The sequence below is a fragment of the Podarcis filfolensis genome (assembly GCF_964270895.1).
Source record: "Podarcis filfolensis genome assembly, chromosome: 11".
Classification (NCBI taxonomy): Eukaryota; Metazoa; Chordata; class Lepidosauria; order Squamata; family Lacertidae; genus Podarcis; species Podarcis filfolensis.
In genome coordinates this window covers 38,611,026-38,683,114 of record NC_139613.1, presented here as the reverse complement: position 1 = coordinate 38,683,114, position 72,089 = coordinate 38,611,026, and the positions used below count along the sequence as shown (strand labels likewise).

General features: G+C 42.0%; 2 protein-coding genes across 5 annotated transcripts; both read left to right on the top strand.

Moving 5' to 3' along the window:
* The first annotated feature begins 8,782 nt into the window (after positions 1–8,782).
* On the top strand, positions 8,783–18,349 carry NUDT12 (nudix hydrolase 12). Of its 4 annotated transcripts, none has more exons than XM_083577302.1 (7): positions 8,783–8,871; positions 10,307–10,515; positions 11,393–11,988; positions 12,828–12,995; positions 15,059–15,172; positions 16,271–16,470; positions 17,333–18,349. In XM_083577302.1, exons 2-7 carry the CDS (start codon positions 10,310–10,312, stop codon positions 17,441–17,443), a joined length of 1,395 nt encoding a protein of 464 aa, XP_083433428.1. In that variant the 5' UTR covers positions 8,783–8,871; positions 10,307–10,309; the 3' UTR covers positions 17,444–18,349. The 4 variants fall into 4 exon arrangements, with proteins under 4 accessions (XP_083433428.1, XP_083433429.1, XP_083433426.1 ...); XM_083577303.1 differs by having other exon boundaries at positions 8,783–9,065; XM_083577300.1 differs by lacking the exon at positions 17,333–18,349 and having other exon boundaries at positions 8,789–8,871; positions 16,271–16,726.
* An 8,832-nt stretch (positions 18,350–27,181) lies between these two features.
* Positions 27,182–68,259, top strand: LOC310744828 (uncharacterized protein). The gene is made up of 12 exons (XM_083576534.1): positions 27,182–27,269; positions 30,138–32,597; positions 37,572–37,751; positions 43,645–43,812; positions 44,066–44,167; positions 47,232–47,342; positions 50,594–50,772; positions 60,774–60,931; positions 61,961–62,003; positions 65,314–65,500; positions 66,150–66,285; positions 67,995–68,259. Exons 1-12 carry the CDS (start codon positions 27,212–27,214, stop codon positions 68,092–68,094), a joined length of 3,882 nt encoding a protein of 1,293 aa, XP_083432660.1. The 5' UTR covers positions 27,182–27,211; the 3' UTR covers positions 68,095–68,259.
* Positions 68,260–72,089: the final 3,830 nt, after the last annotated feature.

The window sequence follows — 72,089 nt, the reverse complement described above, 5'->3', positions numbered from 1 at the left end:
CAATCATTAAAACAATACAAGGCAGTAGTGTCACAAAATAGCTGACAATGGCCTACCTACACTGTGAACCAGCCAATTCGTGATGGCAATGAACAAGGCTGCCTCACTCAGCTCTATGCTGTGCCTCTGTGATCTGAGGCAGGAATGCCTCTGAATACCAGTTGCTGGAAACCACAGTAATAATAATGTTAATAATTTATTATTTATACCCTGACCATCTGGCTGGGTTTCCCCAGCCACTCTGGGTAGCTCCCAACAGAATATCAATAATAATAATAATAAAGCAATAAAACATCGAACATTAAAAACTTCCCTAAACAGGACTGCTTTCAGATGCCTTCTAAAAGTCAGATAGTTGCTTATTTCCTTGATATGTGATAGGAGGGTGTTCCACAGGGTGGGAACCACTACCAATAAGGCCCTCCACCTGGTTCCCTGTAGCTTCACTTCTCGCAGTGAGGGAACTGCCAGAAGGCCCTCAGCGCTGGACCTCAGTGTCCAGGCTGAACGGTGGGGGTGGAGACGCTCCTTCAGGTATACTGGGCCGAGGCCGTTTAGGGCTTTCAAGGTCAGCACCAACACAGGAGAGGAAAGTGCACTTGAGGGTTTCCCGCAGGAAACTGGGTGGCCACTGTGAGAAGAGGGTGCTGGAATAGATGAACCTTTGGCCTGAACCAGCAAGCTCTATTTATGTTCTTAACCTAGTCACCAGCTTTCTCTGCAACCTTCAGCCCTCTACCTTCAACCTGTAGTCGCTATTCCCCTGTAGTGTGCAAGCCGATCCTCCAGCGCCACCCCTCTCACCTTTGTAATGTGCACAAAGTGAAGAGTTGGTCTAATCAGGGCCAGCCCTAACATTGGGCAGAGTGAACCAGCTGCCTCGGGTGGCACACACTGGGAGGGCAGGCAGCAATGGATAGAGAGCAGCAACAGCATATTGGAGGAGAGAGCTGTGTGTGGCATGCAGCCTTCCCTTGCCTCAGAAGCAATGGAAGTCCCTGTCCCATCACCAGTGTTGAAGAAAGATTGAATTGCCAGTCTGGTCAGCTTTTGTACATGGAATGCGAAGGGGTGCTTTCTTGTTCTTTGCTTCAATTTGCAAAATGTCTTGGGCTGGCCCTGGGCATGAGCTTAAGAAGAAGCAATTTGTGCTACTTGGTTTTGTTGTTGTTTTCCCGCTCAAGGAAGCAGAAGAGGAAATGGAGAGAAATAAATGTATCAGAAGCAACACATCAGGTAAAAAGGGGGAAAAACTTGTTCCAAAGCAGCCTACATTATTCACATCTGATAAGTGGATGTTTGGGGTTTATGCCTCTTGCAATTGCAGCCTGAAATGAAAAGGCAGCGATGTTCCACTTGAATCCAAAATTATGAATAGAAAGAAAGAAAATGGACCTTCTTCAAAGAACAGCTGCACTACCTGGGATTCCCATTGGCTGCTCCACAATTTACTATTTGGCAACCGAAACCTCTTATTTATTACAATCACTGCTTGGGGTTTTAATTTTCAAAAACTCCAACAAATGTCAGTGGTAATCAGTGCTCCTTTGTAGCAGACAACTATGTAATCTTGCCAGGATCTGGCTAGAGAATAAAAAAAAAAGAAAAGCGTCCCAGTCACATAAAAAGTTGTATTGATAGAAACAATACTATGTAATGGGTAAATTTCAAAGGATGACGCTGGGCTTGTATTTATATTTGTTTTTGGGGACAGATTCTTTTTTGTAATGGAGATTCTTTGCTTGACTGTGTTCTAAGCTACAGGTTTCTTCTCTGCAGATCATCTACAAAACATTGAATGTATTTTTTAAAAAAATAAAAAAATCAGTTTTTTTCAAGCTTGACCTATCGTGATCTAGGTTTTAAATTAGAGCACAACCCACTTCAGATCAATATCATGAATTGATTTGTACACATTTCAAGCAGGACTGCTTCCCTTAGACTTTGAGTGCTCAATGCACACTGCAGTTAAAGCATCTTTTCTATGTAATTAAATCTATATTGAAATGTTGAAATGGACTTTTAAAAGCTGAAAATGTAAGTTAAAGCAAAATTATTTGCAATGATCAGAGACTTCTTGACATAACTATTGCCATTTTATAATGCTGAAACACCATTTTGGGAGTCTGCCTTCCTTTTTCTTTGCTTCCTAGACAGCAAAAAAAAAAAGTACGGTATCTTCCCCTTCCCATAGATTGTCCACTGTCCCCTAAATGGCTAAATTCCTCTGCTAGGCTCTAGGGAAATTTCCAGATTTCTGGATAGTCTGGGGAGAGAGAGAGAGAGGAAAATTATATATTCTCCAGGTCCAAGAGTATTTACAAACTGTGAACCTGTGTCCAAAAAGGTAAACAATAAAAGTCTGTACTGTATATATAATCATAAACACCAATAAAAGCCTACTGAGATTGCAGAAATTCAAGAGATGGTAGTTCTACTTTGGGAGAAAGATTCCAGCTAAGTTTGTCCAAAACATGTATTCTTTTCTATATTTCAACTTGACCAGTTCTTGAGACTGCTACTATATGTAGTGTCTAGTTAGCAAATTCAGAAGCTGCAGCTTATTTTGAAACGTCCAGTTCAAGAATTGACACAATTGCCTATCAGGCAATTTTTATACATGAATCCAATAGCACCTTCAAGCTTTGTTAGCAGTGCCACCTGCTGTTGATAGGAAAGTTGTCTGGAGCGAAGTAGTTGTCAGCGAACTAGCTGTAAGGAACGGAGTCATCAGCAACAGCAACATTGATTTTATAAGTCATTTTCAATGCAAGCAATTGTTGCACATTCCCTCGGCAGCTGCTAATGCGAGTGCCTCTGCCTTGTGTTATTTTCACAGGTGATTAAACAGAACAATCATGGTAGCAGTGATGATTTGTAATTTGGATGCATTTAGAAAACACTAAGATTTATAAACTGTAAAGGAAAACCAGTAATCTGAGGTTTACCAAGACCTACACCTGTGCCTCTTCTCCACAAATCTTATTATTTATTTCATTTATAAATGGCTTCCCAGTAGATACTCCCGAAGCAATTTATAAATTCATGGAAAAAGAAAAAATGTTTATGCATATTAAAAACAGTTTAAACAATTGATATACAAAAGCATTTAAACAACAACAACAATTACAGCACATATTAAAACCTATTCAAATCCAATACAGAGCCAAACTGGGATTAAAATATCCATTCAGAAGGCTTGTTGAAAAAAGAGTATCTTTTGCAGGTGTCAGAAAGACAATAGAGAAGAAGACTGTTTGATATATTATGGGAAATTCCAGTGGCTGGGTACTGCAACACAAAAGCCCGATTCTGACATTATGCCTCCTGATAGGATGCTATCTTTTGCCCTCTCTTGCAGAACACCGTGATTGTTTGGGAATATAAGTCTTGAGATAATCTTTCAAGTATCTTGGTCCCAAACTATACAGTGGTACTTTGGTTCTCAAACTTAATCTGTTCCGGAAGTCCGTTCTAAAACCAAAGCATTCCAAAACCAAGGCGTGCTTTGCCATAGAAAGTAATGCAAAATGGATTAATCCGTTCCAGACTTTTAAAAACAAACACTAAAACAGCAATTTAACATGAATTTTACTATCTAACAAGACCACTGATCCATAAAATGAAAGCAATAAACAATGTATTGCAGTCACACAATCAATCAATCAGTAGCTGAACTGGGTTCCACACAGTCACAAAAACAAAACAAAAGAGCCGCAAAAACAAAACACAAAATAAATAGCACAAACAGACAGACCTCAGCTTAACACTAAAACGGAAGTGTGGCACTCAAAACGGAAGTGTGGCGCTCAAATAGGAAGAGTAACACTCAAAACGGAGCACTTTTGGCTTCCGGAAAAAGTTCACAAACCGGAACACTTACCTCCGGGTTTCCAGTGTTTGGGTTCCAAGTTGATTGAGTACCAAGGCTTTTGAGAACCAAGGTACCACTGTATAGGGTTTTGTACACCTGGGATAGCTCAGTCGGTAGAGCATGGGACCTTTAATCTCCGGGTTTTGTTTTGTTTTTCTTCTGATCAAACCATTACAATATAATACAGTGGTACCTCGGGTTACATACGCTTCAGGTTACAGATGCTTCAGATTACAGACTCTGCTAACCCAGAAATAGTACCTCGGTTTAAGAACTTTGCTTCAGGATGAGAACAGAAATCATGCTCCGGCTGGCGCAGCAACAGCAGGAGGCCCCATTAGCTAAAGTGGTGCTTCAGGTTAAGAACAGTTTCAGGTTAAGAATGGACCTCCGGAATGAATTAAGTACTTAACCCGAGGTACCGTGCCACCGCCGCGCAATTTCTATTCTCATCCTGAAGCAATGTTCTTAACCCGAGGTACTATTTCTGGGTTAGCGGAGTCTGTAACCTAAAGCGTCTGTAACCCAAGGTACCACTGTATTCAGTAGGGAACCTTTGGTCTGCCAGATGTTGCTGAACTATAATCCATATCAAGCCTGGCAGCAAGCATGTTCAATGGCCGGGGATGATTGGAGTTGTAGTCCAGCAACATCTGGATGTCTCTGACACCTGATTAGGTGCATCATTGCTTTATTTAGCATATTCTATTTCCAACTTTCTGTTGTGAGGCTCCATCATGCACTCCCCAAGCTGAATCCAGGCACAGAGCAGACTCGGGCAGGCTTAGCTTCAGTAAATTGGCTGTATCGCTTCTCTCCTAAAATAAGGGAATATGCATGATCTGGTACTCTTTTATGTGGCTGTAAATCATGAATATGAATGGAAACTTGCTTTTGTTAAACCGAGACCTGGCTTATTAGAACCTCGAGCATATTGTGAAGTATCTATTAATTTCCTTATAATAACACTTGAGGATTACTTTAATCTTTGCATTGTAGGTTCAAGCCCCACATTGGGCAAAGGGTTTCTGCATTGGACTGAATGACTCTTGTGGTCCCTTCCAACTTGACAATTCTATGATTAAAAAAGCACCTTGAACTCTGCCCAATAGCTAATGGACAGCCAGTGCAATTCTTTCAGCAGTGGAATAACATGACAGTAATATTCCGCCCCAGTGAGCAGTCAAGGTACCATATTAGTTGAGCTGCACTAGCTGTGGCTTTTGAGTCAGCCTTGAGGACAGCAGCACGCAAGCCTCATTGTAGTAATCCAGTCTGGAGGTTACTAGCTTATGGACACAGTGGTCAGCCTATCCCAATCCAAAACCAGCCATAGCTGTACCACCAACCAAAACTGGTTAAGGGCACGCTTGGTCACCATAACCACCTCGACATCTAGTAACAGCAATAGATTCAGGAGCACTCCTAGGCTATGAACCTGTTCCTTCAGGGAGAGGACAAACCCATCCAAACGAAGCAACTGGCCAATTATCTGAACTCAGGAACAAATCACCCTCTGTCTTGCCAGCATTCAAAACCAGTTTGGCAAATAAAGTCCAAGGCTGACGACTGTTCTAAAACAGAAAGCAGGAATGGAGACAGATCAATACACATTGCACATACATCTTTGCTACTTACAGTAGTACCTCTGGTTACGAACTTAATTCATTCCGGAGGTCCATTCTTAACCTGAAACCGTTCTTAACCTGAGGTACTACTTTAGGTAATGGGGCCTCCACTGCCACCACGCCACCGCCGCGCAATTTCTATTCTCATCCTGAGGTAAAGTTCTTAACCCGAGGTACTACTTCCAGGTTAGAAGGGTCTGTAACCTGAAGCATTTGTAACCTGAGGTACCACTGTATTTTTAACCATCAGAAGTGGCTTCACAATTAAAACCTGTACGATTTCACAAGAGACTGAGACATACGTGTGGAGAAATGGCAGACCAGAGCTGCCAGCTTGCAAGGCTGAAGAGGTTGCTTATTAGTCAACCCGGATTTCTCGGTGGTTTTTAATATATCCTCTGAATAACATGGCAATCAGCATTGCATTACTGTCGTAATGATACCTTGGAAGACAGCTGAAACCCTCCCAGAGATGTTGAAGATCAGACACATTAGGGACTGCTGACACGGCACTGTCACTGGGACTTTTCTCAAAAGTAATGAGGGAGGAAGGTACCCTTCAACTAGCATGAAACTTCCTCTCTTTTAAAATGTTATTTCCAATTACTGTTTTCTCCTTCTTCCCTTTTAAAATGCTTAACTTGATTTAAGACATTTCATTATTTAATGAAGAAGGAGGAGGAGATGTCCTGGTTTTAAAATATCAGTAAGCTTTGAGGGCAGTGTTGGAGCAGAGCTTTGATGGTCAATTTGTAAAACAATCACTTATCTCAAGAGCACAAAATGTTTGAGCTGTGGCCTTAAATGATTGCAGGAGTAAACCAATTTTAGGATTAGATGGAAGCAGCCATCAGAAAGCTGCTGATTTTCTTAGTTATTACATTTATTTTTAGGTTTGTATTTTACCAGATATGTGATATTAGTTTTTGTATCAAACTCAGTTACTTGTAAGTCATCTTGGAGGTTTTTAGGTTCCAAGGCAGTATATAAGTATATTTAATAAACAAGATAGATAGATAGATAGATAGATAGATGATAGATAGATAGATGATAGATAGATAGATAGATAGATAGATAGATAGATGATAGATAGATGATAGATAGATAGATAGATAGATAGATAGATAGATGATAGATAGATAGATAGATAGATAGATAGATAGATAGATGATAGATAGATAGATAGATAGATAGATAGATAGATAGATAGATAGATGATAGATAGATATAGATAGATGATAGATTGATAGATAGATAGATATAGATAGACAGCTACAGTTTATAGTTTGAAGAATATGTTTGTTTTTGACAAAGCCTTTGTTAGTAAGCTTCTAGAAGCAAAGTGGTTTCATCTAATAGAAGTATTATAAGCAAGGAAGACAGCTCAGTTGGTTAGAGCATGATGCTGAGAACACCAAGGTCACAGGTTTGGGTGCATATTCCTGCACTGCAGGGGTCTGAGCTACTAGATGATCCATGGGGTCCCTTCCAACTCTTTGATTCTATGATCAGTGGCTGGCATTTGATAGGTAACTGCCGAGGCTCAAGTCCCAGAAGGGCCCCACCAACACTCTCAACCCACTTGCCCTGCTGCTGCTGCTGCTTCGTCCTCCTCCTCCTTTCAGTTGCTGCCTGCTCACCTGCCCTCCTTGAGCAAACAAGGAATGAGGGCAGCAAGAACTACAGCAGCTTCTGCTCACCCCTTTGGATGGTGCTACAGACCAGGGCTGTAAGGACAGGTTAAGTGAATGGGTAGCAGCAAGAATTGTAAAGAGCAAGTAGGACTGGAAAAGGGAAGAACCATGGAGGTCATCTTACCCCAAACCCTACAAACCCTTGGACCAGCACTAATTACATGTTTCAGAGTATGATCTCTGTTGGTTTAGGGGTTGCTTTTAAAAGTTTGGAACGGATTAATCCGTTTTGCATTGCTTTCTATGGGAAAGAGTGTCTTGGTTTTGGAATGCTTTGATTTTGGAACGGACTTCCGGAATGGATTAAATTTGAGAACCAAGGTACCACTGTAAGTCAATAACAAAGCACTTTTATACAGTGCTTTTTTTCTGGGGGGACGCAGGAGTACGCATACCCCTAAACATGTTGTGAATCTAAGTTTGGCCTCATTGAGGGGCAGTATTTCAATATGAGTAGGAAAATGAGAGTACTCCTAAACATTTTTTTTAGAAAAAAGGCACTGCCTTTATACATAAATTACACTGGTGTAAGAGGCCACAGAATACAGCAAAAACCATCTGTTCTACTGACATAGTAACAGTGTATCATCCTTCTCCACCTCAAGCCTCTCTCCTCCCAATAAGTGGTGCATGAGTTTGTTCTGCCGGTCAATTAGTATAGGTGCAATCTACATAAGCTTTGACAATGATGGCAAGTTGATAATGGTGGCAAGATTCCACCTGATTTAAAGATAAGCTGTACTACTCTAGTTTATTCAGAATTTGCATACTGGCTGTGAAGAACATTTTTTTTCCACTATTTAAAACAATTTTAACCTGGTGTTTGGAACTTAAGTGGGATGGTGCCTGCTTAGGATGTGCAGTTCTAGAACTAGGGGGCTTACTCCCGGGTAAGTGAGTTCAGGATTGCAGGCGGGAAACCTGTCCCAGAAAACTCAGCAGACCTTGTTACTGGGTCAGGGTGCATGAATTGTGCTGTAAAATTGTGCTGTTAACCTTTAATACTCTCGAAGCATTTCTAAAGCAGTACATGGTCTACATTTAGATTTTTGTTGTTTGCACAGATTTTTTCCCCTGACAGACAACTCGTGTCACCTTTTGCCACCAGCCCCCAATCATAGCTGTCAACGTTTCCCTTTTCTTGCGAGGAATCCTATTCGGAATAAGGGAATTTCCCTTTAAAAAAAGGAAAAAGTTGACAGCTACGCCCCCAATCCGTTTTTAGCTAGACTGCTGCCTCTTGCCAGTCTTAGGGGAGGGTCTTATGGATTATTATTATCGTTATCTCCATTGGGCTTACCATTTATTTCACCGAGCACACCATTTATTTATTGCAAAGAAACGAGAGCCCACTCTGCTTTTTAAAAAAGACGCGCCACCATTCTCGCCCCCGCGCCAAAAAAAATAGTATACAAACACCAGAAAGAATAAACGAAAACATCCCGTTTTATTTTCTTTTTTTTAAAAAATGCAGATGTTTAAAATATCCTGCACTTATTTGTATGAAATAAAGTATTATTAGAGGGCTACGGAGGGACCCAGTTGGGAGGAAACTACAATTCCCAGGATGCCTTGCTCCGTCTTCCGGGAGGGGCGGGGCCTGTCCAGGTGATCCCGGAAGGAGGTGGCCGCGGGCGAGTTACCTAAGCGTTCCTCGGAGGCGAAGGGCCGTAAGGTGGTGTAACGGTCTCTTCCAGGGTCCTTCCTTCAGCGCCCTTCCCCTGGTCTCAGCACCTTGCTTTGGAGGCCTCCCAATTTAAACCCCCCGTTTTAAAGGGGTCCACATTTAAAGGGGTCCAGTAGAGCGAGTCTGGCTGGACTTTGCCTCCGAAAGTTTCCTCTTTGGCGAGAAGAAGGATCCAGACTCTGGTACTATATCATATGGCAACAGGAGGGTGCCAGAGGGGGTAGCGAGCAATCTGGGGGTTGCTGTCTAAAAAAGGGGGGTGCTTCTTGTTCGTCAAGAATATAAAAAGGATTAGAAAACGTTTGTAGCGTATTTTTTAAAAAAAACAGTATAAACGAGTGAACATGAGCAGGACTTGAATAAATTCAGAAGTAAGAGAAAATTAGTAAGAGTAGAGTAGAACTTGGGAACTTAGAGGGGAAAGAAAGGACACCAGAGACTGAGAGGAAGCGAAGTCCTTAGGTTGTCTTTGAAGTTGTGTCCTTGTTTGGTTGTGGTTTTGCTTTCATTTTTTGCTTTCCTTTTAATTTGTAGTTATTCTTTTAGAACTATGTAAAAAAAAAACCACATGTAAATAAAGTTACTAAAAAAGAGGGGTGCAGAACCGTCTGCAAGTTTCACCTTTGGAATGAGTTCTAGGTGGCACTCGTCACATGATACGAGGCACTTTTTTTTTCCCCTCCCCCTGATTGGTTTAAGTGACCCAGCAATAGAATTTGGTATTGGAAACCTCTGCAAAAGCTGACTGCGTTTCCAGATATATGCGGGGTTGCAGCCTTTAAGCTGGAAGCACATCCACTACAACTGCGGAGTAACTCTTCAAGTTACTATTCAAGCCTTTAGCTCAGGTGGTAGAACATGAGGCTCTTAATCCCAGGGTCGTATGTTTGAGCCTCATGTTGGGCAAAAAAATCCTGGATCGCAGGGGGTTGGACTAGATGACCCTGGTGGTCCCTTCCAACTATGGTTCTATGATTATCTTCAGGGTGTACAAGCAGCTAGCTGTCACCTCCCTCTTCTGGTGACTGTGCACATTTGTGAACCGGTTTCATGAAAACAGAAAATGGAAGAGTTCTGTTTTATATGGATTGTGCAGCCTTACGTAGCCCTATTAGGTGGCAGAAGTTAAAAAGAAAACATGTTGAGTGTGCTAAAGAGAAAGTGCTTGCCAAGTGAGCCCTAGAGAAGTCTCTACCTCTGCTGGTGGTGGTATAAGCTGAGGAAAGCTTATGAGTTACAGTTCTGAGTTGTTTTTTCTGCAAACAGCCTGAATGGCTTTCCTGAGAATAATTTGAGGATGAGAGTTGTCCCAGTTACATTTAGCCATTTCCATTATATTGTCCTCAGTGTATATTGCAATATAATATTAAACCAGATCAATACACTGTATACCCTGTTCATGTGTTTAAAACTTTGTTCACAGAAAATGCAAGACGTTCAAGGGAATCCAAAGCAGCAGTTGATTTCTGAGCTTCACAATTTTGCTGCTGTTGGAGACAAGACCAGGCTTGCAACATTGCTCAGTCATTCTCCCTCACTTATCAATGAAACTGGGAAGAATGGTTGGACAGCCCTGATGTATGCTACTAGAAATGGGCACTTTGAGACCGTGCAGGCTCTGCTTGAAAAGGGGTGAGAAAAACACAGCCAACTAATTTATTCAAATTGTCTACATATATTTGCTGCCGTGTTGCACAACGCAGCGGAATGATTATATGGGGATTATATGGGAAAACGGAAATTGCTTATCTTTGTAGTTTTAATCCTGATAGAGCAATACAGACTCCTGAATTTGGGGCTAACGTTAACATTGGAATATAAAAGTAAATCAAATCAAATCCTCTTATATTTCAAACTCTCTTATTCTGTGAACATCATGTACACAGAGATGCTTCCATTGATCATTTTGAAGCCCGGGGCAGGGGCTGGGGAGGTTAATTGTGCTAGCCACCATTTCTTGAATTGATAAGATTCACAAAATAATAACTTTTTGCAAGAGAATTGGTGTATTTTGAGAGCAGGGTTTCCCAAACTTTGGTCCAAAGATACCAGTGGTGGGTGCCCTTCATTCAGGGGGCCCACAATGTGTCTAGGAGTGGAAGCAACAGCTGTGAACAGTGGGTGCAGTGCATTAAGTATTCATATTGTTTTTTAATTGTATCTTAATGGATCCTTTTATTTCTTACATCAAATGCTATTATTGTTGTATGTTATGTTGTATCCTATGAAATTCAAATTATAATACATTAAATACAATACAGGCACACACACCCTCCAAACTTATGCACATTCCACTTGTTTGCGACAGCATTTATGTGAGTTGCCACAAAATAAATGAATCAGTTGAGTGGCCCTCCCTCGCTCAGAGCTGCTGCCCAGAAGTGAGCGAGGGAAGGTGCATTGTGCAGTGGTTTTATGGTACCTTATATGTTGTGAGGTTCTATATAAAAATGTTGGTTATATTAAGGTATGTTAACAATTTTTTTTTATTTTATCTTTTTGAAACAAGGTGTGACAAGTCCATGACCAATGCATCCAACCAGACAGCACTGGACATTGCCAAATTTTGGGGGTATAAGAATATAGCTAACTTATTAGCTAATGTGAAGAGTGGACTGGAGCCATTTTTCCTGACCAGTGAAATTGGAGAGCGCGAAATCTATTTTTGCAGGACATTGCTCGATAGGAAGAGTGAGAAGAGAACAGATGCTAAATGGTTGAACATAAAACAGAAGCAGACAACTACTGTATACATCCTTTTTTCAAATTTAAGTCCATTAGTTGCATCAGATGATAGTGAAGATACCTCCCCGTTTCCAAAAGTTAAACTCCATAAGCTTTCTTACAAGGATGTAAAGGAATACCTGGAGCAGCCAGAAACCATCACGCTGATTTTTCTTGGAGTAGAACTTCAGGTGAAAGGCAGCTTGCCTCCTACTCTGAAGGGGAAAGAGGCAAGCAAAGGTGAAGAAGATAGTTTGGTTGCTTGGTTTGCACTCAGTATGGATGCTACTGCTGCTGATAGATTTCTACAGAAGCATCAAGAGTGTTATTTTCTTCATCCACCTATGCCTTCCTTGCTGCAGCTGTCTGAAAATGAAGCTGGTAAGATGCCTAAGTGTTTCTCTTTTTAGTAAATAAATAAATAAAAAATTGTCCAGTAACACCTTAGAGACCAACTAAGTTTGTTCTGGGTATAAGCTTTCGTGTGCATGCACACTTCTTCAGATATTTATTTCGACTGCGTTAGACCAACACGGCTACCTACCTGTCTCTTTTTAGTGCTGGGAGAAAACTGGTTGGTTTTATTTATCCTTTTCAGTTCTCATTCCTAGCAAGGTTTTTCTGCATTCAATTTGTATTGTGGGTTACTGCTTACTGGATTGCCTGTATTGAGCATATGTCTTCAGCGAAAACCATAATATTGTTCTAGGAATAAGGTTATTAGTCACTTCTGCAGACACAGCTTGATGTGTCTTGCTTGCTCTTCTTGTCCCTTTTCCTTCCTTGTTCTCTACTGCTCCTCCTCAAGATGCAGCTGTATTTTGTTTCTTGGCTAAAGAAAGTTACAGCTGATTTTCCATTGCCCTTGTCTGCTGTCTCTCACAGAAGCATTCTGGTTACATGAACCGCAACCTCATGGGTTGGCTGTTTTGAAGATCAGGAACATTTCAGTGATATGGAAACCCTGCTGTGGTTGAGCTTTCAAGGCTGTCATCTCACACCATACTTTTGATGTAGTAAATCGCCCCCATATGTAAAGACCCAAAGTGGCCAAAAGTAACACAGTATTAGAACGAGAACTTCTGTATCAGCTTAATTGCATAACATGAAACGGTTCTTCTGTTGATTTTCATGGTGAATTGGAATGCTGATGTTGCAATCTGTGCTGTTGAAAGAACCGTGCATGTTTATTATTTGCACTTTGTGGTCACTTTTTTAAGGAGTCATCGCCCAGGCTAGATCTGTCCTGGCATGGGATAGCCGGTATCAGTTCTGCCCAACATGCGGCAGCGCAACCAAATTAGAAGATGGAGGCTACAGGAAATCCTGCTTAAAGAAAGACTGTCTCAGCCATCAGGGCATTCACAACACATGCTACCCACGAGTCGGTAAGAGAATTGCAAATACGTTGTTTTCTCCCTAATAGTGGTGCAAGAATTTCAGGGCAGCCCACTGTAGTTCCTTGCAATCTGAACTTATTATCTAGTTGAAACCAACCTAGCAAAACTGCACATGCTGAAAGGGAGAAGGAAGGGACTGTGGCCAGCTAGAATAATCACATTAAAACATTGGTTCCTTGTTTATATTTTGTATTAAAAACACACTGTGCGTGACAGCTAGTATTAATCAAGCCTGGAGTAGATCCATTGAAATAAGTGGTCTTAAGTTCATTGATACCAATGGATCTATTCCAAGGATGACTTAGCTGGCCATCCTATTCCTGTCAACTTGCACGCAAAACATATTCTAGTATAGATATTCTTTTTAAAGTTTTTATCTGATCTTTTGCATGCATAGTCTGACGTTGCTTCCACACTGATTTATTGCCATCTTTCTTCTTTCCTTTCCTCTCATAGCATGTATTTTCTTTTGTTTTTAATCGTTTGTTATTTATTTTGTCCTCGCGATCTTGACTGATATTACCAGTTCTGTAATATTCACAGAGAAAGTTAGTTGGATGTGGTATTAAGTGGTTCTTCAGAAGCTTAAACAAAGGGAGTTGTGAACAGGAGGAGACATACAAGACCGCTGAGCCAACAGCTGGTGTTTCTAGTGACATTTCCTTGACAAAACTAGAAGTCAGCAAGATTTGAAACCTTTGCTGGATGCCTTGCAGCATATACATTTTCCACAGGTCATCAGTCTTTGAAACGTATTTACCTAATGGGATTGTCATATCCGTCATGTTGACAGCAAGGAAACGGTATAGGTTGAACAGCCAACAGAAAGGGGAGAATGCAGCAAGAAGGTTGAATATCAAAGTGCAAAAGGATTGGCTTGATACTTAAAAGATGGCGCTCAGTTTGTTTTAAAGCCCACAGATTAAAAGCAGAGTCACAGAACAATTATGAACAACAAAGTAACAGATGAAAAGCTTGAATGAACTCATCAAATGGTGGTCAGGCCAAAGCCCTCTGATTCCCCCCCCCCATCAATGATAGTTTGACATCAGAGAGGAGGACAGATGGGAATCATTTTATAACAATTCACCCCAAAATATAGACAAGAGTCACAGGATCCGTTCAGATGCAAAATCAAACTATAGTGTTATTTTTTGGGAATGAGCAGGCATAAACCTCAGACTCATATCCTCCCTCGCACACTCAGAGAAGTATGTTTTCTACAAACTAGCAGTGCAAACCATGACCATCACCTGAGGGATGCCTTAGTAGGGTTGGGGCCATTAGAAAATTGTAAGAACTTTTCAATGTACTTTTGTTGTTACTGTTATCATTTACATTTATACCCCAATTTTCCTCCAAGGAGCTGCAGGTGACGTTCATAGTTCTCCCGACCTCATCCTCACAACAACCCTGTGATGTAGGTTAGATTGAGAGTGAGTGAGTGACCTAAGGTCACCCAGTGAAAACGCACACTGGAGAAGATTATTCTATTCCAGAAAGGGACTCTGGAATAGATAATTGAGAGAAGACAGAAGAGAATCCTGAAGCATAAGAGAGAATCCTGTATCCAACAGGACCTGGAAAACTTGCTGTCATGACACTGCTCTGCAGGAAGCCGAAGCTGACCGTACTTTGAATTGTGCACTGCACTTGAAAATGTATTCCACTGGACCATTAATCTGTGACTGAAGCTGAAGGCAAGAATTGTTGCTGATTAGGTCACTGCTTTCTGTCGAGTGTGCAACTAGGTCATTTACTCCAGTATTTATACCAAACGCATACTGCAGCTCAGGGTAATTTATCTCCCAAGTTCACTTTTGGTCTAGGCAGGTATATTCCCGCAAGACATTTGTGTTACAAAAAACAGGTGGATAAGTATTTTTAAGGAACCTGCATTAAGATTACCGTCTAGGGGGCTTGGAGAGAATTGGATTTCAGGCTTTTAAAGGAGATGATAATGCTGAGTGAGAATGAGCACACTTATGTTCTTTCTTGCTGTCTTTTGAAACAGTTTAAATTTGAATACATTTCTCTCACTTGAATTCTAGATCCCGTAGTGATAATGCAAGTTATTCATCCAGATGGTAACCACTGCCTTTTGGGAAGAAAAAATAGATTTCCTTCAGGCATGTTTACTTGCCTTGCTGGATTTATAGAGCCTGGTGAGTTCTCTTTGTATATATTGTTTCTTTCCTTTATTTCCATCCCAGATGTTAAATATAAAACTACTCCTTTGCCCTTTGATTTCTGATTTTGAACTTTGGCCTGCAGCAAACCATATTACTGTGTATAGGCATACCTGGAAATCTGTTGGGTTTATTTTAATAATTAACTAATTTGTATACTCTGGGCTGGTTCTGAAGTTGTGTAAGCAGACTGGGGTGATTTTTGTCCCTTTCTCCTGTAGCTTCTGGCGTCGCCAAAAAGAAAAATAACTAATTTTCTCAGGACTTTGGAACCCCTTCTGTGAAAGACTCCTTCCACAGAGGGGCTGCCATGGAACTAATAATCCGTTGTCAGTTTTTTGGGATGTCAATTCTGCTTTCTTGTAACATACATTGTGGTCATTAAGTATTTTTATGCCTATATATGTCTTACATACCTTGAAAAGTGAAGGCCACGTGACATCCAAGGTGTGCTCCCGGATTGCAGCGAAATAGTTCTAAGGATATAACTGCACATGACTCTAAAGGCATGGTAAAAAGGTAAAGGACCCCTGGACAGTTAAGTCCAGTCAAAGGCGACTGGGGTGCAGTGCTCATCTTGCTTCAGGCCGAGGGAGCCAGTGTTTGTCCACAGACAGCTTTCCGGGTCATGTGGCCAGCATGACTAAACCGCTTCTGGCGCAGCAGAACACGATGACAGAAACTAGAACGCACGGAAACACTGTTTACCTTCCTGCCGCAGCAGTACTTATTTATCTACTTGCACTGGCATGCTTTCGAACTGCTAGGTTGGCAGGAGCTGGGACAGAGCAATGGGAGCTCACCCTGTAGCGGGGATTTGGACCACCAACCTTCTGATCAGCAAGCCCAAGAGGCTCAGTGGTTTAGACCACAGCGCCACCCACGTTACCCCTAAAGGCATATGTCAGGGTAGCTGTTATGGATGCATTTTTGTTGGAAATATTGCCTGCCTTTTATTTGTGATACTTCTGATCTGTGCAGAAAGTTTCAGATCTTTTGAGATGCTATAAAGCACAGGATGTGATTCTAGCTTGGAGCTTTGTCAGTTAACTGTTCTTTCCCTTCTTTGATTAGGTGAGACAATTGAAAATGCTGTTCGAAGAGAAGTAGAGGAGGAAAGTGGAGTTAAAGTGGGCCATGTTCAGTATGTCTCTTGTCAACCATGGCCGATGCCTTCGTCCCTAATGATTGGCTGCATAGCGGCAGCAGTGTCTACAGAAATTAAAGTTGACAACATTGAAATAGAAGATGCCCGCTGGTTCAGTAGAGAAGAGGTAAAGTTCAATTTAATTTCCTTTCTTATTGATTGCCCTCTGACTGTATTGGTTAGAGCATGCAGTATGGATATGCTTTTTTCCCCAGGCAGACAAAAGAGTCCTCGTACTCTCCTTATTGTACAGTGATTACGTTGAAACTGAAAATTATGTGTTGCTAAAAGAATTGGTATAGACAGTTGTTCCTGTATTGAGCCCATAGATCTTTCCAGTAAGTTGCATAGACAAATTTCATAAACAAGCTCTAAAAGTCCTGTAGACATACCAATCATGGCTTTACCATTTGTGCCATCCTGCTACTAATAGAGATGAAAATAGAAGAGGTGATCCTCTTTTTATAATAATAGCTTCCATTTGTACAAAAGTATTCAGACTCAACTTTCAAGATAATATACCACTAAAAAGTTGAATCATAGAGTGACATGGTTCCTATTTTCTCCCTGTCATTGCTTTTTAACATTTGGCTGTTCTCATTTCCAACAACCATAAGTTAAGGGACAGATCAGATAAATGCAATGCAGAGAACATCCACCTGCCCTTTGCTTATACTCACTGAAAAACAAAGTGTAATTGGCAAACGTGTCAGATTACATACATACACTGAGGCCTAGGATATATTAGTGTCTTTGATATTTTCTAGAAAAGGTCATGAAGCATGTGTGTGGTTTTTCTCCCACAGGTTTAGTAATACATTCAGCAGAGGGAAGTAGTAAACGATTAATTGCACAAGGAGGAATGAGCTCAAATACTTTATGAAACAAACTGGGGCTAGCCCAGTTGCACATCTCTTCTCTAAAGCAATTGGCTGCTAACCATAAAATCCTTCTTAACTTGCTCAAATATTGTATTTTGTATATTTCAGGTTTTGGGAATTCTGAACAAAAGGAACCAGAGTGGGTTCTTTGTGCCACCACATCAAGCCATTGCACACCAGTTGATAAAGCACTGGATTGGAATGAACGCTAATCTTTAAATCCAGCGAGCTGATTTATCTGTCTTGTATCACTGCTGTAGCTGCTACTGTGTTGGAATTAAACTAGATGTAATTAATCATTCAGCATCACATGTGACCATTTTAGGGATTTTGCAGTACACTTGTGCATGTGTACTTTCTTCGAGTACAGAGGTCATTGCTCCCTGGTAAAACGTGTTAGGATTGCAACCTCAATCTTTTAGTCTCCAGAACATATTTGTGCATACAGTTCATTTCTCAAATCGCTCAAGGTCTAACATTGCCTAAAGTCGGGGATGAGAGAGGACTTTTTCAAATGTAACTTCCCACCTGAAAGTTGCACTCGCTTCCAACTGGTTACTCTTGATTTTACAGAGTTTACTTACACCTCTCTGATTTTAGCTTTCCTGGGCTGCTGCTTCAGGCTATGATACACTTGCAGCCTAAATCATTCTACCTAAAGGCATTCAGCCATTTCTCAAAACAAGCTATTTCTCAAGACAAGCTATTAGGATAGAGGAAGACTGAGAGGGATATCTACTAGAAGCAGGTATTCTAAGGCCTCTGTATCCCTCAGCCACAGGCTGCTGCAAAAGCCACTTTTAAATAATTGGAGGACAATGCCTTATGATTTTTCCACATAAATATAAACCTCTTCATTACTATGATAGACCCCGATGAAACAGTTATCCTGCTGTACTTCGGTTGCCGGAGCCTCATTTGCACAAATGGTATACCAAATCCAATATGGACAGTAAGTAAGGTTGACATTTAAGTAAGTGAGGCTATACATTGCGCTTCATCACCCCTTGAATACTCTGCTGAAAGCTTATGCCGCACTCAATTTCTTTATTTGTAGTTTGCCACAAAAGTATTTTCTGTTGGTATTTTATTGTGATACAGTCTTATTAAATATCTTTTGCCTAAGATGTTGCTTAAGTGTGCCCTAACTTTGTTTTTAAAAATAAGAATTAACGCAAGAAAAAAAACACCCTGGCCTTATCTTTCTCTCCCCCCTCAGTCTGTTAAAACATGTGAAGGAAAAAAGGTGGGTGCCAATAGGCTGATTAAAGGTAGGCCATTCTTGAAGCTCCATGGAATTAAATATACTAATCAGATTCTGAGCTTATGGGACAAAAATAGCAATGGAAAGAAGTAGACCAGGCCAATGACACTTAACAAGACTGTCTCGTCTCTTCGCTTTGTTTGGATGCCAATTTTTGTTTAAACCTCCTTGAAAAACTAGGAAGACTTTATATAGAATTTGTTCAGGTAAGTTGCTTTTCTTGTTCTTGCTACACCACTGACAATAAACTATATGCTTTTTCTCTCTCACCAGTCAGGTGGCTAGAGGATCTCACTTGTGCTGTTATTACTGACCCAAGTTTTACAGTAAAGAAAAAAGGGATAAGTAAAAGGAGAAGAGAAGAGACAGTGGGGGAAAGGGGGTTAAATGATAAACCCCATTAAGTTTCCTAGTAGATCCACATAGTGACCTTCTTAATGCAACAACTGAATTATAACTTGGTGGTAGAGTATTTGCTTTGCATCTCTCCTGCCTGCTTTAGCGAATGGGAATCATATCTAAGGAAAGTATTTAGCTCCTAGCCTTTGTAAGTATTTCTCCTTGTATATCACTAGCCAAATGTCAGCCAGATCTGATGCGACAATATAATTCTGTTAATTCACCATGTTTGCTCCTATGAAATGCAAACATTGTCTAATTTTCCACGATGAGAAAATCAACTCCTCTTAGCCATGAAGAAAATTGCTTTTGAACAAATAACTTGTAATTCTAAAGTAGCACATTTACATAGAAGTAAGTCCAATTGAATTCAGTCCAATTTATTTCTGGGTAGAACTGCATAGGATTGTACTGTTAATCAGCTTCAGAGTAAAATTAGTTCTAGGTTTTTAAGTGTGTTTTTTATTTTTTTATTTTATTTTTTTACTCAGCAAGTTCAAGCCTAACCCAGTTTCTTTATAGCAAATCTTATTAAATGCAATGCTGTTTACTTCTGTGAATAAGTGTACTTGGGATTGTTGCTTACTTCATCAAGTGTGTAATTTGACTATATCAGAATATACTTTTAAGTAAATCCTCTGAACATCTTGCTAGTCTTATCAAAAGGTACAAAACACTTTTAAAGATGATTTGCTGTAGTGGGATCCGAAATTCACTTCAGATTTTGCTTTGGGTGATATCTGGTAATTTAGAAATACGCAACTCCACCTCTGAAAAAAAATAGTTATCTGTATATTTGCTTTCAATTGTTTTCTGCTGCCTTTGAGGGCAACTCATAATTCTAAGATTTATACACACACACATTTTATACCACAGTGTGAAGTGGGAAATTTTCCAGTGCTTTATATTTCCACATAAAAATTTCCATTTCATAAGTTTATTAATGAGAATCTATAGGTATCAATTTCAAGTCCAACATTAGTCACTCTTAGCAGTTTAAAAGTTTCTAGCTTTCTGTACTAAATACAGGTAAAATAAAAATGCTAAATTGGAGCACTCTTCAGCACATCAGAAAAAGCTTGGATACAAATTAAACTGCATTGGAAAATTTTGCAATTCAAAATTCTCCAGAAAACAGAAACATCACATGGCTCTGCACCTCTAATATGAATGAAAAAGCGATACATCATGGTACGTATCTCCTACATTGGTCTCTACAGCCACAGCGCTGTAATTCTACAACAGTTTTGATTTATCCCTGAAGACGCACTGTTTCCATTGCCAGGAAACTAGAGAGCAAAATTATGATTTTGTCTAAAATTAAAGAGTCTTCATACTGTTTTCAGGGAGTAAATCAAAACTGAAGAGAATATCAATACTGATAATTATTTTCAACTACAGTTAATTAGAGTACTAGTTTTGATGTCTTCTCAGGCTCTGTTTGGTTTTTCAATTAATAACTACATACAACCAACACACCTGGGCTGGATTGATGGTCAAGGCAAAGCTGGTAAGAAAGTTCTGGCTAAGAAAATTAGGGATTCTCATAGGAATCCATCGGAGGAATCCGTGGTTTGAATCTGTGTTTAAATTTAATCTCAATGAGTTCCGAGTCAATCGAGACGTGAAGTAGAAGTTTCTTGATTAGAACTTCTAGGGTCTGGGTTCTTCCATGGCTGCATTTTATTTAAAATTAAAATTAAAAAAATTAGATTGGAAACTTGGAAAGTGATGTGAGGTTATTCCTTCCCTGCGCCATTTCTCCATGGAAAATCATATTCCACCAACGTTGTTTTTTCCCCTTGTTGGGGGAAGAGTACACAGGACCAAGTTCAAATAATTTTTCTCGGATCCAGATTTTCATTTTGCTGATAAAAATAATTACCGGTATCTATCACTGGAGAATTGTAAAGCTAGATGAATGAAATTTTGAGACATTCACAACACTTTGTTATTATTCATGCCTCCAGAGGCTCATGAATAATAACAGAGATTTTCAAGAAGCAATACAAGCAAATGAGAAGGAAGTTCTCTGCCTGTGGTGCAAGCTTTGGTCTGTTGCCTAGTATATTGTATTGTGGAGGAAACTGCAAAATGCAAAGTCTGAAAGAGATGAATAAACCAGTGGAAAGGAAGAGCTGTTAAAAAGTTGAAGGTGTTAAAGACCAGAGTGGTAAAACTAGATCATTTTGAAGGGATATATGCTTTGTGCATTCTATGATGCTATGGTCGCACTTGGGTTTTTTTTAGTGAAAGAAAAATGCTTTATTGCACAGAGTCAGGTTTGTAGAGTTGGAAGGGACCACAAGTACAATCTAGTCCAACCCCCTGCAATGCAGGAATTTTTTGTGTAAGGTGGGGCTCAAACCTATGACCCTAAGATCATAGGTCTCTTGCTGTACCAACTGAGTTGTCTAACAAACTGCAGATTTTGATACCAAGGCTGAGATACTATGAATGTTTTATGACTATAAAAGTCATATTTTGGAAATGTGCTATTTTAACCAAACTTTTCATCACAGGAGAAAAGTAATCACATTATTTTATAAATAATTTTATAAAATTCCACTCCATTTTTTTTCTTTTTTTGTTTTGGCCCTCTTCTTGATTTTGTTCATAGTCCCTGACAACTTCTGTTTGTCTTTTCTTTCCAGCCAATGCTCCTCATTATAAAGTCATTTCTCTCCTTGTTTTTCAGAAATAAGCAGTTTAGAAGCTAGCAGCTTATAAATAAAATAAGGTTTCATGCTGGGGCAGGTATTGCACATAATGATAGGTGCCGTAAGAAAAAACGTTAATGATTTGGTGGGCAAATATTAGTAACTTCTTTGTTAGTTAACTGTTTATTCTGGATCCAGCCAAAATGCTGCTACTTGTTTGGGAATAACCTTGTGACATGAACACTATTTCCATATGGCATGAGTCTAATCTTGTAAATGGCTGAGCAGCATTGCCATCTTTGAGACGAGGAAAGTAGGGTGTTAGGTACTTTCTAAGTTTAGGAGCTGGATAAGGACTTGATCTTGCAATCCTCATTCATTCATGTAATCCTTATGGAAGTCAATGGGGCCATTCATATGTCTGAGGATTGTTGGATCAGTGTCATTCCCATTAGACTCAACGTACCTTGAAGAGAAACCTGCAGTGTGGCAGGTGGCGGGGAAGGAAAACAACTGAAGACATCCGGTGCAGTTCTTTAGAAGGCTACGTAAGATGACTGCACACACATGTGTCGGGATTGGGTGCGTTGTCCGCTGGGAACAATGCCACTGTGAGACTCTTCGCCAGTATTTTAATAAGAATGTTCCTATCATATCATTAGGACGCGGGTAGCGCTGTGGGTTAAACCACAGAGCCTAGGACTTGCTGATCAGAAGGTCGGCGGTTCGAATCCCCGCAATGGGGTGAGCTCCCGTTGCTCGGTCCCTGCTCCTGCCAACCTAGCAGTTTGAAAGCACACCAAAGTGCAAGTAGATAAATAGGTACCGCTCCGGCGGGAAGGTAAACGTCATTTCCGTGTGCTGCTCTGGTTCGCCAGAAGCGGCTTAGTCATGCTTGCCACATGACCCGGAAGCTGTATGCCGGCTCCCTCGGCCAATAAAGCGAGATGAGCGCCGCAACCCCAGAGTCGGTCACGACTGGACCTAATGGTCAGTGGTCCCTTTACCTTTACTTCATACCATTGCATGCAGCTTCTTGCGAGCTCACGCAGCCAATTGCCAGGCTTTTAAGGTTAGCACTCTTTCAACTCAAGAAATCTTGATTTTAAAAACTCAAGGCATTCCACCTGATTTCACTAAATTAATGGCAGATTGGAAGAGCACAAACTGCTTCTTAAAGCAGTAAATGCCAACTTTGCTGCCACATACACCCAGACAACACCATTACTGGCCCCAACAACATCAAACATACCATCTCAGGAATATTTAATTGTGTATGCTATCATTGTGTATGCTATCAAATGCCAACAGTGCCCTTCAGCTCTCTATGCTGGACAAACAGGCCAAACCCTACGCCAAAGGATAAATGGACATAAATCTGACATCAGGAATCACAAGACAGAGAAATCAGTAGGAGAACACTTCAATATAGTGTTCCAGGACATTCTATACAAGATCTCAAAGTAGTTGTCATATTACAAAAGAATTTCAGAAATAGACTGGAAAGAGAAGTTGCTGAATTACAACTTATTACCAAACTTAAAATCATGGAGAGACCTGGTCTGAATAGAGACATTGGATTCTTATCTCATTATACATGATAAAGCTATTTTTGGCCATCTCATCCCTTGCTTTTTCCTGTAAGACCAATTGCAGTTAACAGTCGTCAACTGGTTTACCACACCTATCAGCCAATCACCCATTACCACCACCCTTCTGAGTAATATCCCTCCCCACCTTCTCACTATATATAAGGGTCTGGTGACTTCTGTTTCAGTCTGAAGAACATCTGAAGAAGTGTGCACGCACACTAAAGCTCATACCAATAACTAACTTAGTTGGTCTCTAAGGTGCTACTGGAAGGAATTTTTTTATTTTGTTTTGACTACGGCAGACCAACACGGCTACCTACCTGTATCTGCTTCTTAAAGGATCATCTGTTTTATGCAGGGGCAAGAAGAAGGGCGTTTGAAGTTTGGGCTTCTCTGTGAGGTCTGTAAGAAGCCAGGTTAAATTATTTTTTAGGATAGCTGGATGCAGATGGTCTATGGACATTGATCTTCACATGGCCTTGCGGAGTGTGGTAAAGGAACATTAATAAATTCCAACAGAATCTACCACGATTACAGCCAACACATCTGTAAGATGTAATAAGCTTTCTGGAATGATTTCTTCCTCCTCCAGCTATATCTTTATATAGTGTACTGATCGTCTCCTTGCTGCAGAAGAGGGAAGCAGAAGAAACCCATGAAACAAATAAATAGAAATATGTTCATGCACCTCATATGTTTTCTTATAATTTGGCTTCATTGGATGACCCTGCATTCTCGTCTTATGAGAGAGAAGTTTCCCTACATACATGAACATTCCCTTTAATGTGAATTGAAAGTGCCAAGGAGATGTCGCAAAATTCACTTTGTTCCGGGTTTGCTTAACCTTTTGGGTAGCATCCAGACATTCAAACCAAGATTTTTCGGACCTAGAAAAATTCATAGATAAATATCATCCACCTGATTTTGATTAAGTCCATTTCTGCCTCTATCAGATTTGTTTAGCCAACCTTTTCGGGGGATATTGTGCAGCCCATAAAAAAGTTATTCCCTAAGTGGAGATGTTAGAGACATTCTTTAAGGGGGAAATTGCTTAAGGTATTAGTGTGACTCTTCGATCCATAAGAATGATGAATCACACTGTTACTTGTGCAGAGCTTTGAAAGCGCCCATTTTAAGTTGATCCTTTTAAGATGGCTGTACATTCAAAAAGGTATATATTGCTATATTCTGCTGTTAAGAGTGGAGGGGAAACTCACGCAGTCTATCTTTTCATCATCTGACAGTTAAAGTGTTCCATTTTTTAAAAATAGAGATTTTTCTAAGTACCATGTCAACACAAGTGACAGAGCTAAAAACTTCCTATCAACACCCTTCAAAAAACGGATATCTTGAGTTCTGTAGCAGCTTTTTATATTTATAATCTGACATTATAAAATATTTTACTCTTGCAGCACTGTCAATTAATGCCTTGGACTTTAAAATTGCACTGCCACTGAATGAAACTCATCATCATTTCATGCAGTGCCCACAGTGGCACCTGGCAAGCTCCTAAGCTCTGTATGATTTTAATCAGTAATTAAAGCACTATATTCAGCACTTTGCCAAACAGAGAGGTTAAACAGGGAGAGCCCTGCTAGAATTACCTGTGGGATTAGAAGGGATGTTTTTTGTTTGTAGAGAATAACACTTCTTAAATTAGGCAGTGGATGCCTGTTTCATGATTGCTACTGTCTTTTTTAAAAATAAAAAGTGTCAAACATAATATTCAGGGACTACAGTTTCTCCCCCACCTAAAGTGATTGACAAGGCAGTGGTCAAGTGTTGGGTGCTCCAGCTCAACCAAGCACTGGAAAAACCTAGTGAAATCGTGTTATTTAATTCATTTATTCTATCCCACTTTTCCTCCTAACAAGCTCAAGGCAACATATGTTCTCACCCCCCAATTTTATCCTCATGACAATAGCTCAATTGGTTAGAGCGTGGTGCTGATAATGTCAAGGTTGCAAACTGAATCTCCGTATGGGACTGCTGTAGGGATACGGGTGGCGCTGTGGGTTAAACCACAGAGCCTAGGACTTGCCAATCAGAAGGTTGGCGGTTCGAATCCCCACGATGGGGTGAGCTCCCGTTGCTCGGTCCCTGCTCCTGCCCACCTAGCAGTTTGAAAGCACATCAAAGTGCAAGTAGATAAATAGGTACCGCTCCGGCGGGAAGGTAAACGACATTGCTGTGTGCTGCTCTGTCATGCTGGCCACATGACCCGGAAGCTGTATGCCGGCTCCCTCGGCCAATAAAGCGAGATGAGTGCCGCAACCCCAGAGTCGGCCACGACTGGACCTAATGGTCAGGGGTCCCTTTACCTTTACCTATGGGACTGCTGTATATCACTGCATTGCAGGAGGTTGGATAAGATGATCCTCAGGGTCCCTTCCAACTCCACGATTCTATGACAACCTTTGAGGTAGATTAGGCTGTGACTGGTCCAAGGACACCCAGTGTGCTTCATGGCTGAGAGGGGATTCGGGAACATCAGAAGCTACCTTAGAGAGGGCCAGACCATTGGTCCATCTAGCAAAGCAGTGTTGAACTTCTGGAATGTGGAAAAATGGAACAAATCTACTATTTCAACCTACTGGTTCAATCTGGAGCCAGACTAAATTAGTTGAGCAGAATTCATGGCTAACTGGTTCCATTGGTTTCAGGTGGAACCAAGTACGACTTAGTTTGGATTCAACCTGGTTTGTCAAGATATACAGTATCTATCTGATCAGGGTGGTGTGAATGACTCACTGGCCATTCCTAATACTTCCCGAGCCTTCAAATAAAGGTAAAGGTAAAGGGACCCCTGACCATTAGGTCCAGTCATGACCGACTTTGGGGTTGCAGCGCTCATCTCGCTTTATTGGCCGAGGGAGCCGGCATACAGCTTCCGGGTCATGTGGCCAGCATGACAAAGCCGCTTCTGGCAAACCAGAGCAGCGCACGGAAACGCCATTTACCTTCCCGCTGGAGCGGTACCTATTTATCTACTTGCACTTTGACGTGCTTCCGAACTGCTAGGTTGGCAGGAGCAGGGACCGAGCAACGGGAGCTCACCCCGTCATGGGGAATCGAACTGCCGACCTTCTGATCGGCAAGTCCTAGGCTCTGTGGCTTAACCCACAGCGCCACCCACGTCCCTCAAATAGTGTTTCGGAAAAACTGAATCGGAACAACATAACATTCAAAAATACGAAATTTTGCCATTGAATAGAGCATTGCCCCTCAATCTGGCCACAGCAAGCCCCACCTGCCTGCCGTGTTGCCTGCAAGCAGTCCGAGGGGGTAGCATTGGCTGATAGCTCCTTGACTTAGATGTCTTTGTACAACTCAGTGGAGCCAAGGATGGGGACAAAACTAGAATTAAGAGCAGCTGGATAGCTCAGTCGGTGGAGTGTAATACTCTTAATCTCAGGGTTGTGGGTTCATGCCCCACCTTGGCCAAAAGATCCCTGCATTGCAGGGGGTTGGACTAGATGACTCTTGTGGTCTCTTCCAACTCTACAATTCTATGTCTCTAAGTAGCTCTGCCAATCATTGGTTCTGGCTCCACCTGCTGTTGGTCTCCCTTCTGTCCACTCTACCAGTTCCATTGAGAACCAGCCAATTACAGTGGTACCTTGGTTTATGAACAGCCCTGTTAACGAATGCTTTGGCCAACGAACTCCGCAAAAGTGGAAGTAGGTGTTCCAGTTAGCGAACTTTGCCCCAGAAGACGAACAGAAACCGAACACCAGCGGTGGGAGGCCTCATTAGGGAAAGTGTGCACCTCGGTTTAAGAACGCTTTGGTTTAAGAACAGACCTCCGGAAAGGTTCGTAATCCAAGGTACCACTGTACTGCATTTTGCCAACATTGCAAGGGCATTGGTGCTGTATCAGATGATAGGTAAAGCCATTCAACATACTGTCAGCTTGGGCTTCTTGTCTAGTTCTGAACTTATCTGTAGATATTGACCTGGAAAAGGAGATAAATTAAAGAGGAGAGCAAACCTGAAAATGAATACTTTCTAATGATTATCTCCCTATCCCATTGCAGAGCAGAAGAGCACTGAGAACATTCAGGCCTCCAACATGAGCAGGAAAAGGAGGAGAAGCTACAAGAGCAGGAAAAGCTCAGATACCAGGGAAAGTAAGTTTGCAACAAAGGTTTACCTGATAATAGGGACTGGGTTGGTGATACTTGAAAACTCCTTCCCTTGCAAGCTCCAGTTGCCAAAAATGTGGCCTGTGCTCAGTGGGATGGGATGCATCCCAAAGATAAATAATGGGAATCAATATGGTGCAGCGTCATAAAGCTATTTTCTGCTGGAATTACTGATGTGTTCCATAAGCTAATAAGAGCAGTAGTCTCGTAATCTGGTGAACCGGGTTCGCATCTCTGCTCCTCCACATGCAGCTGCTGGGTGACCTTGGGCTAGTCACACTTCTCTGAAGTCTCTCAGCCTCACTCATCTCACAGAGTGTTTGTTGTGGGGGAGGAAGGGAAAGGAGAATGTTAGCCGCTTTGAGACTCCTTAGGGTAGTGATAAAGCGGGATATCAAATCCAAACTCCTCCTCCTCTGAAAAAATTATAAGTGAGAGCAGTAGGTTTGTGAGATGAGGTTTCAGCCCTGTGGGATTACAGTTTGTTTCAGGATATGCACTTTTCAGAAGGCTGTTTTTAACTCTTTCACTTTATGCTTAATAGGTGAAATGCAGACTCTGCTCAGTTCAGTGTCCAAATTCTCAGTGAGTTCAGTCACCACTGAATATTTTGTGTCCTCAGATACACCACTGTGCAGTTTCTATGCTATATAGGTAAAGTAAAGGTACCCCTGCCCGTACGGGCCAGTCGTGTCCGACTCTAGGGTTGTGCGCTCATCTCACTTAAGAGGCCGGGAGCCAGCGCTGTCCGCAGACACTTCCGGGTCACATGGCCAGCGTGACGAAGCTGCAACTGGCGAGCCTGCACCAGCGCAGCACACGGAAACGCCGTTTACCTTCCCGCTATAAAGCGGTACCTATTTATCTACTTGCACTTAGGGGTGCTTTTGAACTGCTAGGTGGGCAGGAGCTGGGACCGAAAGACGGGAGCTCACTCCACCGCGGGGATTCGAACCACCGACCATACGATCGGCAAGTCCTAGGCACTGAGGTTTTACCCACAGCGCCACCCGCGTCCCTCTATGCTATATACTTGCTCTTGATTGTTTACATAGAGAGCTTATAGGATTTATGTAAGCACACACAAGTTTTTAATGCTTGATGTTTAGTTATGTTTTTATATTACATTGGAAGCCACCCAGAGTGGCTGGGACAACCCAAGCAGATAGGTGGGCTGATGATGTTGTTGTTGTTGATGATGATGATATTTATCACCCCTTGTGATGAACCACATGGCCTAAATGGAGGGCAAGATGCCAGTCAATAATAGGAGACCATGGAAACTTTCCTCTATGCAAACCACGCTCTCACGCAACTAGGACACCAAAAGAGAGTTTTTCATGCCCTTTGCAGTGGAGCTAGGTCAATTACACTGATTGTTCGGCTTCCTGCCAAAAGGAAAGGCGACCACCCATTGAAGGGACCCGAGAGAGAAGTCATCAGGCTTTCCAGCTGACTTGTATTGGTAGATCTATAACAATTCATTTATTCTGGATGTGGAATATTATGACTGAGCATAGTAATGACAACTTAGTTGCTATTGATGAATTCATACAGGCAGGGTGTAGGGGCCAAGGGAAACGCAGCTGCTGCCAAGTATGACAAATGATGGCTTCTTGTGAACTGTGGGAGCAGCTGAGCATAATAAGTATGTACCATATAAGTGGGGTGTACTGTTGAGCGTCGGGGGGGGGGGGAGACGCGGAGAAATCAACTGTTTGGCATATTGCAAGTCAGCAATTATGAATGCATGCACTGCTTCCAAAAATAACCTTTCGTAAGATTAGTAGAGTTTTTGGAAGCTCACAATAACGATGGAGACAGGCAATGTTTTCGAGACAATCAAAAGTGGTTTGAGAGAGTCGTTATTTCCCAAGGTATGCCCAACACATTGATGATGATGATGGACCCTCTAGCACAGTGGTTCTCAGCCTGTGGGCCCCCAGATGTTGTTTGACTACAACTCCCATCATCCCTGAGCTCTGGCCTTGCTAGCTAGGGGTGATGGGAGTTGTAGTTCAACAACATCTGGGGACCCACAGGTTGAGAAAGGCTGCCTAGCATCTCAGGTCGAATCAGAGCTTCCAGACTGTTTGAAACAACACAAAAACCTACAAACCAGCTTTACCACCAAATGTAATCCGCATATACAGTGGTCACACTCACATGTAACAAGCTCCCAAGGAGCAGATTACAGCTGATTTGCTCCAAACCTGAACCTTTTAGCTCAGCATGGCAAATAAGCCAAGGTTTGGTTTCGTGTGCCGTCTGAATTTCGGCTTGTGGTTAAAGCACTCTCCTCCACAAGGGCTGAGGAAGAGCAAAGCAGGTGTAAACTCCTCTCCAAGAGCCAGCACATTTGTGTGGTCCTGGTAAACCAAAGTTTGGCTTTCCACGTTGTGCAAACCAGGGGACTATGAGCAATGTATCCTCATTCCAGCTATGGCCCCGTCTGCACTATACATTTAAACCAGTACCATACCACTTTAAACCACCATGTCTTTCTCCAAAGAATCCTGAGAACTGCTGTTGGCTAAGGCTGCTGAGAGTTGTTAAGAGAACCCTAGTCTTCTCCCAGAGCTACTGGGAAGAGGATTGACTGTTACACCAGTCTTGGAACTGTAGCCGTCTGAGAGGAATAGGGATCTCCTAACAACTATCAGAAACCATAACAAAATACAGCTCCCAGGATTCTTTGGGGGGCTGTTTAAAGTGATATGGCACTGGTTTAAATGTATAGTGCAGATGATTCTGACTCTCCAAAAAACAACGACAACAACCCAACCCAGCCTAGATTTCCAGGTGTTCTTTAAAAATAGTAATGTTCTTCTTCCTTTACTTTTCACTCTTCAGACGAACATATGCCAGTCATCTGCAGATGCCAGCAAAACACTGAAGGTGTTGAAGGCAGAGGAAATAAGCACCCAGTAGAAGCTAATAATCATGGAGCTGAGGACATGGGACAGTCAGACAAAAATAGAAGCAATCATTCTTGCACACTAGAGAATGGGAGAAAGAACAATGAGGGTGCTCTTGAAAACAGAGAAGAAGAAAACATATCTGACAGTGCAAAAGAAGGAAAACAAGAAAAAGATTGTCCTTTGCTCTCTTTTTCTACTCAGCAAGATGAAGTCTTAGCAGTGATAAGTGTTGATGAATCAGAAACCTCAACAGGAAACATCACACTGGAATGCAACTCCGACAGTGTACGTTCTCCTCAGTTGGAGAATGTATTTATTGCAGAAGTGAAATGTGGTTCCTTTAATATGAAAGTGGAAGTGAAGGAAGATTCACTTCCTGGAGCAGACTCCGCATCTGGAAAATGGAAATGTCCTAAGAATAGGTGTTCTCATAAAAGCCACTGTTGTAAGCAGCACAAGGAGCGAAGACCATCCAGCCATCTTTCTGGAAAATATGAGACACCATCTAAATGCAAAATCCAAATGGCCAGTAACCCAAATCCATCCATGTCAATTAGCATTGTAGGGAAGGAAATCAAGGTGCAATATATCAATAGGAAGCAGAAACTAAGGGTTAGTATCGAGCGTGGTGTTGAAGCAAGGAAATGTGTCCCGGCTAGGAGCTCAAAATATGGAAACATGTCCAGTGATATAGATTATTCTACCACCGAGGAATCTTATTCAGATTTTGAGTCAGATTTTAGCTTTCAGGAGAAGGAGGAATCATTCCCAAGTTACATGGGTCCAGAGTGGTATGCCCCGATACCTCCACCAGCTGAGTTTGCTGACTCTGAGGAAATCTGCTTAGATAGCGCCACTGAAGTTGTATCCTTAAGTCCATCAGGTGACATGAACATGTCAGATACTTTCTCAGCTGCCTTAAATTGTGGAGAAGGAAGTGATCTCTGTCAAGAGAAAGGTGACAGAAGGAAGGAGTGTGCCAATGGAAAAGATTTCTATAAAGAAATTGTTTTTTCAGAATTTAGCTATACTGGAGAATCTCCTCTAGAAGACTGCAGTTCCAGAGAAATATATCCTGGAAAGAAACCTAATGATGAGATGAGTGATGCTCACCAAGTAAGGAACAGCAGTCTAATAGACACAAGGAATATTATGCGTGTTTCACATATGGAATCAAAAAACACAAGAAGCAATTCTTTCCCAGCCACCCCTGTTGATATATTGTCATCATTTCACCCTAGAAGAGACTCTGGTTTCTATTCAATGCCATCTTTATCCTTAAAAGTGCTACCCAAGCCTAGCAAAGCATCGAATCCTTACATCAAGAATGCCCATACACCTACCAGCTGTACAGAACTTTCCTCAAGTTTTGCATCATTGTTCGGTAATCTCAGAGATCTTAAATGCTGCTATTCCTTCACCTCGTATGACCATGAAATGACTGTGTATCATGCTGAGCTGGAAGAAAATCTAGGCAATGCTTTTTTCATGGATCACTCTTTAGAATACATAGAGGACTGTAGAGAAATGGATTGGGTGGCTGGAGAGGATTTTCATACCATTGCCAATTCCAATTCCAATGAAGAACATAAGGAAGAATGTGGACCCATTGAGCCTCTGAGAACACTAGATGTATCTGAGGAATACACAGAATTCACAAATGGTGGAAATGAATTTGAGGTTCTAAGCAGTGATCACTACAAAGTCCAGGCATACATCGAATTACAGAATGAAGAATTATTAAATCAAGTTTCCTTGCATTCTGGAAACCAGTCTAGTGACGATAAAGATGACAATAACATTGCTGCTAAAGAAAGCCTCCAAGGCCAATTCTCTGCAGAACAGCCCAATGGAAATCATCAGCTGAGTATTGCAGAGTCTGATATAACGAAGAAACGGAGAAGATCAGTGATGACTGTAATAACTGGAGAATTAGAAAGAAGACTTATCATTCAAGGTGACAGAAAGTCTGTGGCAGACTCTTTTGACTTGGCAATAAAAAAGGAGCCCTTATTGCCTTGCAGCATAAGAGAAGCATTTATGTCACCTCTGTTGGATGCTGAGGAACCAGATTTTGATAATGAATCCCAGAGCTTTGCAGAAGTTGAGGAGATGCCTGAAGACATGCATGAAGATTGCCAAGATGCTTCTGCCCAGGCTGATGCTGAATCTTGCTCTTTAGAAGATGAGCAGGTTTTGACTGATACTGAAGCACCCGAGATGCTTTCCAGCAAACAAGATATATGTTCGTCTGATCTTTCTGGAAAACATTTAGCAACAGATCAAGTGCAGGAGTTACTCAAACCTAGTTGTGAAAAACCAGAGGTACAAAGTGAAATAAAGACAGATTTGGGCCAGAGCCCAGAGACTTTGCTGCCAAACAACCAGACAGGTAAGTACTTCTACATTCCTTGGAAACATTACTTACTTTATGCATCAAGGCAAAGGGTCCTTCTGAGAACTAGTCAGCTTTGTTAATCATAAAGGGATCCCCTTCTTAGCTCCAATGGAGGAGCAGTCTAGACACAACTTGAAAGTTTTACTCCTGCTTGAAGGACACGTATTTTTGCTGCCTCATCTTACTGTTTGTGCAGATACCTTCCTTGACCCAGTGCCTTCTGAAAGTAGGCCCCAGTTGTTCTAAGTAGAATTAATACTAATATGCTTTAAACTCAAAATGTCACATATAAGCAAAGTAGAGCTGGACTTGGGAATGCTGGTAAGCTTGGTAAAATGCTAACATGATCCTTCAGTAAGGTATTTCTTTCTCTAATCCAGTTGTTTTCAAATTGTGTCCAATGGGGTTCCCAAGTTAGCAAGCCAATAATGTCAGGCAACTTACCTAAAATAGAGTTGCCCGTCTTTCCTTAAAACATGGAACTGCATGGGGTCACTGGCTGAGTCTAGGCCTAGACAGAATCTGTAGAAAATGAGGGTGCACCTGAAAGACTTCCCAGAATTCACTGCAACATACAGCTGAAACCATTTGATGTTACATGAAGCAATTGTTATCCAACACTTTCCATTGCATTCCTCCATCATTGACCATGAAAAGTTAGGTTTTCATTTTTAAATGGGTTTGTTGCGCAAAAACATAAAATCTATTTGGATTGCGTGTTGGCCGGTGTGCCGTTTTATCCTACCTGCAAAAATAGCAACAGTCTGGAAGGCCCCTGGCACTTATTCCAAACACTGCAATTTCTTCAAGGCCAGTTCAGACAAACAAGTAGCTCTTTCTTCAGATGGCCTTAAATCCATGTGTCATAGCAGGCCAAATAGTTATTTATATGCGGCCCAAGCCAGCTTACTATCCTCCAGATGTGTGTCAAGCTTATTTTGAAACTTGAAAGATGGCAAGGTAAAAAAAAGGGGGGGGGAGAATAGTTTCATAACCTATGTCAAATTTTAGATATTTCATCATTCTTTATACTTGGTTGTTCCCCTTATCGTGCTGTGATTCCTGATGCATATATCATTGCTGCCTTAATTTATAAGAACATTTTAAGGCATAAATAAAGAAGAAGAAGCAATAATCTAAAGGGCACATGACTGGCTTTATAAACCCTGCTCCTGGACAGGATGCTGAAAAGGCAGCTTAATAGAGATGGATATAAACAAAGAGGCAACCAAATATTCCCTGTGAGGAGGAAAGGAAGTTTTTAGTTTCTGGAAAGTGTATACCGGGAAGAACACTGTATCTCAAAGCTCCACTCCCATCCCTGTTAAAGAAGCAGCAAAGTGAATAATTTCTAAATTATTAAAGGGCAGCTTGGTTTTCCTCTCCTCACCGCAAACTGTTGTCACTTTAATATTTCTTTTTCTTGTGCTTTAAAACCTGCATAGTTTATTTTCTGTGTATTACTAGTTCAATTGGTTAGAGAATGGTGCTGATAATGCCAAGGTTGCAGGTTCGATCTCCATATTCCTGCATTGCAGGGGGTTGGACTGGATGATCCTAAGGGTTCCTTCCAAGACAATTCTAAGATTCTATGTGTTTTGAACTAGTACTCCCACCAGTGTGCTGTCTGGAACAGATGGACGTTGTAACACAAACATCCCACCAGGCTGGGAAAGGCTTAAACCAATGTTATGAAAACAAGTTCCCTGCAATATGATTACACCTCCCGGTGGACACTGCAGCAAATTGGTGGCACTGTGGTCTAAATAGGAACCGCTCCGGCGGGAAGGTAAACGGTGTTTCCGTGTGCTGCTCTGGTTCTCCAGAAGCGGCTTAGGCATGCTGGCCACATGACCCGGAAGCTGTATGCCGGCTCCCTCGGCCAATAAAGCGAGATGAGCACCGCAACACCAGAGTTGGCCACAACTGGACCTAATGGTCAGGGGTCCCTTTACCTTTACTTTCACAGTACCCAGAAGTATTCAGAACAGGGGTCAGCAACTGTTTTCAGCTGTGGGCCAGTCCACCGTCCCTCAGACCATGTGGTGGGCTGGACTATATTTTGAAAAAAATAATGAACGAATTCCTATGCCCCACAAATAACCCAGAGATGCACTTTAAATAAAAACACACATTCTACTCATGTAAAAACATCAGGCAGACCCCACAAAAACCCAGAGATGGATTTTAAATAAAAGGACACATTCTACTCATGTAAAAACATGCTGATTCCCGGACTGTCCACGGCTCAGATTGAGAAGGCGATTGGGCTGCATTCGGTCCTCCTGGCCTTAGTTTGCCTACCCATGATTCAGAAGAACCTCCAGCGCAGTACATGGGAGGAGGAGAGGGGAAATAGTTTGGTCAGACAAGGTGGAATGCGTTCGCAGGTGAAACAATTGGAAGAGTGTGGCATTGAAGTCCATCCACAGTGTTGAGTAGATTAATTGGTAAAATTTCTCAGTTCAAAACCTTCAAGAGATTCCAATTGATTTCAGGGAAGATTATTTTAAAAACTGAATATTCAAAATACAAACACTTGTAAAAGATCAGCAGATAAAAATCCCCATGCCTACTGTGACACATGCATTCAATCCTAATGAAGTGTATTTAAAAAAATACAGGATCTCAAAGCAGCTGTCTTATTACAAAAGAATTTCAGAAATAGACTTGAAAGAGAAGTTGCTGAATTGCAACTTATTACTAAACTGAAAACTATGGAGAGACCTGGTCTGAATACAGTGGTACCTCCGGTTGTGGACGGGATCCATTCCAGAGCTCTGGCCGGATCCCGAGGTTTTTGCAACTGGAGGTGCCTATTCTGTGCATGCGTGTGACGCAGTAGAGCGCTTCTGTGCATGTGCGTGTGGCAAAACCCAGAAAAATAGTTCCAGGTTTGCTGCATGCATATCCCAAAGGATTTGTAACCAGAGATACTCATAAGCAGAGGTACCACTGTACTGGATTCTTGTCTGATTACATATGCTAAAGCTATTTTTGGTCATCTGCATACTATCCCTTGCTTTTTCATGTAGGAATAATTGCAGTCGTTAACAGTCGTCAACAGGTTTACCATACCCATTGAATCAATCACCCATCTCCTACTACCCTTCTGAGAAAAACCCCACCCCACCCTCCCACTATATATAAGGGTCTGGTGGCTTCTGTTTCAGTGTATCTGAAGAAGTGTGCATGCACATGGAAGGTTATACCCAGAACAAGCTTAGCTGGTCTCTAAGGTGCTACTGGACAATTTTTTAATTTAGTTTTAAAAAGTTATTTTCTCTAATGTGCAAATTTAACACTATATTTAACCAATTAATCACAACTAAAACATATATTTATCAACTAAGATTTCTTTCATTGGGTGATAGCCTTAGAAATAGTTACTAGCCTTTGATTATTTAGGCTGCAATCCTATATACACAAGTCACTTATCTGGGAGTAAGCAGAACTGAACTCAGTGGGGATTTCTTCTGATATATGGTTAGGACTGCACTGTTTGTGCCTGTAAAATATGTAAGCATGTAAGCGGGCAAGTGTATAACACAGATAGAGCCACCTGAATACATATTGCCCAGTCTATATTCAAATATAATTGTAAAATTTTGCATTCAACTAAGTTTTAGACAGGGAAGAACCATTAAAATTAATAAACATAAGTTAGCGGTGTCCATTATTTTTAATGGGTGTATACTGAATAGGACTAGCATTGGATGCAACCCTTTATTTTGATTTGCTTAGAGCAGGCTTCCTCAACCTCCAGATGTTTTGAGACTAAAATTCCCACCATCCCTGACCACTGGTCCTGCTAGCTAGGGATCATGGGAGTTGTAGGCCAAAAACATACGGAGGGGCGAGGTTGAGGAAGCCTGGCTTAGAGTACTGAAACTGTACATTGATTTAATATTGTTCATGCCTGTTCTGGTGGGAGCCTCACTCCAGTAAACAAGTGTTTTTGCAGGCATCCGTGCTTTGGACTAAAGTCCAAAGTTATAAAAGCAAATGGCTTTGCAACAGAGTTTTATGTTGGGCTCATAGCTGTCAACTTTTCCCTTTTCTTGTGAGGAATCCTATTCGGAATAAGGGAATTTCCCTTTTAAAAAAAGGGAAAAGTTGACAGCTATGGTTGGGATCCAGAGTGCAAATGGAGATCCTGATCTCTTTAAAGAAAGTGGGAAGACTTTATGTTTGCAGAACCCATGTAAAGTAGCCATTGCTTCTTCCTTCTCAAGAAACAATGGGAGCTTCTATAAACAAAGCTTTACCCCAAATGTTCAAGACAGGTTTTTCTCCTCTTTGGTTTCATTGAGTGATTCCCTTTAAAAAAAAAAAAAAAAAGGATCTGCTAATACCGCCTCTAGCTTCCTCCTTTGAAATGATGCTCGGTATCTCTTTTTTTGTTGCGGGGGTGGGTTGCAATGACAGAGGTAAAAGGTAAAGGGTAAAGGGACCCCTGACCGTTAGGTCCAGTTGCGAACAACTCTGGCGTTGCGGCGCTCATCTCACTTTACTGGCCGAGGGAGCTGATGTACAGCTTCTGGGTCATGTGGCCAGCATGACTAAGCCGCTTCTGGCGAACCAGAACAGCGCACAGAAACGCCGTTTACCTTACCGCTGGAGCGGTACCTATTTATCTACTTGCACTTTGATGTGCTTTCGAACTGCTAGGTTGGCAGGAGCAGGGACTAAGCAACGGGAGCTCACCCCGTCATGGGGATTCGAACTGCCGACCTTCTGATCGGCAAGTCCTAGACTCTGTGGTTTAACCCACAGCACCACCTGCATCCCTTCTGTGAAAGTATACAGAAGTAAATCTCTCATTTCAACATAATTTACTTGCAAATAAATAAAAGTAGGCTTGCAGTTTTATCCTGACGTAGAAGAGGGAGCATGGCTTGTAACATGTATTTAATAGTAAATACACTTTGCTTTTTTTCCCCTCCTGAAAATTGTGCAATTATGTAGCTGCTGCGTTGGAAGACACGGGCAAAATACTGTCTGATGAGCAAGCATCAAATGACGCCAGCAGTTCCCATGAAGAAGCAGTAGATCGTTGGGCCAGACGAAGGAAACAATTCCAAAACAGCAAGAGATGTGGTTCGGCTGGTGGGAGTTCCATAATCAGCAGTATCACAGAAGGATCAAGTGAGTGTTCCACATTTATTGCATTGGTCAGGAAAAGACATTTATACAGAGAGCTATGAATAAATTCTTCCAGTTTGAAGGGAGGAGCGCTCGTTGCATGGCATGGCATTTTCTTGTTCTAAACAGCTTAGATGGGATGGGAAACCATGGTTTGAACAAAACATGATAGGGGAACCATAGCCTCATGTGCAGAAGAGATGAAAAGAACAAATGGGCATGACATGTGTTCTAAGCTTTATAAACCATGGTTAAATACACAGAGAGAACATCTGGGCCCTATTCTCTTTTAGCATGCCTCTCCACCTATTTATCTATAGATATGGGGGTCAGTCCTGCCAACCTAGCAGTTCGAAAGCACACAGTGCAAGTAGATAAATAGGTACCGCTCCGGCGGGAAGGTAAACGGCATTTCCGTGTGCTGCTCTGGTTCACCAGAAGCAGCTTAGTCATACTGGCCACATGACCCGGAAGCTGTACGCCGGCTCCCTCAGCCAATAAAGTGAGATAAGCGCCGCAACCCCAGAGTCGGCCACAACTGGACCTAATGGTCAGGGGCCCCTTTACCTTTACCTATGGGGGTCAGAGTCTGGGTTTGTGTGTGTGTAGTTAGGTTTATCTATTTATCTGCGTTTATTTATCTGCATTTTATTTATCTATTTATCTGTGTTTACCTTTACTCCAAAGAGCTCAAAATGACTTACCTAGCTCCCCCTCATTTTCCCATATTTTATCCTCCAAGAGGATACATTACACCGAGAGACAGCGACTGTCCCAAGGTCATTCAGTGAGCTTCATGGCTGATTGGAGATTTGAACCCAGGCCTCCCAGGCCCTCGTACAACAGTTTAACTAGCTGTTATACACGCTGATCCCTAGCAACTACTGGCTTTCCACAAAGCTAGACAATATTCAGTGTAGGAGTGTGGAAATAAACCCCTCCAGAATCGTGTCACAGATGCAGAAATAAAATCTCCCCTCTATTCAGATAGATACAATTCTCAAGGGGTTTTCTCCATGACCTCCACTGATTGGATTAACCTTCATAATCTCTTGGCTAAAAGTTATTCCTCTAGCTCATTATTATTTCTGCTTTCCTTTCACTTGTTTAAAAGTATGCCAAATATACTAGTCTGGAGTCTCAAGAGGATAGCGTTCAAGCCTAATGAATTTGTAGTGCAGGCTGATGGGCTCCCCAAGTGGGAATCATAATGTCTAGGGAACAGCAAACGCTTCGATACACACATGCAGATGTCTTCTTCTGATTGGTCAGTAAAACTAGATGAACGTACATATCAAAATAAACTAGGGAAACTATATGCCTGAAATACATAATTAATTATTGCTGCTACATCTACCACTAAAGGAGTTGCATATAGGTTATTTATTTGTATCCTTTTCACTGGAAATGGGATGTTTTTGTGCATTTGGAATCCTCCCTCCCCCACAAATTGGTGAGGTTTTCCAGTTATTTTCAGAATTTGCCAAAGAAGGGGGGGGGGAGAGAAGGTTAAATAAAAACAAAAATAGCCAAATTCATCAACTGTACCATTGCTCATATTCAACCTATCCCAATATTTACAAATCAAAAATTAATTCACTCTATCTATGCCTTTGCAGAAGATTCCTCTAATGAGTACATCACAAGTACAGAATGCAATTAACTGTCATCCATGAAACAAGGAAAAAGCAATTGCTTCACCCTGCCAAAAATCACATTTATCTGGCAGTTATTTGACTTAATATTGGTTTCACCCCAACCACTTTCTTTAAACACTCCTCTGGAAGCAGATAGTCAGCAATCCTCCAGCCAAATAGAAGTTGAACCCAGAAGAAGGGGGGGGGGCTGTGTGGAATATAGTAAGGAACCAGATCAAGTTGTTTCTGTCAAATGGCTGTTCATTGAGCATTCCTCATAGCCACCCAACAACCAATTACTCCTGACATTCTGGGGAATTTTGGCAGAAGTGGCTTGTTCACATGTTACGCTGCACACATGTACAATCTATCTCTACACATCTATAGGTATTTGTGTGAAAGAGTATACACTTGATAGCTCAATTTTTACGCACACAGACCATGCATTAATTGAACACTACATGTGAATAACTGTACAAGGGTACAGCTCGGACTTGTGTAGACAGATTGCACACTTGCTGAATGCAATGTGTGAACACTCCTGTTGACACAGCTCAAGAAATTGTGGTAAGAGTTTGTGTATGTGTGGTTTAAAGTGTTAATCCGTGTCAGGTTTGCAAAAGGCTTCATATATCTCCCAAAGCTGTTCTGGAGCACAGCTGAAATCCACATCTTTGGTGCACATGATGCACAATCTATTGGAACGTATCCCCTGGCCATCCCCACTAAAAAAAATGGCCAGGAGCTGTGCAAGAGCATAGCAATTGCCTTTCCTCATAGCAGCAGTGCCTATCCTTTTTGTAATACAAGTCCTATCAATTGGTTCAATGGAGTGTATCTATACAAGACTCTGGACCAGGCTACCCTCTCTGGATGTTTTGGACTACAACTTCCATCAACCTGACTACTGGCCATACTGGCTGGGGCTGATGGGAGTTGTAGTCCAAAACATCTGGAGGTCTCCAGACTGAGGGAAGCTGCTCTAGTTCTTTGCTGGGCTTTCCTTCTACTTGTCTAAACTAAGGACCAGGCAGCAGTACCGTAACTGAGTTAGGCAGGAGTGCCACTTTTACTGTCTGCCAAAGGCAGTCCTGTGGGCCCACTTGCATCACAAGCTACTGAGGTCCAGCGCCAAAGGCCTTCTGGCGGTTCCCTCACTGTGAGAAGCCAAGTTACAGGGAACCAGGCAGAGGGCCTTCTTGGTAGTGGCACCCACCCTGTGGAACGCCCTCCCACCAGATGTCAAAGAGAACAACAACTACCAGACTTTTAGAAGACATCTGAAGGCAGCCCTGTTTAGGGAATCTTTTGATGTTTGATGCATTACTGTATTTTAATATTTTGTTGGAAGCCTCCCAGATGGGTGGGGTATAAATAATGTTGTTGTTTAGTCGTTTAGTCGTGTCCGACTCTTCGTGACCCCATCAGGATGTATTTAGAGTAGATCCACTGAAATCAATCAATATACTCTGAGTTTGAGGTAGTTGGATTTCATTCAGTGAAATGATGTTGGGTCCATAAATACAGACAGAATGAGGTTTGGCACAACTTTAATCTGCATGATGACTCAGTACTTCGTACTGTAGGTCATAAGCCGCATTATGCTCCAAACAGACCCATCTGAGTCTAAATCATGTCCATGTTTTATCATTTTGTAAGATAGGTTTAGTTGGTATCATGTATAATGGAGTGACTTTAAATTCTAAGGTTACTGTACAGTGTGGATTGAAAAGCACTCAGTAGCAGATGCCACAAACAAGCACTGGGCTTGTCACACTGCATGATTCTTTGAATCATGTATTTAGAAAATCAAACACTGCCCTGTACCTAGAAATGTGACATGCCTAATGACTTGCTACTTGGAAGTGCTACATCATGAATGTTGTGATGCCTTATGTAACACCATGTTGATGAGCGCTGTCTGAGTGACTGAATTAACTGTGAATCACTCATCCATATGATCAAATCTGCTCCTGGGAAACTCCCTCTCCGTCTTTACACAGTGCAACCCTAAACAATAATCACTAAGCTTTAAAGCCTGTGGATTTTGACAAAGATAGTAGATTTGTGGCACATGGACCTTCAGTGGTCAAAACAGGAACACAAAGGTAAGTTCATGTGGGCTTTTGTGTGGAAGTCTATATTTGTGATTTTCTGTTCCATGATCAAAGTACGCTAAGGTTATGTTACCTGTTAGGAGGGAGCTAATGGGAAGAAAAACCTGGCATGTAAAAACTGAGCCACAGAGAAATGTTTGCTTTCTGTAACTCTGCCTCTGTAATACTGAGCTGAATAAGGGAGGTCCTCAGACCTTGTCGAAATGTGTTGGTCAATGATAAAGATAGTCCTGTGTTCAGAAGCGGAAGAAGAGAATATTTTTAAGATGCTTTTGTGACACACACATAAAAAGAGGCGCTTTTGGTTCTAAACTTAGCAGGATAAAATGGAAGGTGGCTAAATGTGAAAGGAATAAAGTTTGAGATGCTGATAGATTGATTTTTACCTGAACTGAAGAGTCAAGATTAACACGAATGCTCAAACCTCTCCAGCGTTGCTTGAGTGATATTACTTATTATAGATTCACTTTTTCCTTCCCACACACACCCGCTGCTTGCCAGTTTCTATTCTTGACATTAACAAGCATCTCTGAATACTGGCTCATAATACTGAATCTCCAGAAGCCTCATCTGTTTTCCTAAGCAAGAAGAATGCACCAGAGTGCTTGTTTGAGGAGGTCAGACAACTTGAACTGGGGAGCGGGGCATTAAATCAATGGAGCTTCAGTGGGATGGGGAAAAGTCTGTCTTTGAGCCACTTTTCTGATTTTATGCCGACATAGAAATTAGTGTGTCCTAGATTCCTAGGGTAACAAAAAGGGAAAATAGATTGTGTGACACCAAATACTTCTCCCCTCCCCACATTTTCTAGCTTGAATGTAAAAACTAAATTGGCTAGATGTGCAACTTGTGACCTCCCAAGTTGAAGGCATCATATCAGCTATGCATGGCAGCCCACCAAGGTTTGATGGTCCTCCTTGTTTAGCTGTAAAAACAGGAGCAGTACAGTTTTGGGGCACATGTCTGGCAATGTGTGTCTGGAATTAGGGGGGGTGGTCCCAAGTTGCATAGGCTTGCATCAGAATGAAAGTGTCTCTCTCCTGCTTTCTGTTCCTGGTTAGTAGTATTACATGGTTCGGCACCATCAGGCACCCACACAACCCTGTGGAGCCCACTACCAAGGCCTGGATCCTGCAGGCTCTTTGTTGCTATTGCTGCCTGTTCATCTTTCCTCTCTGAGCCATGAAAGCACCATGGATATGATGCAGCAGCTTCCAATTGCCTTGCACTCCCATTCTGGGCAGTCGTGTAGGCTTGGGCCCAGAGAGAGGCAGAGCAAACAAATGGGAGCATTGAGGACAGTAGCCAAGGAGTAGACACTCATGGGAAAAGGGGGTGAAGAAGCCATCTTGCCCAAGGACTGCCCTCAAACCTGGAACAGCCACTACATCTCCATACATGTACAGACAGAAAAGAAGTGTTTTTAGTGTCCTGAGCATAAATGCCACCAGCATTGGACTTGAGCTCAGGAAGCTTTGGTCCAAATCTTTGCTCAGCCATTGACTTAGTAACTGAATGGCATTGGGCAAGTAGTTTATCTTGCATCATTTGTACATGGTGGGAATGTGACTCATGCATGCACTTTACACCCTCTGGACTTGTGAATATGCACTACCTCCAAACCATTTGTGCGTGTGTTTGTGTTGAAAATCAGATTATTTTACCGTCCATAAGTGTAATTCATTACAATGACCGCAAAGCCTGACCTTTTCTAACTTTATATATTTGGAAACCAAATCTAGAAAGCTTGAAACAGTTAACAGCCTCCTTGGATCAAACCTTTAAAAATGTAACACTTATGTTCACCACTTTTATTCCATTTATATTGTGCCCTTCTTCCAGGGAGCTCCAAGACTGTTCTCTCCTCTCCCCTCCTATTTTATAAGGCAGTTTCAGCAAATAGTGTTTAGGATCACCCAGTGAGTTTCATGGTCCTCTACAAACCATTTACATGTGCGCCCTTTGAAATGTGCCTCACTCAGGCCAGATCATTCCCCCTGGCAAGATGAAACGCTTCCACTGATGGAACAACTGCCATAGCACTACACTGAATTCCTCTCTATATCTTTGCCGTAAAAGAATAATAATAAAAAAGATTCTGGGATAGGGAAACAAATCCATTCTCTTATTGTCACTTTCCAGTAAACTCGGAGGATGGCCGTTCAGTGGATCTAGGTCTGCGTGGTGAAAGTGAAGAGAGAGGTTTCTACACTGAGATCTTCCACTCAATGTCTTGGGTGTTCAGAGGGGATGATGCCAGTCCGGATAACAGCCCCAGGTGTCTTAGCAAAAGGCCCAGACCCGTAGCAGGTAACACCTATGGCTTTATTTGTATGTGCCTGGTTCCGTTCCTCAGATCTACAAATGTACATTGTGTATACCTTTTATTTTCTTTTTTTACAAATTACCAGTTTAAACAGAGAGTCTCACCTGTAGCCAGTGCTCTTTGCAATTCAAAATAACAAAAAAGCATCTGCCTCTGAGGGCGGGGGATTTTTCCAGCTATATTAGAAATACACGACGTCAGGTGTTTTATTTCTCTCACTTTTTTGTCTTGTTTTAGTTCGTGAACGAACTGTAAGAATCGCTAAAGGAACAGGTGATTACCCCTGGGGATTCCGGATCCAATTCTCGAAGCCCATCCTTGTAACTGAAGTGGACACCAGTAAGTGATACCCACAAAGCTCGTTTTCCTTATGAGCAGATCCTAAGTGACTTGCATGGCAGAGTGCTTAAAAAGAAGCTCAGAGCACCACTGAATTTATGATGACAAAGAGCCTCAGGGCAAACCGCTAGCTGGCAGCTCAACAAGTCTCCTGTGTTCTTTTTATTATTGTTGCTCTGAAGTTGATTTTCTCTGCAATATAGATAGTGACATAAAAGTATCATTCGTACTTAATTTTATAGTCCTCCTGCAAATGGATTAGGGGTTGCTTTTGCGAATGACGTTGGCTGTTATACTGAAAATGATAAGAGGAGGAACAGATGCCCATTTATGTGCCATTTACTTATTGATAAATGATCTTCCCTGACTGACTTTTCATTTAATGAAACTAAAAGGGTCAGGCATAGCCTGGGGCAATTTCCCCTCCCAACCATATATCTCTGCTAAGGAGAGGTGATGATCATGACAAAAAAGGTCAGTGATCCATATAAAGCAAGAAACTATTTGGCGGTTAAAAAATCATACAGGCTTTTTCTTCTCTTTCTGAATTTTTAACAAGATCTGCTCCCTACATCTTACTTGCTCCTGTAATAGCAAAATAGGATTCCTATATAGGCAGTGCTTTTTTTCTGGGAGGACGCAGGGGGATGCATACCCCTAAACATTTTGTGAATCTAAGTTTGGCCTCATTGAGGGGCAGTATTTCAATATGAGTAGGAAAATGAGAGAACCCCTAAACGTTTTTTTTAGGGGGAAAAAGCACTGCCTATAAGAATTATTTAGGATTATAAGCATGAGCCTACTTCTTCACAGGTATGTTCCTCTCCTTCCCCTCATGTGACTGACTTTGCCATTTCATGCAAGCCTAGTGTACTATGGCTTGTCTGTACCATAGTTTTGCTCACCGGTGAAATCTGCAAGCCGCTGTTTGCAATCCTAGCATACAGAGAAACTATGGTTTGAAGAAACCATCACTTAACGGATTCAGATGAAGTGGCAAGTTGGTTTGCTACTAGATCAGGAATGGAAGTTTTCAGTTGCCACCCCCACTTGAGGGAAGAAGCTAGCGTTTGAGGAGCATGCTTTAGCAGTACATCTGAATGCTATTATAATTTTGAGGGACCGTGTAGCCAGGATGGAGAAGTTGCTGTGTTAGGGCCAACTCCTGATTACATAGGAGCCAACTCCAATCTTCAGCTCCCCCAGTAAAATATTTGAGGAGCCCACCTCTCTCTGAGTTGATGGGCATTGACATTCAAATGGTGTGCATGTACTGCGTCATGTGGGGCGGGCCTTATCTGGGCTTCAACTTGGCACCCCTGCCTGATTATGACATTTATCATAATTTTCCTGCTATACTTGGACCAGACTTCCATTCCTTCCTTAAGCCAAATGCTTTCTGAAACATTAAGTTTGGGTCTTGGGAATTTCAGTGACTGAGGTGGATTTCAGAAGCCATACACGATTCAAGAGTAGAACACAGAGAAGCCTAAAGTAGTTACCATGAAAACTGTTTTGGCCATTTGCTTTCATTTACAAATGGCAAGAGCCAATAATTCTGGAACAAATTCTTACAAAATGGCTTCTTCTGTCCAAAATGAAGCAAATCGAGATCACAAAAAATTGCATCTGAAGTCCTTAAGTTGTTGAGCATACTGGAATTGCTTCAGAAATCTCATATCACCTCTCTAGAGTTATCAGTCTGTTGAATAGCAGAATGGTCATAATGTATAATTTATCATTTTGCTTTTTTATGGAAAGAGCAGAAATTCACAGTGGTCTTGTATCTCTCATTCCCTGTTATCCTTCTGATTTCCTTCCCCATTGCTGTAAGACAGGACTCTGGGGTTTATGTTGTAAGACACACTTATTAAATCACAAGGTACTAGTTATGTTAAAATTTTACTTAATTTAATCAAAGAGGACATTTATGTGTGTTTTTTCTGGGGGGTGGGAAACATGCTTACCTGGTACATTATGACAGTTTAATTATATACTGAAAACGGAAGGTAAAATGATGGTTCTGCTACACATCCTCGTAGGATTCAAATGCACCTACGTTGAACATATTTTCTGCTTATGTAAGTTCTTGTCTATTCCTAGCCTGACTTTATATAAGTCTTCCTATAAAAGTAGTCCCTGCAGTTTTCAGCTGCCGAACAATAGCCCAAAGGAGGATACCTTAGCACTTTTGAATCAGGCATGCTTTTCTAGCCTACCAGCAATTGTTTTTCCTTCTAAGTGAATTTATGGCTTCCGTCCTTCTTTGCAATAATCAGGAAGGCACGGCTCAAGAGCAAGAAAAATTCAGGCCTTTGACGCAGACTCTGCTCTGCTGTGTCTTGATCTTAAAATGCCTTTCCTTTGAATGGAACAGTGGGTGGGTGGGAATTCTTGCCTGTACTTCTGGTCTCTATACCAACATGGGATCTATTTCGGTTTGTGACATAGTATGATCTCTTTGTTTTCACTTTTAAGGGAGGAATTCAGCATAGTGCTATGGCAATCAGTCCAATATTTTCAGTTTGTCAGGTGGAACAACACTCTCCCCCCATGTTGGGGGAGGCTGTGGCCCCACGCATGTTTTTTTTAGGAGGCATGACCAGGCACCCCTACAACAGGCTCTGCCATCAGCCCCTGGCTTGCGCCTGGCTGTGGCAACTGCGGAGGAAGGCGACGGAGCATGAGAAAGCTGCAGCTTCCTCGTCCCTGGTCACAGTTACGCCCCCAGGTGCATCCTGGGTACTCTTTGCGAGGGGAGCCACCACAGGCTCCCTCCGTGCCCCGTGCCTACGATAACCAAGAATAACTTGGGCATATTCCAGATTTCCTCAACATTGTGCCTTCCTGATGTTTTGGACTATGACTTTTATCAGCCCCAGCCAGCATGTGAAAGCTAAACTTTTCTATGTTTGTCAAGTTGCTCCCCACACAAAAAATGGCTGGAAGGAAAACCGATCCCCTGACCCCTTTGTGTTGTATTTATTTATGCGTGAAAGGTGAACTCCTCTTGGCATATTATCAAAATGTCCCGAATAAGGGTCCTTTTCCCCTTCTGTTGCAGACAGCTCAGCAGAAGAAGCAGGCCTCCAGATTGGAGATATTGTGATGGCTGTCAATGGAACGGACGTTAGCAGCATGCCACACTCAGAGGCTGCAAATTTGGCAAGAAAAGGTAATGATACCAATGCAGTTAACTGCTTTGTGAGTCGAGGACCCGCCACCCACTTAGGGATAAATAAAACACAAGGTTTTAGGTTAATGGACTAAATAAGGCCACAACTTTATTGGTTGCAGCATGTGAGTGGTATTGGCTTAGGCATTGGATCAATAGATCTATACTTGACTCCACCCCACTCAGTGGGAAGTCATTTTGAGAGTTAACAACCAGTGGGAGGAGCTTGTTGATGCAAATACAACTGGAAGCTTCCCCTGACCTCACGAGGGGTTGTGCGATGGCCCTAGCCACCAGCAGGGCATCGGACAGGATCCACGACCGCTGGATCCCTTTAACAGAATACCCAAAAGGTGAGGGGTAGGTGATGGCCACAACCTGCCCTCCAAAACACCACACATATTCCAATGCCTAACTGCCAATACCCGAAAAGTTGTGATGATTTGCTACGAGGTAGGTGAAAAACCAAGAGGCTGGAGCCAATTAGCAAAATGGATAAAAATTCCTACCATGGGCAACGAAGGCAACCAACCAAGGTCCATAGCAATGTCAAAGCGTAGATATGACCTAAAGGGAGCGTGGGCGGGTGATCCATCGAATTTTGGAAGCAAAGTGAGGTCGCAGCACTGCCGCAGCCACTTGAGTGTGGCACTTAACCCCGCCCCAGGCCGATTGGCTGGCTGCAAGGGGCACGGCACGGCAGCCGGGAAGTGGATTCAGGGGGCCGAAACACCCCCCTGCTGATGCAGGAACCAGCTCCTGCTCAGAACCCCTCCCCTCGGGTAGGAGGAGTGGTCTTGCTGAGGTTTTTTTGGTCAGGTTTTTTGAACCAAGATTTGTCAGTTTTTACAAAGCAAAAACCATAAACTTAGATAGTGAAAATAAATAGGAGGCAGCCACCCTTTTTTTGCTACAGTGCCCTGTTAATGACACAATATCATAATGTGTCAACATTTCCAGGGGAGAAAGAATGTGTGGCAGCAACATTACTGGACATTCTGTCGCTCAACTATAGCTTCATTTCAAAAGTTAAACAGGAAATAAAATAGATACCAGCCCTTGGGCAACATTTTTTAAATAGATTGTACATAACGTAGCAATCCCACCCCCAACACTTGAATTTCAAAGAATTTTTGTGTCCTCCAAGAATGTCCAAGGATTTTTACGCACACACTTGCTCCTGCTCAAAAGTCTGTTGCAAGTATGGACAGGGGAGAAATTAAATTCAGTTCGCATTTAAAAGAAAAACTTCCAAAATCACACTTTCCAAAACAATACATGAACCAAAACATAGCCATCTCTTGAAATCCACACTCCTCGAAATTTTGCAACACAGTTTTCCAGCCAAGGGATGTGTTCAAACAGGCATATATTACCAAGGCACGGGGTTCGTGAAAAAAGTGAAAATAACTTATGCATTAGAGTAGGGAAAATTGTTTTGCAGAAATGCATATATTAGGCAAAATCGCATACAAACATGTGCATATTAGGAGAAATTCGCACTAAAATGCTGATAAATTTTCATGAGGCTTAAAAAAAAATATCAAAAACTGATGTGGAAATGGGGAGAAAACTGAAGACTGGAAAAATGAGAAGCACAAAATTGACAGATCTGCCTGTCACTAATTGAAGGTGTATGGGAGCATTTTGTGCAACTATTAATCAATTCCTTGGTTCAGAAACTATTCAGTCCTTGCCTTGCCCAATTTTATCTAGTCACATTTGACTATATAGATTTTTTTAAAAACCCACTTTCTAGGAGCCTAACATCCTTCTGTTCGCCAAACTCACTACCAAAGAGCCAGCACTCTTCAGGAGCTACAATCAGACTTTTATCTCCATGGGCTGGAGAGTGACAGGGTTGGTGATGAAGGCAGAGCTTGACATTTTTATTCCTACTCACATGTAGTAGGCTTTACACAAGTTCAGAAGGCCCGAAAAGGCTATTGTGTTATCCAAGATGAAAATGTTTCTGTTGAGAAAATAACTGCTCTGAAAGAAACACACGTGAAGGAGCTTTGGTCAGGCTGTTCTCCTAACTGCAGGTGCAAAATAAACTCTGGCCTAGGGATTATTTTCCTTCATGAGCTCTTGCAATAATTGCAAGGGGAAAAGCAGGAGCAAATTAAAGAGAGGCCAGAGAAAACAGATTGACATTTCTGATGTAAGTGTGCTTGAAAGTGCCACAGATTCAATTTAAAAAAAGAAAAAAAAAATCTTTCAAGAGAGAGCCTACCTATGAATTTTATCACTCAGCTGCATTGGAAAAGCTGACTTTGACAGTAAGGGCAAGTTACTTTGGACATGCGGAGACTGATGGAGCAATAAGGTGACAGTGATCCGAGAGGAAAGCCTTGGTTGGATAAAAGACCCTCATTTTCTCTTTGTGCCAGCTACTAATATTGTTATCTGCTCATAGTATCACTTAAGTCTAGGCCAAAATGTCAGGTGGAAAGAGCACATTTAGCAATATTGCTTTTGGGTCCCATGCCTCAAAGACAGATGGGTCCTGACAGTGGCCTTCAAGACATCAATCTACTATTTATGTCTGGTGTTTCTTCAGAAGGAAAATTCATAGCTGGCTCAATGAACACGTTAGACCTGTCTGTGTATAAGAGAACCAACATCCAGGTGCAACTAATACGTTACTTGATGAGGAGAGTGTCTTATACAGGGGAAACAAAATGCCACTTAAATTAATTTTGAATTATTTCCCTGGGATATATTAAAACCAAACTGTACCCTTTAGTACATGTCAGTTAATTCCACCACATACTGAATTCCACCATGCTATGAATTTGACAGAGATCAATAAAGGTTTAATAATGAAAAATGATTTCACAAGTGACTGACAAATTTACCTTGACACACATACCAAATTCATTAATTATAGGTGTGCAATGCACACACTTGCGTTGAAGAGAATGGCAGCCATTTACCACATCTATCTCTATTTACTAAGGAGTGTTTTTTTAAAAAATATTATCAGTCAGGCTGCCCCCCCCCCCCCCGCATCAACCAGGCCTTAGGCTGATTAACATCCAAACACCCTTGTGAAAACAGGGGGTTATTGGTTAGTTTTCATTTTATTATGTATTTTGTGTTCTCGATTTGTATTTTGTATTGGATGAAAGGCTGTATACAAATTTAGTAAGTAATAATAATATAGAAGAGTTTTTCCCATCTCCCTGCTTCATAGACTTGGTTTTAATTTACCTTGTAATAGACCACAATATAATCAAATATTTCAGGTCCAGATATCTTGACATTGTTGGTTGGCTCTGATATCAGTCGTTGTCCCAACACCCCTCGCCCGACATGTCGAGGATATCTGCACAAACGAACCCAGTCAGGAATCCTGAAGGGCTGGAGGAAGAGATGGTTTGTGCTAAAGCACGATGGCTGCCTCTACTATTACAAACACAAAAAGGTAAGGCATGTGTATAATTATTTCGTTTGTCCATTGAGGGAGCACGCTGGTAGTGGGTCTGTCCAAATTAAGTACAGTTGTACCTTGAAAATCAAACGGAATCTGTTCGGGAAGTCCGTTTGACTTCCAAAAAGTTCGGAAACCAAGGCACAGCTTCCTATTGGTTTCCAGTTGTGCAGGCATGCTGGAAACAATAGCGAAAGTCGCGTCAGATGTTCGGCTTCCAAAAAAAAACATTCAAAAACCAGAACACTCACTTCTGGTTTTCAGTTGTTCAGGAGCCGGAACGTTTGACTCCCAAGGCGTTCTGGAGCCGAGGTATGACTGTAGTGGACAGGCCATACCCATAGCTGTCAACCTTCCCTTTTTTTGTGGAAAATTCCCTTATTTCAGCGTCGTTTCCTGCTGCTATCCCGGATTTTTAGATATCCCGTAGACTGTCCCTGGGACAGGGGAGGCTGCTGATCCCTTATTTTCAAATCTGAAAGTTGACAGCTATGGCCATACCCTACTCTGTTTTTGAGAGTGCTCTCTTTCTCTCTCTTACACACACACACACACACACACACACACACACACACCATGCATTGGACTTCCAGGAGAGTGTAATGTTAGTCTACGTTTTTGGTTTGTTCCAGTTCACCAGACTCTGGAGCAATCTAGTCCAGGCCATACACAAACCTCTAGAAACTAGCTGCCGAGGCAGTTGGGGATATTTTGTCATACCTAATGTGTGTTTTGGTCACCATCCTTTGTGCAAAAAGTACATCTGGAACAAACTGCCCTTGTCAGAGGTTGGGACAGATCAGTTACAGAGGGCTTCCCCCTCCTTGCATCCATCCCTCTGTCTTGTCCCTGCCCACCCCCTTTTTCCTCTCCTCCCTGCCTTCTCTCCCTCTCAGCTCCCACCCCACACATGAAATAGGCCAAGGACCATTTGAAGAAACCTTGAGGATAGCAAGTTCCCTACCCCTGATTAAAAGGCTCTAATCTCAGAGGGTCAAAATGAATCCTATCTTCAAATAGATACCAGATGAAAATGGAAGGGAATCATCCAAGTCTGAGGCCTGTTCCTCTTCCCTCTTGCAATCTGAGAAATAAATTTAGAGTACACCCTTATTTTATTTTTAATCTACTGGGTGATTGTATAATTAGTGATTGCTTTCCAAACTTGATTTAATTAATATTGGCTTAAAGCAACTTACGTTTTGAAGACTGTCGCTAGGAGACACATCTTATTACATAACTTCCCCACTAAAATAAGCAGTAACTGTACAGGTAATGTAGCATAGACATTTACATTCAGTTGTTTTCTGTTCATTTTCTTTATTCATATAAATAATAAACTCAACAATGTTAGAAATTAGTTCACATTTTGTGCTGAGAACCCATCTTGTACTGAGTCCCTCAAAGAGCCAGTGTTAATTTCAAACCATATCCAGCAGGTGGAGAACTTTGATCAGAGATCTTTTTGAAAGTACTGGGAAAAGTCAATGTGTGGGTCCTCAAATGAGATTTTATCAGACCTGAGCGCATTTTAGCTCCCTTAACCATCTACTATCATGAAATAAAGGGTCAGTGTAACTGGAAAGAGCTGAAGTGCAGTGGTAGAACATCTGCTTTGTCAATGGTCCAGCATCTTCAAGTTGAGCTGGAAAAGATTCTTGTCTGAAACCTTGGATAGCCATTTGCAGATGGACCAGTACTTTCACTCAGTATATGGCAGCTTCCTATGTTCCGAACTGTATCTGGATTCTTAAGATAGACCCAAAATATTACCTCTTCTGTGTGTGAATGGGTGTGCATATATGTTTGACAACATGATTCCCCCCCCCCTTTTTGCATACAACGCTAAGTTGTTAACAGGGTGAGTGTGTGTCACTTAATCTAAATAGTATGTTAAATGTTAGGAGCTAACTTCTTCACTTAGTCTAGAAAAGTGGTCTTCAACAGGTGGGTCACGACCCACTTCTGTAATACCACCTGACCTAAGGTGGGTCACAATAACAGCCAGGAGTGTCAGCTTGGCCCCACAACTGTGGGCACCCAGGGCCATGGGCCCTGGCACCAAAATTTAGCTCATTTGGCCCTGGCACCAAAATTTGTGGGTGCCCACCCCCTTCATGGGGAATTTTGTGGGTGCTCAGGGCCCCAGGGAGTTGGCAGCTGTGATAACAGCAGTACCACCAGGCAAATATATGGCAAAAAGTTAATAAAAGGGTTGAGAACCCACTGTATGGGAAACTTCTGCATAACATTGCAGTGCCTGGAGACAGGCAGTCAGGTTGTTTATCCACAGCAGTGACCAGAGGAGGAATGACTGCTGGGAGGAATGCAGAGAAGAAATGCCATGGTGCATCCAGACACCTTCATCTGCCCCACCTTCAATGTCTTTCCCATATCAGTCTCTACAGCCACAGCAGGCGCTGTAACTCTCCAATGGTTTGATTTCACGCCTCAAGGTACACACTTCCAATGTCTCCTGAGACAGATGGATGCCAACACAACACACAGGTCCTGAGTTTGACAAGGTTTAAGTCAACCCCTCCAAAGAGTGTGAGATATGATCCATCACCTGCAAAACATCTACTTTATATATGTGGTAGTGCTTAAGGAAACTTGGCAGTTAATCATAGTCTCCCAATATGTACAAATGAGGAACTGTGATGAATGGCTTCCAAACAAATAAAGACTTTGAATAAAACTTTACTCCGCTAAAACACTCCATTCCATTCCCACTCCTAACATGCTTTTTTATATCGCCATCAGTCATTCAGCACTTTATGAGTCATCATCAATAGTCCTCATTGGGCAATTTAGGGAGTCTACCCTCTTAAGTCCCTTCCCCAATATTTAATTTTACTGTTTACTATTGGGTTCAAATGGGTTATTGAATATTTATTTATTTGATATAAGTTGTTTATTTTAAAGTTATTGTGACTTTTTATATTGGATCAGATTGTTACTATTAACATTTGATATTTTATTATTATTTTGTGTGTATTGTTCAAACAGGGGTGCTCCCATTTGCAAATCCCCTCCCTTTTAAAAAACAACAACTCGTCACCTCTCTGTGTGCTATTCTGATTCCGATGTCACACAGTATAAGAAAGGAGCAGCAGATGGAAGTCATTTTTAATTTCTTGTTTTATAAGTTTTACAATCGTTCACATCATTCGGAGCACAAATGATGTTAGTTATAAGAATTGTGTTGTTTCATATATTGCTATTGTCTGTTTGTCAGTTTATAGTTTGTTTATTTGATTGTATGTTTGGTTGGTTGGTTTGCTTTCCAGGGATAAATGTATCTATTTTAAAAACCAGAAAGATATATTTGAGAGAGAGAGAGAGAGAGAGAAAGGAGCAGCAGCAAATAGTCACGTTGCTCAAAACTGTGTAAGATTTCTCGAGGGCTTACCGGCAGACATTTCCTCCCAAAGGTAGATACATAAAACTCCATTTAAGAACCACACTCTGCATTCCAGTAGGTGCACAAGCTCAGTGCCTTCAGGAAGCCCCAAGGCAAAGAGCTTGTGCAACTGCGTAGCAAAGGACAGCAAGAAAGACAGGGAAAGACCGTGTACTTCCTCACCACAGCAGCGGGTCACTCAGACAATCTAGGTCAACAAACCTAGTCTTATAAACTATTAATAGATGGCTTAGCCTGATTATCACCAGAGGGCGTTGGTTATCTGAAGATGTGTATTGCCTGGGCTATCTTATTATCTCAGTCTATTCTTTTCTAAGCCAGGTAAACCTAATCCCGCAAGTGTGGGTTGTGCGTACACAAGCAAGCTTCCCTTCTGTACATACACGTACGCCTCTTGCCAGATTGACTTCCACATGTCCAACTGGCTACTACATACATGGCTCCCCTGGCCAGATGCCAGGGGAATTATTTTAGTTTGGGGTTCTTGCATTCCACACCAAGTAGATGTTGCCAGCCTTGGGAGAAGAAAAGGAATCAAGGCTTTGAGAGGAATTGGACCCCATCCCCTAAACTAATACTTGGTTGTGTAAGAGCTGAGAGCTTCCTAAGTAGCAGTTGTAAAGGAGTTGGCCAGTTTGGGCAACTAGCCTTCCATAGACTTTTGAAGCCAGTGATGGGGAACCTGTGGCCTTCCAAATATCATTGAACTCCAGCTCCGAGACCCTCCAATTGCAAGGGATGATGGGAGTTTGAGATCAACAACATATGGTGGGCCAAAGGTTCCACATCTCTCTACTTTAAGCATTATTGCATGGTCTGTTTTGGCCAAGGGGGACAACATAGAGTTGGAGACCATTCAGATAGATAAGCATCAGTACATCATCTAAATTGACACCCTGGAAATCTGATTGAATATGAACAATTTTGCTTTTGCAACATAGATGCCAAACTCATCATAACAAGTACAGGATCATTCTATCTCTGCATGGAGCCAGCACAGATTCACTTTTTGGAACAGCTTTGCAAGTAATGGCAGCTGAGAGATACAATATATTCACTGTGATAATTGTCATAGCATTAGCCATAGTCCTTCTAAAACACTGTGTCACAATTGACCAGCTTCAGAAAGCATCCAGCACAGCCTGTACTCTGAGCAATCTCTCTTGCCTGGAAGCCACCAGCCCATTTCAGACATAATGCTAAACCATAGTTTATGCTTAAAGGTAAAGGTAAAGGGACCCCTGACCATTAGGTCCAGTCGTGACTGACTCTGGGGTTGCGGTGCTCATCTCGCTTTATTGGCCGAGGGAGCCGGCGTACAGCTTCCGGGTCATGTGGCTAGCATGACTAAGCCGCTTCTGGCAAACCAGAGCAGCGCACGGAAACGCTGTTTACCTTCCCACCGGAGCAGTACCTATTTATCTACTTGCACTTTGATGTGCTTTCGAACTGCTAGGTTGGCAGGAGCAGGGACCGAACAATGGGAGCTCACCCCGTCGCAGAGATTTGAACCACCGATGTTCTGATCGGCAAGCCCTAGGCTCTGTGGTTTAACCCACAGCGCCACCCGCGTCCCTTAGTTTATGCTTAGTTGTGAGAAAATACAACCATGAGCCTTTCCTTATATTATTGCCTTCCTCCTTCCCTTCTTCGGTCCTTCACATGCTTAGAAGGAGGGCAGGAGCAGGACAATGCTCTCCCTCCTGTGTTCTCCATCAGTTGGTATTCAGACGAATACTGATACTGAAGGTAATAAATAGCCATCATGACTATATGTCCTTACAGAATCATTGAATCAAAGATCTGTACAGTTGGAAGGGATCATGAAGTCTCATCTAGTCTAACCCTCTGCAATGTAGATATCATTTGCCCCGTGTGAGACTCGAACCCATGACCCTGAAATTGGTCTCCTGCTCTACCAACCGAGCTAAAGTTGGACTATAAAAAATAATTTGGGGTATTAATTTTCCCATACACATGTCACCTGTTGTTGCCTCCACCCCCCTATGATTGAACCAAATAACGGTTACAAGGTGAAAAGAGAGGGAGAAAAAATATTTGAAATTATCTTAATTTCCAACATTGCATCCGGAGCCCAGTTTATATAAAATACGTTTTCAGCTCCCTGGGTCTGGGCCTTTCACATTGTCTCACTCCCTGATGGAACATCCAAGCCCGTCTTCTTTCAAGCCCACGTATTCACGGCTAAGTCTAAGTGGCTTATATAAAAGGCTTAACTATAAATAGATTTAGGTCTGAGCTATTCCTCCTAGAGGTACAATGTGCATTTGCTCTCCATTCTAACAGAGAGCTTTATCCTCCACAGGCAGAAAGTCGTCCCATTCTTTATAACCAGCCTGCAATCTGATTCCATTTGCAGAGCCTCTGTGAGGCCCATTGTGAGTGGATTGGTTTGCTAATTAAACACTATGGTTCTATCTAGGCTCTAATTCCACAAAAGCTTATGTCACAATAAATCTGTTGGTCTTTTAAGGTGCCGTGACACTCCCTTAGGCATGCTTTGTGTTTCCTCTTATTAGTCACTGATTAATTTTCTTTGCAGATGGAAAGAGCAATCTACAGGTTGCATGCTAGGGAGTTGCATGACCCTAGATTAGAGTTCCACTTCTGTTTCCAGCACAAAGTGGACTACCCAGTCTAGGCCCCTGTGGGTAGGAAGCTCACTACATTGTGAGCCACTGTACTGAGGAAATGGTTTGGGTATCACAAAGGAGTGGGGAGGGTAAAGGTAAAGGACCCCTGAACGGTTAAGTCCAGTCAAAGGCAACTATGGGGTGTGGCGCTCAACTCACTTTCAGGCCGAGGGAGCTGACGTTTGTCCACAGACAGCTTTCCGAGTCATGTGGCCAGGATGACCAAACCGCTTCTTGCGCAACGGAACACCATGACGGAAGCCAGAGCACACGGAAACAGCATTTACCTTCCCGCCACAGTGGTACCTATTTATCTACTTGCACTTTGACGAGCTTTCAAACTGCTAGGTTGGCAGCAGCTGGGACTGAGCAACGGGAGTTCACCCCGTTGCAGGGATTCAAACCGCTGACCTTCTGATCGGCAAGTCTGAGAGGCTCAGTGGTTTAGACCACAGTGCCACCCACGTCCCATGTGGGGAGTGTAGAAGCAATGTGACTCACACCCTCCCGAGACACACCCCTCACCAACCCTGCCTTGCACCCTGCTTGAGTTTCTTTGCCCTGAACTCTAATAATGGCTCTGGATGGAGGATAGAAAGGGAAGTGTGGCTGTGGACTCAGGTGAATTTTGTCTCTGGACATGCCCACCATTGAGATTTCGCCCCCGGGGTTCTACCTAGAAGGGAATGTGACTCTCAGTCTGAAAAAAGTTCCCCCACCCCTCATCTATAGCAGAGGCACCGCCTTGGGCCGAAGATTGGGGGTGGGATCAGTGGCCTAGTGTGTGTGCATGTGGTGGTGAAAGGAGGTGCATCGTTGGTAGGAGACCTTGCCCAATGCCATGCAAATTCAATGTCCATGGCTCCTCTTCTCTCACACTCAGGAGGAGCCTGCCTTTGATGCTTCACTATGCTCAGTTTGGCTAAGGAATTTTGAAGGGGACTGGTAACACCTCTGCCCCCTAGAGTTGGCACACCTGATCTATAGGAAGCTGTTGGGAGTGGTCATTAGAAGATTCACAGCATGGTGTCACCAGTGTGCTGATGATACCTAGCTCTGGTTCTCTGTTACAGCTGAATTGGGTATGGTGGGGCAAGTCCTAAACTGGTGCCTAAACATGGTGGTGAGCTAGATGATGGCCAGTAAGCCCAATCCTTAGATGGAAGATCTGTGGGCGAGTGATTCCTGGGTGTACATGCCTCTTCTGGACTGGGTTGCAATCTCTCTGAAGGAATAGTTGCACAGTCTAGGGGTGCTCTTTGATCCATCTTTATCCGTGGTGACCTCAGGGGCTAAGAGTCCCATAACATTGGCTGCTATGCCATTATAGCTTCAGGGAATTGGTGACCTTGGGATTGGACTATTGTAACGTGGCACCCTACAACTCCCATCATTCCTGACCATTTGACTATGCTGTCTGGGGCGGATGGGAGCTAGAGTCCCCATCTATGGTCCAAACAGTGCTAGTGATTCTGCATACAAAATACAGTGGATCTTATTTGAGATTAATTATGCCACACTAAAAGGATCTGACCTTGTTTATGTAGTCTTAGACAAGCAGCAAAATGCTTATGCTTCTCTCTAATGGCTCATTAGCATTTTTGAATATTTTGCAACTCTTGTCTATGGACTTCTTTTCTAGTAGCACAGCTGGACTGGGGGAGGCCTGGAATGGATCTGCATTTCTGCTTTTTCTCTGGCCAGATTCCTCCACCTCTGCCATCACCACCACCATAATATATGCAGAGTTTACAACAGATGGTGGATGAGAGCAGACAATATAATGTTGTAATGACTCAGATATGAGAAATCATCATGTCTCAAGTAAAGCAGACCTTGTGCTTTCCCCCCCCCCCTTTTTTTTTACAGAGCACAGTCCTCTATTTGGTGGGCTGTCCTGTCCAATATTAGGAATCATCAAAGGGGAGCTCGTACAGCAGACTAACAGTCTGTGACTGCATAGCACCTGGTCATAGTCTTTGTTGCCATGCTGCGATATAGATTTAATTACAGTTATTATTTCTACATTTGTATCTATAGATATAAATTAGCATGTGCTTCTTTTCTGCAGATCGGTACCATCTTTTATTGTGTATTTGTGATGCATTTCCTTATTTTTTGCAATACAAGCCCTTCGCTGAAATTTAGGGAGGGCCTGCGTTGACAAAATTTGTTTGCTCTTACGATCAACAATCTGGTGTGAAAAGTAGATTGTGCTGAGACTGTTCCTGTTTCAGATGGTAAGATTGTCAGTGATGCTTCACAACAGAAGTAAGAAAAAATGAGTGTAGTAAGAAAATAGTCCAGTAAATGCAGGGTTGAAACTGAGTCTAAGAGGTCTGGGGTATAAGTTGGACGGACTCATTGCGTAGGTTTGGCGAGCTATTTCCTTTCATCAGCCTGTTCCACTGGCTTGGTTCAGGTATAGCACAAAGCCATGGTTTGTTTGAACCTAAGACTGCCCACAAACTGTGATTGACAAATATTGATTTAGAATTGCAATTGGAACCTGGTTTGAAAAACCACCATTTTACAAGCTGATCTGCACACCACTCTTTGCTGTTGTGCCTGAATTCAAGCACCATTGACCAACCACAGTTAAAGTCATTACTGCGCCACAAGAGGTTGCTGTGCCGGGGAGATGGAAATGAACTTATGAAGCTGAGCCTTGAGCAAATGAGAAACAAAAGCTGACAAGTACGGTAGCTTAAGATTGCTGTTTGCCTACTGTGGACATGGAAGCTAAAACCATGGAGTAGGTTCTTTAGTATGCTTAGCGCAAACCATGCGTTCCGTTTTGCATTACATCTGAACTCATCCACAGTCTCTTTAGGGAGTAATCTAAACTGGTGTTGGCAGTCAGCACAAAGGTTAGGACACACAGCATTCCCACTGGGAAATTCTGGGAGTGAGGTTGCATCAGGAAACAAAATGCATAGTTCATCAAGGGAGGAGCTTAATACTTGCAAAGGAAAGTATGACCTAATTTTCACAGCAATTGCTATGTAAGTATATTAGGCATGTAGTGATCACATTCTCTGAGAAGAGTCCTCTCAGAGTTAAAAGCAGAAGAGCACAAAGGTAGTCTTTCCTTTTGCTGCAGGATTTTACTTTTTCTGAAATATTGAAGTTGGTCAAAATGAAAACCGCAGCCGCTGGAAATTTAGAGTAGGCTGTACAATAGGAAGTGTTGGAGGGTCGGTTCACTGCAAGCATAGGGCTGGCCTAAGACATTTTGGTGCCTGAGGCAAAGGACCAGATGGTGCAGTCCATGTATGGAAGCCAACTGGACTGGAGGGTGAATCGTACATCGACAGGACAGTGTCCTTCGCCACACTTGAGGGCAGTAAGCTAGCTTGGGAGAAGCCCTGTCCTCCAACACTTTGTCGCCACTGCCCCTCTTCCCCTACTATCTGCTACCTGATGCAACTACCTCACTGTGCCTAATGATAGGGCCAACTCTGTGAAAGCCCAAAATGATTCCTCTAAAAAAACACTAAGTCTAGCATCATAGGAAAAGAACAGGACTAGAATGTGATCCACTTGTAAAACATGCAAAGCATGCAAGTATTTTCTCTTCTTTTTCTCACGTTCGGGGAAGGTTAATGCATATGTTTCCTTCTAAGTAGAGCAAAAGGGATTGGGACAGCTGCAGTGAATCCCCTTGACTTTAAAGGGAAGGCATGATTATCCTCATGGTCTCTCCCAACTCTACAATTCTATGATGCTATGGAATCAGCTTCTCTGGGGGAAATCCCATAGTACCTAGCTTTACTATGCAATCTTTGCTTTTTAGATGAGAAGCAATTTGGGGAATTAAAGGGGATGTTTAGCAAAAACACCACCACCATGTCTCTTAAGCCCCCCGCGGCTTTTCTCAAAAGCTTTTTTTTTTTCCCTTCTTGTCTTCATTTCAGGATGAAGGAAAGTGCAGACCATTAGAAGTCACAAAGTTAGAAGGTGCTGAAATTGGTGTGGACAGTACCCTGGGCAAACCCTTTGTATTTAAGTGCATTCCTCAGACTGGAAACAGGATTTTTTACTTCTGTGCCACATCAAACCAAGAGATGAAGAGGTACACAATCCACTCACTACATTCCTTTCTATGTTTTCTTTCTTCCTAGTTCTGCAAAATGGATTTGCTTATTAAGGTCAATTGCATAAGCAGCAGGCAGTCTCTTACTGCAGGAGAGAAAACATTTGCACTGAGATTTAATTAGGGTTACCACATATACAATTCTCCCCTCCCCCATCAGCATTCTGTTAGTAACTTGCATAATATGTTATTTTATTTTGCATTCCTCTGGTTTTTTGTTGTTCTTTAGCATAATCATTTAAGAAAAGCAGTCCTGGATGGACCAAACCAAAGGCCTCTCTGATACAACATTTTCCATTTATTTATTGCCTTTATATCCATCTTTCCTCCATGGGGCTTGAGCTGATGTACAGTTCATCCTCACAACAATTCTCTGAGATAGAGGTTAGACTGCGAGTGAGTGACTGGCCCAAGGTCACCCAGCGGCCTTCATGGCCAAGTGAAGATTAGAACCCTGGTCTCCCAGGTCCTACTCCAACACTCTAACCACTTCACCACAGTGGCTCCCTGCTTGTTTCCAACCAGCTTCCTGTGGGAAATCCGCAAGCAGGGTATGAGGTCAACAGCCTTCACTCACTGTGATTTCTCCAGCAACTGTATTCAACCTGCTTTCAAGATTTCCATTTGCGCATTCTCTGCATATTCTATACATACACAATTCCTTCTCCTACTAGGAGACACCAATACTGTTTTGCATATAGGTGGCTATGTGCATATTTGCCCTCCGATAGCAGAAGAAAAGAAGTACGGCAATGGTGGAGATGAAGAACATTTGCAAAATGTTTCTTCATACCAGTATGAGAAATGCTGTGAGGATGTTAACACCTGTTTTTGTGAGGTACAGACTCCTGCCTGTGTTTGAAATTGGCCCTGCCAATTATTTCATCATACAGGCCTGTGTAAGTGAGTAGCTATCTACCATTTTCCCTAAAGGGCCACAAGGCAGGATATTGCACTATTCCTGTCAAGCAAACCTATTCTCATCTATGTGTTTTTTTTCCTCCATAGGTGGCTGGAGGCCATGGAGAAAGCTGTGCATCCCGTTCATCAGGTAATCCTTGCCAGAGGCTTTGTTTCTGTTTGTGCATGTCCATTTCTAATTTACAGACTTTACATGCTGAAGGTGACCTTAATTTGTGCATAGACTCACCAAAGTCTACGAGAGAATACTTGACAAGGGATTAAGTCCCCCTTCTGGTCTCTCACATATGCCAACCCTAGGGCACATGCTGAGTGAGTACTTTATCTTCATGGCCCTCAGCTCTTGGCAGTCATTCATGGGGCAGGCGGAACCAACTTCAAGTGTTCTGCATGCTATTTGCAAACCAACAGGTGAGCTGCTGTGTGAAGCTGCCCTGCACTCTGGGATCTCTCTGTATTTGTTCTTTGTTAGCCCATAGCAACAGCTTTGCTAAGCCATTCTTGAAAACAGAAACATCAACTCTGGTAGGGTATCCACATTTGCAACTCCAAGCAACCCTTGACAAAGGCCCAGAATTCCTCAATAGAAAGAATATGCTTAAGAAGGTCTAAATCAGGGACAAGGAACCTCCAGCCCTCCAGATGCAATCCCCACCATCCCTAACCATGATGGTCCAACATCATCTGAAGGGCTATCCTGGTCTAAACGCTGCCCAAAATACTACATATATACAAGAATATTAAAGCAGTCAGAACTATGCAGGATGTAAAAATAAGTCAAACATTGCTAAGACCAGGGGTGAAAGGTTTCTTCGGATAATGTGGTTTTAGACCATTTCAGCCTTTTAGCAATTTTCTACTGCTCGGGAAACCCATTATTTTTATAGATTACTACTTCACTGCTACGCTCTGGTTAAGACATCATTTTGTTTTCTTTTTCATTTCCTTTCACATGAACAGATGCAAATAGAATCACATAACAGGTCTCATTAGTAATTTTTGCTTACAGTTTATGGTTTCTCCCTTTAAAAAAAATGTAACGGAATAAGCGAATGCTAAATTACAATCCTCTTTAGCCTGACAAGCCACCCAGAGGGTTGTTGTTGTTTTTTAGGCAAAATAACAAGAACTCCCTTTTGCAATGGACAGTGGTTCTCTTTATTGCAAACTCAATGGTGCCACACACACTGAAGCATTGGTGCTATGTCATCCTAATGAGACTGAGAGTAAAGCATCTATTCCGCATATGTGCTGAGCATCCTTTCAGTCCTCTCTTTGCACTTTGCCACTGTACATCCCAGAAGGTTCACCGGCAAGGGATGGCAGGGCATGCACTTAACGGTATTTCCTGAAGTTAGCTCATCTCCTCCTCTGCAGGCTCATCAAGGCTCCAGAGGAAATAATGCAATTTAAAGGGAAATAGATCATCAACATTGTATGGCTTCTCTCCAAGGTCTTCAAATGAGCAAAGACATAGGCTGCTTACCAATTTTGCTGATAAACAAGCACATTTGCTTTAGACCACCGAGGCTCAACTCTTGAGCTTCCATCTGATGTGAAAATGAGGAGAAATGACCTGGTTTGCAGCTTGATCCTTTTCACATAGCCACGCGTTTGTTTGTACATGAGACCGTGGCAACCTGATTTCATTCTCAAGAGTTTTGTTATTGTTTTCAGGCCTGTTCTGCATAACTAGGCATGGATATATGCACACCTTCCACTCTAGGTAGCAGCAGGGGAATTTTGAAAGATGTCAGGAGATAAACAATCACAATAGATCAAGCAATGGCCTTCATTCAAGCTGTTCTCTAAGTTGTACAACCTTCCAATTTCATATAAATGTCAGTAGGAGCCGTTGTTCAGTATCCTCTGCTGTGTGAGCAGACTTCCACTCATGCAAAGGATGTTACTTCTCCTCCTCCTCCTTTTCCTTGCAAACTGTCAGCCCTCTGGAGCAGATTTCAGGTGTGAAGCAGACAAAAGCAGGAAGAAGTGCGAGCAGAAGGTCATTCTGCTGGTTGATGGGCACCAGTTGGATTGTCCTCTGTTTTTCTAAGAATCTTTAGAATTGTTTGTTTGCACACTCTGCTTCAGACAATGTTTAAGCAACTAGTGAGCTATTTAATTTATTATCTGGACTGAGTAGTTTTTATTAGCCTCGGGAACAAGTACCTCTAGCAAAGCCGTTGTCTGAGTAGTACCATCACAGACAAGAACCACAGCTAATGTAGTGCTGCTCAACCCTAACTAGAGATGTTTGCAGTTATATGGTGAGTTGTGTCATGGCAAGGCATTCTGATAAGACTTCATTAGGGACAGCTCAAGAGTTTTGTGGCAACTTCAAGACTAAAAAAACTCATTAAAGGCTAAGCTTCCACAGACTAGGGCAGGGGTGGGGTCTATATGGCCTTCCAGTTGTGGCAGGACTACAGCTGCCATCATTCCTGACCATTAGACATGTTGGCTGGGGTTCATGGGAGCAAGAGTCCCACAATATCTGGACTGCTTGCAGGCTCCCCATCTCTGAATTGGAGTCTGTTCCATCAGATGCAGCATATGCAATATGTGATCATGTATTTGTTTGTGCCCCAAGATACTTAATATGTTTTGCTACAGCCGATTAACATGACCATTCCATCTAGAAGCTAACTTCAAAGCAAGCTTCAAGCTTTGCAAACGCTAACATCTGAAAACAGCTTCTAATGTTAGATTCCAACTGCATGCCTTTCAGACCCATATATTAAGATGAATGTCAGATGAATGTCAGTGTAATTAAAGAATGGGTTCATTTCACTGCTTCAAGCATGCATTCTTTATTCTCATCCCCACCAGATGTATTTGGCCAGATACGTTGCTTAGCAAATCGTCATTTGACATATCACATGCTACATTTGAAGGCATGAGATTGGAGAAATGTGCTGATTAACGTGATATCCAAAATCACCGTGAAGCTAATAACCAAAATGAGAAATGAGCATTAAAATGGGCACAGTATGGATTTATAGAATGCTGACAGCAGGAAATCAGAATTTAACAGGCCAGAGTATGCGCCTTATGGATTGTTGACAGATCTGCCCGTTTCACAATACAGTGGTACCTCAAGTTAAGAACTTAATTCATTCTGGAGGTCCGTTCTTAACCTGAAACTGTTCTTAAACTGATGTACCACTTTAGCTAATGGGGCCTCCCGCTGCTGCCGCACGATTTCTGTTCTCATCCTGAAGCAAAGTTCTTAACCCGAGGTACTATTTCTGGGTTAGCGGAGTCTGTAACCTGAAGCGTCTGTAACCTGAGGTACCACTGTATAGACTGGACAAATTATAAGATGACATCTTAACTTTCTAGATTCTTGCAGCTTTAAATATGCTTGGACATGTTTGTGTGCATTGAGCTCATTTAACAACAGTAAAAGTGGTCTCTTTACTAACTCCAATGTGCAGAACCACGTCTGGGTAGATGTCACCATGCACAACACAAGCCTTCCACCACTTGCCATCAAAAACCCGGAGTGCCTGGGACTTCTTCACCAATTGGACAAGAACAAGGACATGTGGGTTCAACACTACTGCATTCTGAAAGATGGCTGCTTGTATTTTTATGCCAGCATACGCTCTACACATGCCCTTGGTAGGTGGTCACCTTTCCTCCTCCTTTTTTGAAACCAAGTAGGTTTTCCTCCTATACATAATACAAAAATGCCAATAATGCAAAACAGGAAGCTTCAGTGTGGTGTAACCATTAGAGGGTTGGACTATGACCTGGGAGACCAGGGTTCAAATCTCCACTCAGCCATGAAGTCGATGGGGTGACCTATGCTTTGCTAGGTCTACTTTCAGTATTCCTTTATTACATAGTTGGAGCTTTGGCCTGGCATTCTGATTCTTACAGTGACTTTTCAAGATACAGCCATTTTATTTTGTTGTGACACTGTGCATCCTCTGCAACACAGAGAAATATTTGAGAAAATGCCAATAAACAGTTGACGGGCAGAGCTAGAGTTCTTGGGAGTCGGTCAAGGAGGTGTAGTGGACCTGATGTGATCTGGAGAGCCTTGCTCAGAAAAAGCACCTGATCTGTTAGGTTTATGAACGCAGGAACCTGTGACCCATTTAGCCTCATACTGGCAGTGATTTCCTCTGGGTCTCAAAGAGACGACTTTCCCAGCCCTGATTCCTGGGTTTCTTTCTTTTCTTTTTTTTTGCTGGAGACTCTGGGGCCACCTGTGTGCATAGTGTGTCCTCTACCTTTTGTCTATTGTGCCTCTTTCTTTTTCTAGGTGGGATTTACCTGCAGGGATACACTGTGAGTGAACAGGCCCTTGGTTCCAGGAGGTCCGTGATTGAAGTGAAGCCACCTTCGGAGGAGTTTAAAACCTTCTACTTATGTGCAGAAAGTGTGACCGAAAACAAACGGTAGATGATGTGCTCCTCTTTCCTCTGAAATTGTTTCTCTAGCCCATTTCTACCTTTCCATAGTTGTAGACAATGAGTGAAGTACAGAGTTTTGAGGCTTCTGAGTAATTGTCTGGGTGGTTGACTACCTTTAAGTAGAACTGAAGTTTTCTATGAACAACTATGGTTCAAATAGGGACATTATTACTGTGTTTCATTTAAAGATGCATTGAAGGAGAGGCTCAATGGGAAGGCTTCGTGGGAAGGAAACTCAAACACCTCTGGAATAAGAAAAAATGAAAATAAGTACAACTGACACATTAAGGACATATTTATTGTGTCATTTCTAAAATGTGCACACAGAGGGGGGAATTGTAAACAGTGGACTTGAAAAGGCTATGAAATGCATTGTGTTATCTCTGTACAAAGCTCAATTATATACAAGATATAAACAGAACAACAATAACAGAATTTAATAGCATCTTTCTACCTTTGCTATGTTAATTTATCACCTCTAGTGGAAGAGAAACTTGAGTCCTAAACCAATACAGTCAAATCTGCTGATAAATTCTAATTCCACCATTTCACAAGAGAGTCTTCCTTTAAAGCTGTGTGTGCGTGTGTTGGGGAATGGTGACTTTAAGGCCACATAAGAGAGCAGAAGGAAATGAGTTGTGCCTTCTTAAAATCTTAAAATCCTAATGAGACATCACAGATATTCAAAGATATCCATACATGACAATTTCATCACAGTAACTGAGGAAACAGTGCAAGTGATCAATGCTAAGGGGAATGGTCCTTCAAACTTTTGATGCATCACATATAGGGAAATAAGAATGTATCACTTTCCATTCCCTCCTGTATTCATCACATACAGCATGGTTTCTATTCTACTAGAGTCAGTGGCGGAATTTCATGCTTCGGCACGGGGGGTGGGGGTGGAGAGCAGGGGGGCTGGCGCACCACCCACAGGGGCATGGCGCCCAGCATGGGCAGGGGGCAGCCATGATGGCACCCCACCAGGATCGTGCTGCCGGGGTCGGTACGCTCCCCCCGCACTCCTCTTCCTCTGCCAGTGACTAGAGTTTGTCTTCCACCAGAAACCTTTTCAATGAAATGGAGAGGGGAATGATGTAATGAGAATGTAATTTATATGCAAAATTATGCAACTTACGTAATTTGCACAATTAATTACGTAAAGTGCATTGTCATTACGTTTTCCTCAGAATTTCCCACATCCTTAATCACAGACCCACAGAAAGAGCAGGACTTATCCTGTCTTGACTTAAACCACATTTTGTATATTACTTTCCAGGACTTGGTACAATGCAGACAATCCAGTTATCTATCCCATGTCAAAACATTCAAACCACAATCTCAGTCAGTTAGTTATCCATTTTATTCTGAATCCCACAATGCTTTCCATGCCTGGCTTAAAACTAGATCAAAGAATAAAGATTTGTAGGAGGCAATGTAGGAGTCTCTCCCCCCCCCCAAAAAAAAACCCCCATAATTGTTGTGTTGAAAACTAGAGCTACCGTCCATTCCTCCTAAATAACTCTTTTTACAAAAACTTTGCCATGTTTCCAGTCCCTGCTACTTTTGGCAGCGCATTTGCTGTGATACGATTGTTCATCTGCCATATTGATGCAAGCTCAAGCAGTCTTTAGCTTGCAGTTATCCAAACACCATTCATTTAGTGACCAGCTCTGCCTATTCCTTTCTTCCAGATGGATCACGGCACTGAAAGCCTCGGTCAGTAAGTGGTTGCCATTAAACCAGGCCATTCAAGACTTCATGAACCGACCATTGGAGGAGACCAAGATGTGAAGGGGAATCTGATACAGTCTTCTGTGCTGGGCTTCAGAACAAGTGTGTACCTGCTACCAGCAAATGATAATTTAGTATCATTTGATCATCACATCTCTCATAACTTACAAGCTGCACAATTTTGTAAGCAATTAGTAAATAAACAAAAAGCCCTTCGTGTGGATATTCCCCCGTTTGTTTTGTGTCTTTTTTTTTTTACTGTACCTACTACGCAGGAGGAGCTACAATTAGACTCATGCAATGTGTTGTTATGATCTTATTTTCAGTGTGGAAAACATCATTCTCTAAGGGTTGTGGGGGGGGGTTGCATGTTTGCTCTTGGGAGTTGTTATCCTGTGCTTTTACACATATTAAACTCAAATATCCCTGAATAATATTTTTCCCATTTTCCTCTGGAGTTTCAAGCACATTTGCAAGCTAATACTAATGGACAACTGCAGTTATAAATAGCAGCATATAATTTGATGTGCAGACATTTCAGTTGACTTAATTATAGGTATCTATTGTCACTATAACACATTGGTGATGTTTTTCACAGCAGTGAATTGGTATTTTTCTCCCCCAGATGTCCCTCTATGATCTTGCCAAAATCATAAAAGCATTACCAATGTTATTTTTTATGGGTTTTTGGGGCGGGGTTGTTTTTTTTTAAAAAAAGCCATTTTGTTTGTTTAAATCAAACTTATTCCTTTGGAAAGAATCATGATGTATGTATGTATGGTGTTATTAATCATGGGTGTAATCATACAATGGTTTGTCTTTATTGAAACTAGGCTATAAGGTTGCAGTCCTACAATCACATGGAAATATGCCCCATTGACATCTATAGAAGTGACTTTTAAGTAGACACATGCAGGACTGACCTGGAAATCTATGGTAAATAAGATTGAAGGCATAATGTTTATCAAACCAGACCAGAAATTTATGCTTGTGGTTTATCATGAAGCCCCTTTCCTGCCCCATATAGGAGAAAATGTGCATCTCCATTCTGCAGAAAGCAAACCACAGAAGGTCTTTTCACAATGGCCTGCGTGACTACAGGTTCATTACTGAACAACAGACAAATGTCAGAGTTTTGAGGCTGACTGCCTATCAATTGGCTAAAGGACACCAAATTTTATTTCTTCCGCTCCGTGTTTCAAAAAGTTTTATTTACCAGAATGTGGCCATTTTGGTGTCCTCCTCCCAAAAATTATGTCTAGTTTATTTCATCAACTGATTTTGCACAGCTTCAAAGGACAGTAGTGGCGAGTTAAGCTTTCTCTTGAATCCTAAGCAACCAGCATTGCCAGATTCTTAGATGAAAATCCAGTTGCCTTGTAACCAGACTTCAATGGCATACCCACATATATGCCCATCTGCTGTGCTGGCATCGTGCCCCACTAGGAAGATAGAGTGCTAATTTTAAATGAAGGGGGGATTATAGGTTTTTATAAAGAGGGGAGTGGGGGGGATTATATTTCATATACACCAAAGGATGGCGATATTAAATTGTGGGCATTGCATAAAAGAGACTGTACAATATTCATGGACACTTCAGGAATTAAATATTATATTTCCCTGATTACAGTGCTGTCAGGTGTAGCTTGTTAAATGATGGCACAGACATTATTTGCTAGCGGTTGCTTCCTGTAAGTTTTTCCTGCTAATTGATTAAGTTTCACTCTGTTGCATCAACTGAGCAAACCTACAGCAAACTGCTTTGCTGATTTTACTGTAGCTTTTTGGGGGCAGGGGGCGTATTTTATTAGTACTGAGCAGCCATTGTACAAAACATATTAAATTTCAAAACTTCCAGCTTTCATGCTTTAAAAATGATTCCACTAAGGACAGTGGGATCACTGCATTTTGAAGATTTCTTAATGGTGTCAGGCGGCAAACCTGTACAATCTCACCTAAGAGTAAGGGTGTGTGTGTGTGTAATTTAACTAAACCGACATTCCATTGAACTCACTGGGAATTACGTCTGAGTAAACATAGAGGATCCTTAATGCCACATTGACACTAGCGTTTGTGTACACAATCTGTATGGGTTAAGAATGGTAAATGGGTGCAAACACACAAATCCATTCATTATGTGACTGACTGAACCACAGTAGAATATGCTAAGCAAATGTATGATAGCCAATAAGGAAAGCATGAATCTGTTCATTTCCGTTTCTCATTTTCCCCATCAGTTCCACAGCAATCTGCATTTGTAAAAAATCCTCATGGAAATCCTCCAACATTTTAGTGTAACTTTCTCCTAAGAGGCGCATTTTTGTATGCATATTTTACAATTTTGTATACAGTTTTTACAATTTTCCATACTTTAATACATTTCGGGTAAGCTGTTTTTCATGAACGTATGCATTTTTATGCATGCTTCCCCCTAATACATGCATTCTGAACACTGTGATTGGAGACCTGCTTTGCAAAATCTGGAGAAATGCGGAATTTGAAGGATCATTGTGTTGTAGCTCACCTTTTGGCTAGAGAAGTGTGAAGTAGGTCAGTTCCCATTAAAATGGAAAGGAAATTGAATTTCTGCCCCATCCATATAGCCAGTTAAGATCTACCTACTTAGTTGTGAGATAGCATGTGATCATCTTTCCAGTTTTTCACAACACATAATTCCAGATTCAAAGCAAATCACATCCTTCTCTCACCTTCTACATGGGATTGACTATAGGTTTTTTTTAAAAAAAAAGGAAAGAAAGAAAAGTGAAAGAGGAGAGACACTAGTTTGGAGGTCAACATTCCTTTGTTAGGAAATGCTCTGCACTGTTGCCAGTAAATTTGCTGCAGCAGGAGGAGATAATTTAAACTGAACCATTTGTCATCTGCTACTAAGATATGACAGAAACATGTCCCAAGGTCTGTTACGTCAGGTCAGAGATCACAAACAACACACATATGATTTCATTGTTTAATGTTCCTGGGATTAAACTTTGCGTTTATTTATATTGTAGGTGAAATGCATTTTCCATGTGGTAAATGTGAAGAAATGTTTGAATTATGTGTCATTTTCTCTGGATGGGAGACAAGTCATTCTTAATTGTTACCAAAGCCTTATTCTGAATAACTTCAGGTAGCAAACAGTCTGGCTGCATTCAAGAATGGACTTGCTAACTGGGATTTTCTTTGTTTCCAATGATATATTAATTATTGTCTTAGGCCTTGATCCAAGTATGACTATTCACAAAAGGCACTGGACACAACTATGGCAGGACAGATGAAAACAACACAGAACAACCTAAACAAGATGATGCAAAGGTGCGCTGCTCTTTGCCCTGCACTAAGATGAATGTGGCCAATTGGCATGGACTTTTGGCTCAGCTGATCCACTTACCCCTGGCACTCTGTATACATCCTTAAAAGTACAGATTTAGTTAGAAACAGAGGAAGCAGTCTAAGACTTAAGTAAGCCATTGGCCCCTCAATCTCATCATGCTCTACACAGGCCAGTGATGGCTCGCTCCAAGCTATCAGACAGGAGTTTCCTTCAACCCTACCTAGAGTTCGACCCTGGGAGCTTCTGTATGTAGAATTATTATTATTATTATTATTAAAATTTGTGTTCCGCCCTCCGACCGCAGATCTCAGGGCTGTTCACAACATAAAGCTACAATATAAAAACCACTAAATACTTAGTGAAAATAATAACAACAAACCAATAATCCCCCCTCCCACAACACATTTAAAAGGGCATTGGATGTCAAGCCCTGGTTGAAGAGGAACATTTTTTGTCAGGCACCTAAAGGTGTATAATGAAGGTGGCAGCCGAACATCCCTGGGGAGTGTATTCTACAAATGGGGAGTCACTGCAGAAAAGGCCCATTCTTGTGCTGCCACCCTCCAGACTGCACATGGAGGAGGCACATGAAAAAGGGCCTTAGACGATGATCTCAGGGTCCAAGTAGGTTCATATGGAGAGAGATCGTCCTTGAGGTATTGCAGTCTTGAGCCATAGGTCAAAACCAACACTTTGAATAGGGCCCAGAAACTAAATGGCA

Coding starts and splice junctions, on each gene's coding strand:
- NUDT12 (XM_083577300.1), top strand. CDS start 10,310: ATGCAAGACGTTCAAGGGAATCCAAAGCAGCAGTTGATTTCTGAGCTT. Junction 11,989..12,827: donor GCTGTCTGAAAATGAAGCTG/GTAAGATGCCTA, acceptor CACTTTTTTAAG/GAGTCATCGCCCAGGCTAGA. Junction 12,996..15,058: donor CACATGCTACCCACGAGTCG/GTAAGAGAATTG, acceptor CTTGAATTCTAG/ATCCCGTAGTGATAATGCAA.
- LOC310744828 (XM_083576534.1), top strand. CDS start 27,212: ATGAGCAGGAAAAGGAGGAGAAGCTACAAGAGCAGGAAAAGCTCAGAT. Junction 47,343..50,593: donor TGCAAATTTGGCAAGAAAAG/GTAATGATACCA, acceptor CAAATATTTCAG/GTCCAGATATCTTGACATTG. Junction 60,932..61,960: donor TCAAACCAAGAGATGAAGAG/GTACACAATCCA, acceptor TTTCCTCCATAG/GTGGCTGGAGGCCATGGAGA.